Here is a 58258-nt window from a genome sequence, read left to right as displayed (position 1 = left end):
CTCCACCCCTCCCTCATGTGTCTGTCACCCCCTCACCTGCCAGCTCTTACAGTGGCTTTCCTTCCACCGTCCTACACCGGGCATCTCCGCTCTCACTTTCAGTCCAGTGGAAGGACATCGAGCCAAAACGTCATGATCCATTTCCCTCTGTAGATGCTGCCCGACACGCTGAGATTCTCCAGCCTGTTACCATCACCACATGTCCCGCCTCCCCAAGAGTCACCCTGACCTCCCTCTCCCAGTCAGCACCACCACCACTTGTCCCACTTCACCTGTCCCGGTGCGGGTGGACTTTAGCACCCGGGGGAGCCGGGGAGCTCAGGACCCGCCGCCCGCGGCTGCTGCTGAATCCGCAGTGTTTCTGTCCCGTTGACGGATGCGGTGAACGAGTTAAAATTAATGGATCGGTAATTCTCAAATCGTGTTTATTTCACTCTCGGCACATTTATATTTACACTGACTTACTCCTGGAGCCGGTCCCGGGACCCGACCCGTTTACAGACCCGGAGCGGAACCGGAGCAGATTCTCAGCCACTCGTTTTCATATCCAGTCCAGAAGAAAGGATAAAGTTTCTCTGTGAATTTTTTCCCAGTGAATGTGTGGAGATGGGACTTGGTCTCCGCGTTGTAAAATGAAACTGTCCTGGACTGGTAACTGAGATAAACTCCCACCCTCCCGGGGATGGGACCGGCAGGGAGACGAGGCTCAGGGGAAGTGAGAACCTTCATCTCGTCATAAAAACGCCCGATAATCCAGAATCCGGTCTCCGGACTCAGTCCGACACCGCTCTTCCTCTCCACAGACTCTGCGGCGACTCCCAGACCCCAGCCACGATTCCCCGTCACCTCCACCTCCCAGTAATGTCTCCCCGATGTGAATCCCTCCGATCCCAGCACACAAGCCCAGGCTCTGAACCTCTTCCCGGTGTCAGGGAGATCCCTCCGGGTCCCGGCATATCTCACACTCTTCAGATCCTCAGACACCTCGAGCAGCGGATGCGCCGTTTCCACATCCAGGGTGACAGAGACTGGGGGGAGAAGCAGAGAATTAGAGAGTCCCCGGGGATCGGGGGGGAGACTCGGGCAGCGCGGACCCAGGGTTGGGCGAGAGGCCGCTGGGCCTCAGGCTCAGTCGGGTGGCCGACAAGACCCGTTCCCGGGATTTTACTAAACACAGCAGATAGACAACCAGCATCTTCCCGAGGTTTCTCCTCCGGGATGGAGAGCGGATTTTTCCCGATCAACACACACAAAGTGAATACTGCAGGGATTTAAAGAGACGGTCAGAGAAGCTCTTCAGCCCAACTTGCTTTAAAGAGCTAGTTGCATTTTCCCATTCTACCTTCACACCTTTCTTATCCAGGTACCTGACAAGATGTATTTTAAAACTGCACCCACCTCTACAGCCTCTTCGGCTTCAGGGAGAAAGTGCCAGCCTGTCCTGCCTCTGCTCTTAACCCAAGCTCTCCAGTCCCAGTCACATCCTTGTAAACCTGTTTTGCACCCTCTCCAGTTGAATGACATCCCTCCTGTAGCAAGGTAACCAGAACAGTACACACTGTTCCAAACGTGGCAGCACCAACGTCTTGTACACTCGTAACAGGAAGTCCCAGCTCCTGTACTCAGTATTCTGACCGACAAAGAAAACCACTCACCCCGTCCCTCTCTGATTCTCATCGAGAGAAAATACAGAAAACTGAGGTGCAAAGGGACTTAGATGTCCTTGTAAAGTAAGGATGTAATGTTAACATTTATAAAGCACTGGTGGGACCTCACTTGAAGTATTGTGAGCAGGTTTAGGTTCACTATCTTGGAAAGGATGTGCTGAAACTGGAGAGTGTTCAAAGGGATTTCACAAAAATGATTCCAGGATTGAATGGCTTGTCATATGAAGAGTGTTTGATGGTTCTGGGTCTGTATTCACTAGACTTCAGAAGAATGATGAGAGATCTCATTGAAACCTGTCGAATGGTTACAGTGGATGTGGAGAGGATGTTTCCTATGGTGGGAGAGTCTGAAACCAGAGGACGCAGCCTCAGAATAAAGGGGTGTCCTTTTAGAATGGCAATGAGGAGGAATTTCAACAACCAACGAGTGGTGAATCTGTGGAATTTTTTGCCACAGATTGCTGTGGAGGCCAAGTCTTTAAGGAAGAGGTTGATAGATCCTGCCGAAGGGTCTCAGCCTGAAACGCTGACTGCACTCTTTTCCATAGATGCTGCCTGGCCTGCTGAGTTCCTCCAGCACTTTGTGTGTGTTGCTTGATAGACCCTTGATTGGTCAGGGCACCAAAGGATACCAAAGGGAGAAGGCAGGAGAGTGGGTCTGAGAGGAAAATTGGATCAGCATGATGAAATAGTGCTGCAGACGATGAGCCAAATAGCCTAATTCTGCTCCTGTGTCTGATTCTCATATGGTCTTATCTGAGGGGTGAGTGATTGATGTTGGAACTTGCTGCCAGAGGAGGTGATGGTATCAGATACAATCACTGTGTTGAAGAGACACTCAGAAAGACACTTCAATAGGGAAGGCACAGAAGGAGACAAACCTAATGCCAACCAATGGGATGAGTGTAGATGGTAAATAGGTCAGCACAGAGGTGATAGGCCGAAGAGCCCATTTCTGTGCGATACGATGATGACTCTGTGACATTAAATAGACTAAAGAACTGAGACGCACAGTCCTCCGGTACAGAGAATTCCAGATATAAACTATCCTTTGAGGGTTCACACCATCCTGAGACAGTGACCTCTGACACTCGAATCCTTACCCTAACCCTAACCCTAATGATATGGGGAATAGATAACGTGACGTTTTCAAAAATAAGGTGTCCAAAACCAGAGGCTGTAGATTTAAGCTGAGAGGGGAATGATTTATGAGGGCTCTTTGTCCCCTTCCCACAAACCCACTCCCCTCACAGCCCCTCATCACCCACACAGTCCACTCTCTGTCCTGATGCAGGGTTTCCATCATTAATGATAAATTTATTGAGATGCAGAGGGGAATCGGCCCTTCCAGCCCTTCGAACCACACCATGCAGCAATCCCCTGATTTAATCAGAGACGTATCATGGGACAATTTACAATGACCTTCCAACCGGTACATCTCTGGACTGTGGGAGGAAACCCGAGCACACGGAGGAAACCCACACTGTCCCAGGGAGAACGTACAAACTCCGTGCAGGCAGCGGTGGGATTTGAACCCTTGTCACCTTTACTGTGAAGCGTTGTGCTAACCACTACGCTACCGTGCCACTGCATCTGGAGCCACAGGAGATGGGAGAGACCCTCAGTGTATGTCCCACAGACATGGGTATGGAAGATAATGAGTAATGAATAGACCATAGGACCATAAGATATAGGAACAGAATTAGGCCATTCATCCCATCGAGTCCGCCCTGCCTTTCCTTCATGGTTTATCCCAGATTCCACTCAAATCCACTATATCTGCCTTCTCTCCATAAACTGACCAACCAGCTCAACCAGATTTTACCAACCCACCTGCACATTGAAATTCTCCATAGTTATCGGAACAGTCCCCTTATTATTTGTCTTTTCTATCTTCCATTGTAATGTATATCCCAGCAGTTTGCTGTTCTCGGTGTCGGATGTGGGAGGCCCTGGAGTCTCCAAGCCTCCCGGACCTCTACATCTGCGCCAAGTGCATCGAGATGCAGTTCCTAAGGGACCGCGTTACGGAACTGGAGCTGCAGCTCGATGACCTTCGTCTGGTCAGGGAGAGCGAGGAGGTGATAGAGAGGAGTGGAAGGCAGGTGGTCACGCCGGGGCCACGGGAGGCAGACAAGTGGGTCACGGTTAGGAGGGGGAAGGGGAAAAGTCAGGTGATAGGGAGTACCCCGGTGGCTGTGCCCCTTAACAACAGGTACTCCTGTTTGAGTACTGTTGGGGGGGGACAGCTTACCCGGGGGAAGCGACAGTGGCCGTGCCTCCGGCACAGAGTCTGGCCCTGTAGCTCAGAAGGGTAGGGCAAGGAAGAGGAGGGCAGTTGTGATAGGGAACTCGATAGTAAGGGGGTCAGATAGGCGATTCTGTGGACGCAGTCCAGAGACCCGGATGGTAGTTTGCCTCCCTGGTGCTAGGGTCCGGGATATTTCTGATCGTGTCCAAGATATCCTGAAGTGGGAGGGTGAGGAGCCAGAGGTCGTGGTACATATAGGTACCAATGACATAGGTAGGAAAAGGGATGAGGTCCTGAAAGGAGAATATAGGGAGCTAGGAAGGGAGTTGAGAAAAAGGACCGCAAAGGTAGTAATCTCGGGATTACTGCCTGTGCCACTCGACAGTGAGAGTAGGAATGCGATGAGGTGGAGGATAAATGCGTGGCTGAGGGATTGGAGCAGGGGGCAGGGATTCAAGTTTTTGGATCATTGGGACCTCTTTTGGCGCAGGCGTGACCTGTACAAAAAGGACGGGTTACACTTGAATCCCAGGGGGACCAATATCCTGGCAGGGAGATTAGCGGGTGCTACTGAGGTGACTTTAAACTAGAATGGTTGGGGGGTGGGAATCAAATTAAAGAGGCTAGGCGTGAGGAGGTTAGTTCACAACAGAGGGATGGGAACCAGTGCAGAGAGACAGAGGGGTGCAAAGTGAGCGTAGAAGCAAAAAGTACAAAGGAGAAAAGTAAAAGTGGCAGGCCGACAAATCCAGGGCAAGCATTAAAAAGGGCCACTTTTCAACATAATTGTACAAGGGCTAAGAGAGTTGTAAAAGAGCGCCTGAAGGCTTTATGTGTCAATGCAAGGAGCATTCGTAATAAGGTGGATGAATTGAAAGTGCAGATTGTTATTAATGATTATGATATAGTTGGGATCACAGAGACATGGCTCCAGGGTGACCAGGGATGGGAGATCAACGTTCAGGGATATTCAATATTCAGGAGGGATAGACATGAAGGAAGGAGAGGTAGGGTGGCGTTGCTGGTTAAAAAAGAGATTAACGCCATAGAAAGGAAGGACATAAACCGGGAAGATGTGGAATCGATATGGGTAGAGCTGCGTAACACTAAGGGGCAGAAGACGCTGGTGGGAATTGTGTACAGGCCACCTAACAGTAGTAGTGAGGTCGGAGATGGTATTAAACAGGAAATTAGAAATGTGTGCAATAAAGGAACAGCAGTTATAATGGGTGACTTCAATCTACATGTAGACTGGGTGAACCAAATTGGTAAAGGTGCTGAGGAAGAGGATTTCTTGGAATGTATGCGGGATGGTTTTTTGAACCAACATGTCGAGGAACCAACCAGAGAGCAGGCTATTCTGGACTGGGTTTTGAGCAATGAGGAAGGGTTAATTAGCGATCTTGTCGTGAGAGGCCCCTTGGGTAAGAGTGACCATAATATGGTGGAATTCTTCATTAATATGGAGAGTGACATAGTTAATTCAGAAACAAATGTTCTGAACTTAAAAAGGGGTAACTTTGAAAGTATGAGACGTGAATTAGCTAAGATAGACTGGCAAATGACACTTAAAGGATTGACGGTGGATATGCAATGGCAAGCATTTAAAGGTTGCATGGATGAACTACAACAATTGTTCATCCCAGTTTGGCAAAAGAATAAATCAAGGAAGGTAGTGCACCGGTGGCTGACAAGAGAAATTAGGGATAGTATCAATTCCAAAGAAGTAGCATACAAATTAGCCAGAGAAAGTGGCTCACCTGAGGACTGGGAGAAATTCAGAGTTCAGCAAAGGAGGACAAAGGGCTTAATTAGGAAAGGGGAAAAAAGATTATGAGAGAAAACTGGCAGAGAACATAAAAACGGACTGTAAAAGCTTTTATAGATATGTAAAAAGGAAAAGACTGGTAAAGACAAATGTAGGTCCCCTGCAGACAGAAACAGGTGAATTGATTATGGGGAGCAAGGACATGGCAGACCAATTGAATAATTACTTTGGTTCTGTCTTCACTGAGGAGGACATAAATAATCTTCCAGAAATAGTAAGGGACAGAGGGTCCAGTGAGATGGAGGAACTGAGCGAAATACATGTTAGTAGGGAAGTGGTGTTAGGTAAATTGAAGGGATTGAAGGCAGATAAATCCCCAGGGCCAGAGGGTCTGCATCCTAGAGTGCTTAAGGAAGTAGCCCAAGAAATAGTGGATGCATTAGTGATAATTTTTCAAAACTCGTTAGATTCTGGACTAGTTCCTGAGGATTGGAGGGTGGCTAATGTAACCCCACTTTTTAAAAAAGGAGGGAGAGAGAAACCGGGGAATTATAGGCCGGTTAGCCTAATGTCGGTGGTGGGGAAACTGCTGGAGTCAGTTATCAAGGATGTGATAACAGCACATTTGGAAAGCGGTGAAATGATCGGACAAAGTCAGCATGGATTTGTGAAAGGAAAATCATGTCTGACAAATCTCATAGAATTTTTTGAGGATGTAACTAGTAGAGTGGATAGGGGAGAACCAGTGGATGTGGTATATTTGGATTTTCAAAAGGCTTTTGACAAGGTCCCACACAGGAGATTAGTGTGCAAACTTAAAGCACACGGTATTGGGGGTAAGGTATTGGTGTGGGTGGAGAATTGGTTAGCAGACAGGAAGCAAAGAGTGGGAATAAACGGGACCTTTTCAGAATGGCAGGCGGTAACTAGTGGGGTACCGCAAGGCTCAGTGCTGGGACCCCAGTTGTTTACAATATATATTAATGACTTGGATGAGGGAATTAAATGCAACATCTCCAAGTTTGCGGATGACACGAAGCTGGGTGGCAGTGTTAGCAGTGAGGAGGATGCTAAAAGGATGCAGGATGACTTGGATAGGTTGGGTGAGTGGGCAAACTCATGGCAGATGCAATTTAATGTGGATAAATGTGAAGTTATCCACTTTGGTGGCAAAAATAGGAAAACAGATTATTATCTGAATGGTGGCCGATTAGGAAAAAGGGAGGTGCAACGAGACCTGGGTGTCATTATACACCAGTCATTGAAAGTGGGCATGCAGGTACAGCAGGCGGTGAAAAAGGCGAACGGTATGCTGGCATTTATAGCGAGAGGATTCGAGTACAGGAGCAGGGAGGTACTACTGCAGTTGTACAAGGCCTTGGTGAGACCACACCTGGAGTATTGTGTGCAGTTTTGGTCCCCTAATCTGAGGAAAGACATCTTTGCCATAGAGGGAGTACAAAGAAGGTTCACCAGATTGATTCCTGGGATGGCAGGTCTTTCATATGAAGAAAGACTGGATGAACTGGGCTTCTACTCGTTGGAATTTAGAAGATTGAGGGGGGATCTGATTGAAACGTATAAGATCCTGAAGGGATTGGACAGGCTAGATGCGGGAAGATTGTTCCCGATGTTTGGGAGGTCCAGAACGAGGCATCACAGTTTGAGGATAGAGGGGAAGCCTTTTAGGACCGAGATTAGGAAAAACTTCTTCACACAGAGAGTGGTGAATCTGTGGAATTCTCTGCCACAGCAAACTGTTGAGGCCAGTTCATTGGCTATGTTTAAGAGGGAGTTAGATATGGCTCTTGTGGCTACAGGGGTCAGGGGGTATGGAGGGAAGGCTGGGGCGGGGTTCTGAGTTGGATGATCAGCCATGATCATAATAAATGGCGGTGCAGGCTCGAAGGGCCGAATGGCCTACTCCTGCACCTATTTTCTATGTTTCTATGTTTCTATATCCTGGCTAATGTTTGGAGCAATGTATCTAACTCTCAACAGGGTCTTTTTACCTTTGCAGTCTCTTAGCTCTACCCACAAGAATCCAAACCTTCCAGTCCTATGTCACCTCTTTCTGAGGATTTGATTTTAATTTTTACAAACAGAGCCACTGCACCCACTCTGCCTACTTGCTTGTTCTTTCAATAAACTGTGTATCCTTGGATGTTCAGCTCCCAACTATGATCTTCTTTCAGCCACGATTCAGTGATGTCCATACCTGCCAGCTTCTAATTGTGCCACAAGATCATCTACCTTATTCTGTGTACCTAGTGCATTCAAATATAACACCTTCAGTCCTGTATTGGTCACTCTTTTAGATTTTGCCCCCTGTTGACTGCAACCCATCCCACCGACTGCAACTCATCCCACCGACTGCGTTTCAGTCCCATCATCTGTCTGTTCTTCCTCACCGTCTCACTACACAATGCATCAACTTGTATATCAACTGCCCCATCCTCAGCCCTATCACTCCGGTCCTCATCCCCTTCCAAATTAGGGATTTTCCCCAGAGAGGGTGTGTGAGGAACAACAGTGCAAAAGTTTAAGATCAGAGCCGATGGATTTAAAAGGGACTTCAGAAATATTTTCTTCACACAATGGGTGGTGCATATTTGGAATGCCCTGCTAGAAATAAACAACATTTAAAAGAATCTACAGTGGATGAATACATAGATTGAAGAGTTTTATGGGGCTATGGACCAAACATAAGCAGATGGCACCAGCTCACTGGGCAACACAGACAGCATGGACATTGGGCCAAATGTATGACAACCTGACTCGAACAGGTCACCCGAAGGATCAATATGGTCATCGATAAAAGGAGATGGGGGAGGCTTTAAATGAATATTTCGCAGGGAGAGGGCATGGAAACTAAGGAATTAAGGAACATGAACAGTAGTGTCTTGGAACATACCACAGTGCAAAAGTGAAAGTGCTGTATCAGAGGTGAATGAGCCCCAGACCGTGATTTATTCTGTCTGAGTACCTTAAGACGAGGGAAAGAATTCAGGGCCCTGACAGATATATTTGCTTCACATTTCCATAAGACCATAGTCCATAAGACAAAGGAGCAGAAGTAGGCCATTCGGCCCATCGAGTCTGCTCCGCCATTTCATCATGAGCTGATCCATTTTATCCTATTTAGTCCCACTGTCCCGCCTTCTCACCATAACCTTTGATGCCCTGGCTAGTCAGATACCTATCAATCTCTGCCTTAAATACGCCCAATGAATTGGCCTCCACTGCTGCCCGTGGCAACAAATTCCATAGATTCACCACCCTCTGACTAAAAAAATTTCTTCGCATTTCTGTCCTGAAAGGTCGCCCTTCAATCCTGAAGTCATGCCCTCTCGTACTAGACTCCTCCATCATGGGAAACAACTTTGCCACATCCACTCTGTCCATGTCTTTTAACATTCGAAATGTTTCTCTGGCGCTGGAAGTCAGGAGGGTGGCTCAGGTGTTGTTTTGAGTTAAGAAGGACTGGAAGGTCAAGCCCGGGAACTCCAGGCCGCTGAGTCTAACATCAGTGGTGGGACAATTACTGTAATGGGTACTGAGAGGTTTACCAGCATTTGGAAAGGCAGGGACTGAGTCGGGATAGTCAACTCTGTTTTATGCCTGGGAAATAGTGACTCATAAATTTAACTATTTTTCTTTGATGAGGTGATAGAAATCACTGCTGAGAATAGGGTGATAGACATTGTCCACATGAACTTTAGCAGGGACTTTGACAAGCTTCCCTGAGAAAGGCTCGAAGAGAAGGTTTGATCACTTGGGATCCAGGGTGAGCCAACTTATTGGATGTAAAATTGCCTGCTTGCAGGAGACAGAGGGTGGTTGTGGAGAACTGCTGTCCAGACTGGAGCACTGTGACCAGTCGTGTATCATGGGGATCGGTTTAGGGTCCACTGTTCATTGGTACTAACGATTTGGAAGAAAATATAGATGGCATGGTTTGTAAGTTTGTAGGTGACAGCAAAACTGGTGGTGTAGTGAACAATGAAGGTGTTTATCCAGATAACTGCAAGATCACTGAAACATTTTTGATTATTGATAATGTTATTTATACTTCTCATTATTTATAATTATAGTATGGACAAGATGGGCCGAAGGGCCTGATTCCCTGTTTATATCTCAATGACTGGAATGAGATATCGACAGAGGATGTGGGGGTGTTGCTGCCTTTGGTATTGCAGATTTTCACTGAATGTCCTGTTTCTCAACTCGATAAAAGAGCCACCCGAGGGGAGGGAACGAGGATCTGACAACCGCAGAAACACTGGGGATTCAATGTAGGGAGGTGCCGGCTTCTGAATTGATCAAATCTCAGTGCAGTCAGATTCGTGGGGAGAGGAGAAATAAAGTGAACTGAAGCTGTAACTGGAGCCTCAGTGAACAACCACAGAATATTCAACGTTTACTGGCCACAAATGTGTGTTGAAATCCCTATGAATAAACATCGGCGAAACCCATTCCCAGATCATCTTCCTGAGGAATCTCACCCTGGAGCCTGGCTGTGTTGATGAATTCCATGGAAAGTTATAAACTTCTAACAAGGCTCGACAGGCTGGATGCAGGGAGGATGTTTCCCTTGGCCGATGAGTCTGGAACCAGAGCTCACAGACTCTGAATAAGGGAAATGTCATTTCGCATTGAGAAGAGGAGAACTTTCTTCTCGCAGAGGGGTGTGAATCTTTGGAACTCTCTATCCTGGTGGTTCTGGAATCTCAGTCACTGGGTTCATTGACAACAGGAATCTTGCCCGTCACACACACAAAATGCCGGAGGAACTTGAGTCACGCACGGTTTACGGAGGGAAATGAATAATTTGACACTTCAGGCTGAGACCCTTCACCCGGACTGGAAAGGAAGGCAACAATATGCAGAATAAGAAGGTAGGGTGTGGGATGAGCAAAAGTTGTAGGGTGATGGGCGAGTCCAGGTGAGGGAGAAGGTAGATGGAAGTGGGGGGAGGGTGAATGATGTGAGACGCTGAGATGTGACAGGTTGAAGAGACAAAGGTCTAAAGAAGAAGGTATCTGATAGGAGAGGACAGTATACCACGGAACAAATGGAAGGAGGTAGGGAAGCAGAGGGAGGAGATGAGCAGGGCATGAGGTACTTCCTCCTCTCACTTGGACTCATTGTTTAGGCTTTGACCATAATCTGCCAATTGTTCTGTGTATGTATGTGAGGGAGCTTTGCCAGGCTGGGAATGATGTGTGAGCTTCTCCCGAGATGAAATCTTGACCGAGGTCAATGCTGGGAGGTGTGTCTGGGCTCAGTCTGACAATGCTTCGATGTGGAGTTTTGATAGCAGTGAGACTCGCGAGTCCAGCAAGTGGCAGGCCTGAATCAATCGGAGTCTGCAGTCACGGACAGGTCAGACAGGCTGAGTGAAGCAGATTTCCTTCTCTTTCCTTCGTACATATTTTTCTGACAATCCCACTCACAGGGCAGATACCAGCTTTTATTACCTGGTGATGTCTTGGTGTGATTGTGCAGTGTGAGTTGGTTCAGGATACAGTGGATAATGTAACAGTCCCGTGTATTGCGTGTAGTGTGTCCCAGTGTTGGTGTGTTCAGGGGTCGGACACCTCCAGCTCACCATGTGACAGTGATGCCTTCAGCCAGAGTTACAAACAGTCTTTGCGAGTAAATATTGCTTAAAATTGTTCACAAACATGGAGAAAGGAAATTGTAAATGTTTACCTTGCTTAATTGTATCAGACATTTCTCTCAACGTTGTATTCAACAAAAAGGGCTGATCGAATTTTTCAACAGGTAGTGTACAATGTGTCACTGACAGCACCTGTCCATCATCACTAATCCTGTAAATATTACACAGCTGGTTATAAACTGAGCATCAATGATATTTGAACTATTTTACAAATACAACTGTGTTTCAGTAAAGACCATGTCCTACCTCCTCTTCCGACGAGCTTGCTCCTGAAATAAATAAAACACAGATCTCAATTGTCTGACTGTGTGCATCTTGACAGCAGGAATTTAAGCCAAGTTATTGAAATTTCCTGCTTCTAAGCTTACACTGCAACAAGGGGCAGAGAACCCCGGGAGAAAGTACAAGGAATGTTTATGATAATTATCCCATAACCGAGAGGATGGAACTGATGGGAAAGACTGGGAAGGCTGTCCATTTTTATTGGGATATCATGTCAGGAGGATCAGATACCGAAATTTAAGACTAGTGGTAGATTGGATTGGGTGTCGGTGCAGAACGTATCTCTGCTTGAAATGTAGTGAAGGGAATGTGGAACTCACTGTCACAGGCGTCGTTGAAGTGGAACAGCAAAGACTGAATGTAATGGGGAAGCTGGATAAACACATACAGACTCCGGTCCAACTCTGCGTGCTGTTCAGGAGAGTGAGAGTGAATCAGTGTGCGTGAGAGAAAGAGGTTCGGTTGGTTTGGCCTGCAGTATTCTTTTGTTCTTTTTAAAAATACAGACATGACTGCTTCTATAACTTGTGTTTGGTCACCTTACAGAGGCCACAAAGGAATTTTTTTCTAGCCTATCCCTTGTTTTGAGCGGCCATTTTCTCGCCTTTGCATAAGCCGTTAGCTAGCGCCCGCGGTAATAGAAACATAGAAACATAGAAACATAGAAAATAGCTGCAGGAGTAGGCCATTCGGCCCCTTCGAGCCTGTACCGCCATTTATTATGATCATGGCTGATCATCCAACTCAGAACCCCGCCCCAGCCTTCCCTCCATACCCCCTGACCCCTGTAGCCACAAGGGCCATATCTAACTCTCTCTTAAACATAGCCAATGAACTGGCCTCAACAGTTTGCTGTGGCAGAGAATTCCACAGATTCACCACTCTCTGTGTGAAGAAGTTTTTCCTAATCTCGGTCCTAAAAGGCTTCCCCTCTATCCTCAAACTGTGACCCCTCGTTCTGGACCTCCCCAACATCGGGAACAATCTTCCTGCATCTAGCCTGTCCAATCCCTTTAGGATCTTATACGTTTCAATCAGATCCCCCCTCAATCTTCTAAATTCCAACGAGTACAAGCCCAGTTCATCCAGTCTTTCTTCATATGAAAGTCCTGCCATCCCAGGAATCAATCTGGTGAACCTTCTTTGTACTCCCTCTATGGCAAAGATGTCTTTCCTCAGATTAGGGGACCAAAACTGCACACAATACTCCAGGTGTGGTCTCACCAAGGTCTTGTACAACTGCAGTCGTACCTCCCTACTCCTGTACTCGAATCCTCTCGCTATAAATGCCAGCATACCATTCGCCTTTTTCACCGCCTGCTGTACCTGCATGCCCACTTTCAATGACTGGTGTATAATTACACCCAGGTCTCGTTGCACCTCACCTTTTCCTAATCGGCCACCATTCAGATAATAATCTGTTTTCCTATTTTTGCCACCAAAGTGGATAACTTCACATTTATCCACATTAAATTGCATCTGCCATGAGTTTGCCCACTCACCCAACCTATCCAAGTCACCCTGCATCCTCTTAGCATCCTCCTCACTGCTAACACTGCCACCCAGCTTCGTGTCATCCGCAAACTTGGAGATGCTGCATTTAATTCCCTCATCCAAGTCATTAATATATATTGTAAACAACTGGGGTCCCAGCACTGAGCCTTGCGGTACCCCAGTAGTCACCGCCTGCCATTCTGAAAAGGTCCCGTTTATTCCCACTCTTTGCTTCCTGTCTGCTAACCAATTCTCCACCCACACCAATACCTTACCCCCAATACCGTGTGCTTTAAGTTTGCATACTAATCTCCTGTGTGGGACCTTGTCAAAAGCCTTTTGAAAATCCAAATATACCACATCCACTGGTTCTCCCCTATCCACTCTACTAGTTACATCCTCAAAAAATTCTATGAGATTCGTCAGACATGATTTTCCTTTCACAAATCCATGCTGACTTTGTCCGATCATTTTACCGCTTTCCAAATGTGCTGTTATCACATGCTTGATAACTGACTCCAGCAGTTTCCCCACCACCGACGTTAAGCTAACCGGTCTATAATTCCCCGGTTTCTCTCTCCCTCCTTTTTTAAAAAGTGGAGTTACATTAGCCACCCTCCAATCCTCAGGAACTAGTCCAGAATCTAACGAGTTTTCAAAAATTATCACTAATGCAACCACTATTTCTTGGGCTACTTCCTGAAGCACTCTAGGATGCAGACCATCTGGCCCTGGGGATTTATCTGCCTTCAATCCCTTCAATTTACCTAACACCACCTCCCTACTAACATGTATTTCACTCAGTTCCTCTATCTCACTGGACCCTCTGTCCCTTACTATTTCTGGAAGATTATTTATGTCCTCCTTAGTGAAGACAGAACCAAAGTAATTATTCAATTGGTCTGCCATGTCCTTGCTCCCCATAATCAATTCACCTGTTTCTGTCTGCAGGGGACCTACATTTGTCTTTACCAGTCTTTTCCTTTTTACATATCTATAAAAGCTTTTACAGTCCGTTTTTATGTTCCCCGCCAGTTTTCTCTCATAATCTTTTTTCCCCTTCCTAATTAAGCCCTTTGTCCTCCTCTGTTGAACTCTGAATTTCTCCCAGTCCTCAGGTGAGCCACTTTCTCTGGCTAATTTGTATGCTACTTCTTTGGAATTGATACTATCCCTAATTTCTCTTGTCAGCCACCGGTGCACTACCTTCCTTGATTTATTCTTTTGCCAAACTGGGATGAACAATTGTTGTAGTTCATCCATGCAACCTTTAAATGCTTGCCATTGCATATCCACCGTCAATCCTTTAAGTGTCATTTGCCAGTCTATCTTAGCTAATTCACGTCTCATACCTTCAAAGTTACCCCTCTTTAAGTTCAGAACCTTTGTTTCTGAATTAACTATGTCACTCTCCATATTAATGAAGAATTCCACCATATTGGTAATAGAGGCACTTAGCGTGTTTTGCAAAGAGAGAAAGCAAACCAATAATTAGAATAGTGATGAAGTTGTTGTCGGACCAACAAGGTGGGACTTACCGTTGTTTCACGGTATAGTTTACTGATTTTGGCTCAAGAGGCTTCTGTGAGGAAGCACAGTTGAGTATTGGGTAAAGCTTTTGTAGTGGTTGAATAAAAAGTCACCAGACTACAACTAATTAAATCAAGTAGGGATGATGCAGGATGAGATGGTGTGCTGTAGCTGCATGATGTGGGAGCTGGTGGGCCCCATTGTGGTTCCTGGTAACCACATCTGCAGCAAGCGTTGGTGCTCGAGGAACTCAGGCTCAAAGCTGATGACCTGGAATCTGAGCTTCAAACACTGAGGCACATCAGGGAGGGGGAGAGTTACCTGGATTCTCTGTTTTGGGAGGTGGGCACACCCATTAGATTAGCTGCCTCAATTTCGGTCTGTGGTCCGGGACAAGAGGGTCTGACTGTGGGTGAGGTGGGTAGTGGGGTCCAAGAGAGAACTGGAGGAGCCTCAGCTCTTGAGTCTCAGGTCTGAGATTCTTGCTCCCTGTGTGGATGAGAGTGGAGGCTGTAGGAAGAATGAGCAACCTAACTGTGACACCGTGATTCAGGGAGACATTCGAGGGGGTGGGGGGAGAGAAGAGAAATGTAGTGGTAATTGGGGATGGTATAGTCAGGGGAATAGACAGAGCTCTCTGTCGCAGGGATAGAGTGTCCCGAAGGCTGTGTTGTCTCCCTGGTGCCCGGGTTCGGGATATCTTATCTGACCTGCAGAGGAATTTGCATTGGGAAGGGAAAGATCCAGTTGTCATGGTCCGTCTGGGTACCAACAACATAGGAAGAACGAGGAAAGAGGTTCCACTGAGAGAATTTGAGCAGCAAGGGACTAAATTAAAAAGCATAACCAAAAAGGCGGTCTTCTTTGGATTACTACTTAAGCCACGTGCAAATTGGCTCAGGGTTAAGAAGGTTGAGAGAGTTCAATATGTGACACCACGACTGGTGTGGGAGAAGTGTGTTTGAATTCATAGGAAACTGGCACCAGAATTGGCGAAGAGGGAGCTGTTCTAATGGGACGGGCTCCATCTGAACTGTGATGGGACCCGGATCCTGGTGAATGGCATAACTAGGGCTGTGGATAGGGCTCTAAACTAAATAGATCGGGAGTGGGTTCAATAGATTGGAGAAGTATGGATAAAGTAAAAGATTAAAGCATGGATAAAGATATAGGAAAGGCAAAAGTTACAAAACAGAAAAGTAAGGGTGGAGTGCAGAAAAGACAAGTGCAAAAGACACAAAGATTACTAGATTGTAAGGGCACTTTGTCTGAATGCCCATGCTGCTGCTGTTCGTCCTTCGTAGTCGAAGAAGACCATGGCTTCAAAGTCAAATGGGAGATTGGTGGCTGTGGGTCCGGAGGTGACTGATGAGGCCAATCCGGGCCCTGAAGGCTCGCCCACATGTGGGACACAAGTGGGCGGGTGCTGTCGTGGCAGTGGATGCTGCTCGGGCCTTGCGCACAGCACGCTTTCGTTGTGCCTCGATGATGCGCCTGACTTCAGCTGCACGGGCTCCTGTGGTGATCTTGCTGCGCCAAGCTGGACGGTCGAGGGCAAGCGTCTCCCACGTGTTGATGTCGACACCCAGGCCTTTGAGGGACGCTTTGAGGCAGTCTTTGTAACGTTTCTTCTGCCTCCCCGACTGAGCGCTTGCCCTGACACAGTTCTCCGTAAAGCAGCTGCTTAGGCAATCGGCTGTCTGGCATTCTGACCACATGTCCAGCCCACCTGGCTTGGGCTTTCAGCAGGAGGGTGTAGACGCTGCAGAGCCATGCTCGTTCCAGGATTTCCGTGTCGGGGACTTTGTCCTGCCACCTGACGTGGAGGAGCCTGCGGAGACAGCTATGTTGAAAGTGCTTGAGCTGTTTGGCGTGTCTGCTGTAGACAGTCCAGGTCTCGCTGGCGTAAAGGAGGTTGGTAAGGACCACTGCACAGTAGACCTTCAGCTTGGTGGTAAGGCTGAGTCCTCTCCGCTCCCAGACGTTCTCACGGAGTCTCCCAAAAGCAGCGCTGGCTTTGGCAATCCTGTTGTTGACCTCAGCATCTATGTTCACTGCGCGAGAGAGTATGCTGCCCAGGTAGGTGAAGTTGTCGACTGCCTGGAGATTCTGGCCGTTCACCGTGATGTGCGGCTCCTGGTATGGCTTTCCTGGGGCAGGCTGGTACATAACTTCGGTCTTTTTGGTGCTGATAGTGAGACGGAAGTTGTCGCAGGCTTGTGAGAAGCAGTCCACTTCACGCTGCATCTCCTGCTCTGTGCTGGCGTTGAGTGCGCAGTCATCAGCAAACAAGTCTCTGATGACAGTCTCTCGTACCTTTGTAACTGCCTGCAGGCGCCTAAGGTTGAACAACCTGCCGTCAGTCCTGTACCTGACGTGGATTCCTTCTTCGTAGTTACGGAAGGCATCTGTCAGCATGGCAGAGAATACCATACTGAACAGAGTCGGGGCAAGAACGCAGCCTTGTTTGACGCCATTTGTCACTGGGAAGGCCTCCGACTCGTCGCCGTCATCCAGAAATTTCACCATCATACCGTCGTGGAACTGCCGGACGATTGTGACGATTGTGAATGCCCGTAGTATTCATAACAAGGTCAGTGAAGTTGTGGTACCAGTCAGTATAAAGGGGTTTGATTTAGTGGCCATTACAGAAACATGGTTGCATGGAGGAGAGGTTTTGGAATTAAATATCCAAGGATATCAAGTAATACGGAAGGATAGGCAGGAAGGTAAAGGAGGTGGAGTAACACTATTAATTAAGGATGAGATCAGGGCGATAGTGAGAGACGATATTAGATCTAAGGAGCAGAACGTAGCGATTAGGAATAGTAAAGGGAGAAAAATCACTGGTGGGAGTTGTCTATTAGCCACTGAATATTAACATTACAGTGGCACAGGCAATAAACAGAGAAATATCTGAGGCATGAGCAGTTATCGTGGGGTACTTTAACTGGGTGAATCAAGTTGGTGGAGGCATTCTTGAGGAGGACTTCATAGAATCATATGTGATAGTTTTCTTGAATAGCATGCCACTGACCCTGTAAGGGAATGTGTTTACTTAGATCGGGTCTTGTGCAATGAGACAGGAAAAATTAGTGATCTTGTAGTTAAGGATTCTCTTGGAAACAGTGATCATGGTATGATTGGGTTTCTCATACAAATGGAGGGTCCAATAGTTTGATCTAAAACCAGTGTATTATGCCTAAACAAAGGAGACTACAAAGGGATGAGGGAGGATTTGGATGTGGTAGACTGGGAACACAGGCAATATGGTGGGACGGTTGAGCGACAGTGGCAGATTTTTAAAGAGATTTTTCATGGTGCTCAACAAAAGTATATTCCAGTTAAAAACAAGGACAGTAAGGGTGGGGAGAGTCATCAATAACTAAGGAAGTAAAGGAAGGCATCAAACTGAAAGCTCGTGCCTACAAAGTCGCCAAGAGTAGTGGGAAACTGGAAGATTGGGAAAATTTTAAAAGTAACAAAGAACCACAAAGTGAACAATAAAGAAAGGTAAGATAGATTACCAAATGAACTAGCACAAAATATAAAAATGGATAGTAAAAGATTTTATAATTTTATAAAGCGGAAAAGGGTGGCCAAGGTGAACGTAGGTCCCTTGTAGGACGAGAAAGGGGAATTGATTTTCCATAATGAGGAAATGGCCGAGGTTTTGAATGGCTATTTTGTTTCGGTCTTTGGGGTGGAGGACACATCTAACATGCCAAAGAGAAAGTATATGACTGCGATAGGAGGTGAAGACCTCAACACAATAGCGATCACTAAAGAGGTAGCGCTGAGCAAACATGTGAGCCTAAAGATAGGTAGGTTCTGGAATGCATCCCAGGACACTGAAAGAAATGGCAAAGGCTTCGGTGATAATTTACCCAAAACTCTCGAGATTCTGGGCAGGTCTCGGAGGATTGGAAGACGGTGAAAGCCACGCTACTGTTCAACAAAGGATGTAGGCAAAAGGCAGGCAACTATACGCTAGTTAGTTTAATGTCTGTAGCTGGGAAAATGATTGAAGCTCTCATTAAAAAAGAAATTGCGAAACATCTGGAAAGAAATGGATCCATCAGGCAGATGCAGCATGGATTCAACAAAGGCAGCTCCTGTGTGATAAACTTACTGGAGTTCTTTGAGGATATAATGTGCGCAGTGGATAGAAAACAGATAGAAGTTATTTACTTAGACTTCCAAAAGGCATTTGATAAGGTGCCACATTAAAAGACTTATCCATAAGGTAAGGATGCATAGAGTTGGGGTGATCTATTAGCATGGCTAGAGGATTAGTTAACCAACAAAAAGCAGAGAGTTGGGATACATGGGTGTTTCCATGGTTGGCAATCAGTGGTGAGCGGTGTGCTGCAGGGGTCAGTGCTGGGCCTGCAGCTGTTCACCATATACACCCACAAACTGCAAGACAGAATTAGTGTATTTAATTTTGCTGATGACAGTAAATTGAGCGTAAAAGCAAATTGTGCAGAGGATACGGAGAGCCTGCAGAGAGATATAGATAGGTTAAGTGAATGGGCAAGGGCCTGGCAGATGGAGTACAATGTTGGTAAATGTGAAGTCATCTACTTTGGAAGGAAAAGTGGAATATCAGCTTATAATTAAAATGGTGAAAGTTTTTAGCATGCTATTGTGCAGAGGGACTTGGGAGTGCTTGTGCATGAGTTGCAAAAAGATTGGTTTACAGGAGCAGCAGGCTGTCAAGAAGGCAAATGGGATGTTGACCTTCATTGCTAGAGAGATTGAATTCAAGAGCAGGGAGGTTATGCTGCAACTGTACAGGGTAATGGTGAGGCCACATCTGGAGTACTGCCTGCAGTTCTGATCTCCTTACTTGAGAAAGGATATACTGGCTTTGGAGGTGGTGCTGAGGAGGTTCACCAGGTTGATTCCAGAGATGAGGGGGTTAGATACGAGGAGAGATTGAGTCACCTGGGACTGTATCGCTGTAATTCAAAAGGATGAGAGGAGATCTTATAGAAACATAAAATTATGGAAGAGATAGAGGCAGGAAAGTTGTTTCCACTGGTAAGTGAGACTAGAACTAGGGGGCACTGCCTCAAGATTCAGGGGAATAAATTTAGAACAGAGATGAGGAGGAACTGCTTTTCCCAGAGGGAGGTGAGATTGGGGAATTCTCTGCCCAATGAAACAGTAGAGGCCACCTCAATAAATATATTTAAGACAAGGTTGGATATTTTTTTGCATAGTAGAGGAATTAAGGGTTATGGGGAAAAGGCAGGTAGGTGGAGATAGGTCTATGGTCAGATCGGCCATGATCCTATTGAATGGAGGAGCAGGCTCGATGGTCCAGATGGCCTACTCCTGCTCCTAATTCTTATGTTCTTATGGAGTTCTGGGCACTGTTGCTGGGTGTGGTGATAGGTGGAAGGTTGCTTCTGAAGTGGGAAATTGATATGAGAAGAAGGGTTGAAAGACCTATCTATGATGTAAAATGGGATATAATCTGATGAAGAATATACCTGAAAAAGAAAGGTCTCTAAAACAATGAACCTGTTACAAGCTGATATACAGTGCCCCCTTGGAATTCACCCCCTTGGAAGTTTTCATCTTTCATTGTTTTAAAAAATTGAATCACAGTGGTATTAATTTGGCTTGTTTGACACTGATCAAAGGAATAAGACTCTTTCGTGTCAAAGTGAAATCAGATCTCCACAAAGTGATCTAAATTAATTGCAAATATAAAACACAAAATAATTGATTGCATTAGAATTCACCTCCTTAAATATGACACACCATATTATAACTAGGGCAGCCAATTGGTTTTAGAAGTCACCTGATTAGTTAAATCGAGATCTGTTTCCGGAGACCTGTGTGCAGTCAAAATGTTTCAATTGGTTGTAGTAAAAATACACATGTATCTGGAAGGTCCAACTGCTGGTGAGTCAGTATCCTGGCAAAAACTACACCATGAAGTTTAAAGAACACTCCAAGCAACTCCGTAAACAGGTTATTGAAAGCACAAGTCAGGAGATGAATACAAGAAAATTTCCAAGTCACTAAATTAAGTCGATCATCAAGAAATGGAAACAATATGGCACAGCTGGAAATATGCCTGCAACAGGCTGTCAACTGAATTACTCTGCAAGAAGGGGACTAGTCAGAGAGGCCACCAAGAGACCTATGAAAACTCTGGAAGAGTTACAAGCCTCAATGGCTGAGATAGGAGAGACTACGAAAACAACAATTGCTCACCAGTCACAGTTTTATGGTACAGTGGCAAAGAGAAAGCCGTTGTTGAAAAAAACGAACATGAAATCTTGGCAAGAATTTCCAACAGGCATGTCAGAGACTCTGAAGTTAGCTGGAAGAAGGTTCTATGGTCTGATGAAACCAAAATGGAGCTGTTTGGCCAGCAGACTAAACGCTATTTTGCGCGCAAGGGAAACACCGCACATAATCAAAAACACACCCTACCACGAAGCAAGGTGGTGGCTGCATCATGCTGTGGGGATGGTTCACTGCAACAGGCCCTGGAAGGCTTGTACGACTGAGGACAAAATGAATGCAGCAAAATACAGGGAAATCCTGGAGGAAAACCTGTTGCAGTCTGCAAGAGAAATGCGACTTGGCAAAAGATTTATTTTCCAGCAAGACAATGACCCCAAGCATAAAGCCAAATCTACACAGGAATGGTTTAAAAACAGCAAGGTTAATGTCCTGGAGTGGCCAAGTCAGAGTCCAGAACGTAATCCATTTGAGAACTTGTGGCTGGACTTCAAAAGTGCTGTTCACTCACGATCCCCATACATTCTAACTGATCTTGTGCATCTTTGTGAAGAAGAATAGGGAAATATTACAGTGTCCAGATGTGCAAAGCTGATAGAGAGCTATCCACACAGAATCAAGGCTGTAATTGCTGACAAAAATGCATCTACTAAATACTGACTTCATTGGGGGGGGGTGCGGGCGGTGAATTCTTATGCAATCAGTTATTTTGTGTTTAATATTTCTAAATAAATTAGACTCATGCAGAGATCTGTTTTTGCTTTAGAACATAGAACATAGAATAGTACAGCACAGTACAGGCCCTTCGGCCCACAATGTTGTGCTGACCCTTAAATCCTGCCTCCCATATAAGCCCCCACCTTAGATTCCTCCATATACCTGTCTAGTAGTCTCTTAAACTTCACTAGTTTTGTAAATGCCTCCACCACTGACTCAGGCAGTGCATTCCACGCACCAACCACTCTCTGAGCGGAAAACCTTCCTCTAATATCCCCCTTGAACTTCCCACCCCTTACCTTAAAGCCATGTCCTCTTGTATTGAGCAGTGGTGCCCTGGGGAAGAGGCGCTGGCTATCCACTCTATCTATTCCTCTTATTATCTTGTACACCTCTATCATGACTCCTCTCATCCTCCTTCTCTCCAAAGAGTAAAGCCCCAGCTCCCTTAATCTCTGATCATAATGCATACATTCTAAACCAGGCAGCATCCTGGTAAATATCCTCTTTACCCTTTCCAATGCTTCCACATCCTTCCTATAGTGAGGTGACCAGAACTGGACACAACACTCCAAGTGTGGCCTAACCAGAGTTTTATAGAGCTGCATCATTACATCGCGACTCTTAAACTCTATCCCTCGACTTATGAAAGCTAACACCCCATAAGCTTTCTTAACTACCCTATCCACCTGTGAGGCAACTTTCAGGGATCTGTGGACATGTACCCCGAGATCCCTCTGCTCCTCCACACTACCAAGTATCCTGCCATTTATTTTCTACTCTGCCTTGGAGTTTGTCCTTCCAAAGTGCACCACCTCACACTTCTCCGGGTTGAACTCCATCTGCCACTTCTCAGCCCACTTCTGCTTCCTATCAATGTCTCTCTGCGATCTTTGACAATCCTCTACACTATATACAACACCACCAACCTTTGTGTCGTCTGCAAACTTGCCAACCCACCCTTCTAACCTCACATACAGGTCGTTAATAAAAATCACGAAAAGTAGAGGTCCCAGAACAGATCCTTGTGGGACACCGCTAGTCACAATCCTCCAACCTGAATGTACTCCCTCCACCACAACCCTCTGCCTTTTGCAGGCAAGCCAATTCTGAATCCATCTGGCCAAACTTCCCTGGATCCCATGCCTTCTAACTTTCTGAATAAGACTACCGTGTGGAACCTTGTCAAATGCCTTAAAAATCCATATAGATCACATCCACTGCACTACCCTCATCTATATGCCTGGTCACCTCATCAAAGAACTCTATCAGGCTTGTTAGACACGATCTGCCCTTCACAAAGTAATGCTGACTGTCCCTGATCATAGAACCATAGAACCATAGAAACTACAGCACAGAAACAGGCCCTTTGGCCCTTCTTGGCTGTGCTGAACCATTTTCTGCCTAGTCCCACTGACCTGCACACGGACCGTTTCCCTCCATACACCTCCCATCCATGTATCTATTCAATGTATTCTTAAATGTTAAAAAAGAACCCGCATTTACCACCTCGTCTGGCAGCTCATTCCATACTCCCACCACTCTCTGTGCGAAGAAGCCCCCCCCCCCATGTTCCCTTTAAACTTTCCACCAATCACCCTTAACCCATGTCCTCTGGTTTTTTTCTCCCCCTGCCTCAATGGAAGAAGCCTGCTTGCATTCACTCTATCTTATACCCATCATAATTTTATATACCTCTATCAAATCTCCCCTCATTCTTCTACGCTCCAGGGAATAAAGTCCTAACCTATTCAACCTTTTTCTGTAACTGAGTTTCTCAAGTCCCGGCAACATCCTTGTAAACCTTCTCTGCACTCTTTCAACCTCATTTATATCCTTCCTGTAATTTGGTGATCAAAACTGAACACAATACTCCAGATTCGGCCTCACCAATGCCTTATACAACCTCAACATAACATTCCAGCTCTCATACTCAGTACTTTGATTAATAAAGGCCAATGTACCAAAAGCTCTCTTTACGACCCTATCTACCTGTGACGCCACTTTTAGGGAATTTTGTATCTGTATTCCCAGATCCCTCTGTTCCACTGCACTCCTCAGTGCCTTACCATTAACCCTGTATGTTCTACCTTGGTTTGACCTTCCAACGTGCAATACCTCACACTTGTCAGTATTAAACTCCATCTGCCATTTTTTAGTCCATTTTTCCAGCTGGTCCAAGTCCCTCTGCAGGCTCTGAAAACCTTCCTTACCGTCTACTACACCTCCAATCTTTGTATCATCAGCAAACTTGCTGATCCAATTTACCACATTATCATCCAGATCATTGATATAGATGACAAATAACAATGGACCCAGCACTGATCCCTGTGGCACAGCAGTAGTCACAGGCCTCCACTCAGAGAAGCAATTCTCTACCACCACTCTCTGGCTTCTTCCATCGAGCCAATGTCTAATCCAATTTACCACCTCTCCATGTATACCTAGCGACTGAATTTTCCTAACTAACCTCCCATGCGGGACCTTGTCAAAGGCCTTACTGAAGTCCAAGTAGACAATATCCACTGCCTTCCCTTCATCCACTTTCCTGGTAACCTCCTCGAAAAACTCCAACAGATTGGTCAAACATGACCTACCACGCACAAAGCCATGTTGACTCTCCCTAATAAGCCCCTATCTATCCAAATGCTTGTAGATTCTGTCGCTTAGTACTCCCTCCAATAACTTACCTACTACTGACGTTAAACTCACTGGCCTATAATTTCCCGGATTAATTTTCCATCCTTTTTTAAACAATGGAACAACATGAGCCACTCTCCAATCCTCCGGCACTTCACCCGTAGACAGCGACATTTTAAATATTTCTGCTAGGGCCCCCGCAATTTCAACACTAGTCTCCTTCAAGGTCCGAGGGAACTCTCTGTCATGTCCCGGGGATGTATCCACTTTAATTTTCCTCAAGACAGCAAGCACCTCCTCATTTTCAATCTGTACTGTTTCTATGGTCTCACTACTTGATTCCCTCAATTCCATAGATTTCATGCCAGCTTCCTTAGTAAATACAGACGCAAAAAACCTATTTAAGATCTCCCCCATTTCCTTTCGTTCCGCACAAAGCCGACCACTCTGATCTTCAAGAGGACCACTTTTATCCCTTACAATCCTTTTGCTCTTAATATACTTGTAAAAGCTCTTTGGATTATCCTTCACTTTGACTGCCAAGGCAATCTCATGTCTTCTTTTAGCCCTCCTGATTTCTTTCTTAAGTATTTTCTTGCACTTCTTATACTCCTCAAGCACCTGATTTACCCCCTGTTTCCTATACATTTCATACAACTCCCTCTTCTTCTTTATCAGAGTTGCAATATCCCTTGAGAACCAAGGTTCCTTATTCCTATTCAATTTGCCTTTAATCCTGACTGGAACATACAAACTCTGCACTCTCAAAATTTCCCCTTTGAAGGCTTCCCACCTACCAATCACATCTTTGCCAGAGAACAACCTGTCCCAATCCACGCTTTTTAGATCCGTTCTCATTTCTTCAAATTTGGCCTTCTTCCAATTTTGAACCTCAACCCTAGGACCAGATCTATCCTTGTCCATGATCAAATTGAAACTAATGGTGTTATGATCACTGGAACCAAAGTGCTCCCCTACACAGATTTCTGTCACTTGCCCTAATTCGTTAGCTAACAGGAGATCCAATATTGCATCCCCTCTAGTTGGTCCCTCTATATATTGATTTAGAAAACTTTCCTGAACACATTTTACAAAATCTAAACCATCTCGGCCCCTAACAGTATGGGAGTCCCAATCAATGTGTGGAAAATTAAAATCCCCTACCACCACAACTTTACGTTTCCTGCAGTTGCCTGCTATCTCTCTGCAGATTTGCTCTTCCAAGTCTCGTTGACTATTGGATGGTCTGTAATACAATCCCACTAATGTGGCCATACCTTTCCTGTTTCTCAGCTCCACCCATAAGGACTCAGTAGACAAGCCCTCTAATCTGTCCTGCCTGAGCACTGCTGTAATATTTTCCCTAACAAGCAATGCTACTCACGACCTTTCATTCCTCTGCCTCCATCACATCTGAAACATCGGAACCCTGGAATATTAAGCTGCCAGTCCTGCCCCTCCTGTAGCCAAGTTTCACTAATTGCTACAACATCATAATTCCATGTGTCAATCCACGCCCTCAACTCATCCGCCTTCCCCGCAATACTCCTAGCATTGAAATATATACACATCAGAAGATTTTTACCACCACTCACAACCTTTCTATCAGACCATGATTCTCTAAATGCCTACAGATCCTATCTCTAAGAATCTTTTCCAACAGCTTTCCCACCACAGACGTAAGGCTCACTGGTCTATAATTACCCGGACTATCCCTACTACCTTTTTTGAATAAGGGAACAACATTCGCCTCCCTCCAATCCTCCGGTACCATTCCAGTGGACAACGAGAACATAAAGATTCTAGCCAGATGCTCAGCAATCTCTTCCTTTGCCTCGTGGAGCAGCCTGGGGAATATTCCATCAGGCCCCGGGGACTTATCTGTCCTAATGCATTTTAACAACTCCAACACCTCCTCTCCCTTAATATCAACATGCTCCAGAACATCAACCTCACTCATATTGTCCTCACCATCATCAAGTTCCCTCTCATTGGTGAATATCGAAGAGAAGTATTCATTGAGGACCTCGCTCACTTCCACAGCCTCCAGACACATCTTCCCACCTTTTTCTCTAATCAGTCCTACCTTCACTCCTGTCATCCTTTTTTTTCTTCACAATATTGAGATAATAAAACATGAAAAACATGAAAACTTCCAAGCCGGGGGAGGGGGTGGTTGTTAATACTCTTTATCGGCGCTGTCGATGTTTAATCTGATGTGTGGGTCACAATGTCCCTCGGGGTCAATATCACAAGTGACCTTACTTGGTCCAACCAAGCAGAGACCACTGTCAAGAAGGCCCTCCTGCGTCTTTACTTCCTGAGAAAACTGAAGAACTTTGGCCTGTTCCCTAAAACACACACAAATTTTTATAGATGCACCGTAGAAAGCATTCTTCTAGGGTGCATCACAGCCTGGTATGGAAGTTGTCCTGTCCAATAGCAGAAGAAGCTACAGAAGATCATGAACCCAGCGAAGCAAATCACACAAACCAATCTTCCGTCCATGGACTCACTTTACACCGCACGCTGTCGGAGCAGTGCTGCCAGGATAATCAAGGACACGACCCGCCCAGCCAACACACTTTTCGTCACTCTTCCCTCCGGGAGAAGGCTCAGGAGCTTGAAGACTTGTACGGTCTGATTTGGGAACAGCTTCTTTCCAACTGTGATAAGACCGTTGAACGGATCCTGACCCGGATCTGGGCCGTACCCTCCACATATCCGGACCTGCATCTCGTTGTTTTGCACTACCTTACTTTCCATTTTTCTAGTTTCTATGTATGATTGAAAATTTAAATTTTTAATATTTACTATTGCTTTGTAATCCAGGGAGCAGGAAGCGCAAAATCAAATATCGCTATCATGATTGTACGTTCTGGTATCAATTGTTTGGCGACGATAAAGTATAAAGTATATGTGCAATTCAATCTCAATTCCCACTGGTAGACACGAGAGATCATCACAACCACCACACCAGACACACTCACAGCCTGTGACTGTAACTGGATGTTACTCTGATCTCAGGGAATATTATACGTGGAAATGACAGAAACGATCGGCAGCTCAGTGCTCTGATCAGAGTAACTCATTCCCGAGAAGGTTACAGACTGTCCTGCAACGTACAGATGTTGTGGGAGGTCGGTTTGGGGAACGGCAACAGTCCTGTACAGTCAAAACATCTGTCCGGTTTAAATCTGTTTACAATGATAGTATCTGTAAATACCACATTGAGTTAAAATACATCATTTTGAGACTCTGCACTTTTACAGAACCAAACTGAAATCTCTCACCATGAGGAATGTGATATGTTCTTGTTGGTCCATCTGTTCCTGTAACTTTGAGATTTCCTCCTGGATGGAATTTAAATTCTCTTGAATCTTTCGAAGACTTTTCTCCATTGGATTTAGAATCCTCGCCTCCTCTGCCCTGAGATCTCGGAGTAAGTGCTGCTCTTTCTCGGTGATAATCTGGCGCAGTTCAGCAAACTCGGATGTAATGTGGGACTGAACGCTGTGTGACTGTTCCTGACAATTAAAGGAGAGGCTAGCTGATTACTTGGCTGTAAAGTATTTCCCTATCACCTGGAAGGAGGCCATTCAGCCTGTTGACTCTATGCTGATTCTCAGATATTCAATTCCATTCATTCAATCCCTGAAACCGATTCTTCCTCACTGACCCATTACCTCCCACCTGATTCACAGTCCACCCGCCTTCACAGGTTTAATTACAGAAGCGAATGATACATTCAACCTAGATTTCCTGGCAATGCCGGCCCACTGTGATCTCAAGGAGAACATGCAAACTCCACGCAAACAGCACCAGAGGTCAGAATCGAACACAGGTCCCGGGAGCTGCGATACTCTATTCGGCATTAAAGAGATCAAACGACACAGGAAAATCAGGGAATCCTCACCCGAACTTCGGAAATCTTCTCTTTCTGTTGCCGCTCCATTTCCTTGAGCTCGGATTTCTTTTCTGTGGGGGAATCTAAGGCAGATTTCACCCGGTCCTGGGAGGCAGAGAGTGAAGGAATTAGACAATAAAGGTGCATTGCCGATTCGGACCAGTTTATTGTCATAAACACCAGGGGTGAGAAAATAAATACGTCATGAAAAAAAATCAGGTGATCAAAATCGATTTGTTTTTACCTTATAGACTTCAACAGCTTCTTCAATCGGCAGGAAGCGGTGCTCTTTGTGTTCCCTCGCGTCTCCACAGATCAGACAGAGCAGTTTCTTGTCTGTCTCACAAAACAGCTTCAATTCTTCATCATGTTTCTCGCAGTGAAGTTTACTTTCCTTTCCTTTCGGATTCAGGTTTAGTTTTCGAGCTTTGTCAGACAGATTTGCTAAGGCCCGATTGGCTCTGAGGGTGCGGTCTGCAAATTCCTCTCTACATTCCGGACAGGAGTTTCTCTCCTCCCTTTCCCAACACCGCGTGATACAGGAGCGACAGAAGCTGTGCCCACAGTCCAGTGACACTGGATCGGTAAAGAAATCCAGGCAGATGGGACAAGTTACCTCCTCGGTCAAACTCTCGACCTGTCCTTTCGAATCCATGTTAACTCCGGCACTTCCTGGTTCAGGATCCTTTCACTTCTGGGGAGGGGCTGAACGCCTGCAGTACCGCGAGTGTCCACCAGGCGCGCTGCAGTCTCACGGAATGAACTTTATGTTGCTGTATGTGAAACACCTTTTACGAGCCGTGTCTGGAGCCCCTCGCTAACAGTCACCGGAATCAGCGGTTGCAAAACACCTTTCTCACACTCTGTATGTCAAGAGTAGATATGGCATAGTCCCGCTGAATCCATGAAGTTGAGACGTCTCGCCCACCCGAACCCCGATCTGTTTGAATGCTGTGTAACTTACTGCTCAGATGCAATCGCCCGGCGGCAAAAATAACAGACCATGCACAGCATGCAATTATAAATGTAGTATATTCATGAATGTTAACAATCGGCCCAGTGCATCACAAGGAGAGCCCTCACAACCATTGAGCACATCTATATGAAACGCTGTCAGAGGAAAGCAGCATCGAGCATCAGAGATCCTCACCCCCCAGGCCATGCTCTCTTCTTGCTGCTGCCATCAGGCAGAAGGTACAAGAGCCTCAGGACTCACAGAAACAGGTTCAAGAACAGTTACTAGCCCTCAAAGGTCAGGATCTTCAACAATAGGGGATAACAACACACACTTGCCCATCCATTGAGATGGTCCCACAACCAGTGTCACACACTTTAAAGACTCTTTACCTTGTCATTTCACCTTTTCATTCTTTATTTATTTATTTGTATTTACATTTGTACAGTGGTGTTGTTTTCTGCGCACTTGTTGATCTTTCATTGATCCTGTTACAGTTACTATTTTTTAGATTTTCTCAGTAAGGCCGCAGGAAAATAAATCCCAGGGTTGTGTGCGGTGATATTTTGGTACTCTGATCGTAAATTTACTTTGAGCTTTTGAGTTTCGGGGAACTTTGTTCTCAGCCACATTCACGGCCAATCAGCGAGCACTGCTGGGAGAAGCCGGCTCTCATTGGCTGCGGTCTGCCCCGCCCAGTGTCAGTGGGCGGGACGCAGAGCGCTCGGGGCGGAATGCGGTCCGGTGTTTGGAACCGGGAGCGACTGGACCGGTTGCGAGGCCGGAGATCAGGAATGGCTCCTCGGGCAAAGCTGCGACACCGGCCCGGGTTTTGAATTCTTCCGAGTGCGGAGATGAAGAAACTGGCGGGGATTGCATGAGATGGTTCAGCTACACGGACGGTGCCCGGTCTTTCTCCCCGAGGGATCGGGGACTGTTGTCTGCAGCTGCCCCCGAAACCCGCTTTCTGCTGCTGGGAGACCGGAGCTGCGCCGCAGCGGCTGCTGATGGGTCTCCGGTGCTCTCACCTCTCTCCTGTGCAAATCGACAGACTGAGGGCGAGGGTGAACGAGACACAAAGATAAATTCGTGTTTTAGAAAATAAGAAACAGGAGCAGGCGTGGCCATTCGGCCCCTTGCGCCAGCTCAGTCCTTCACTCGGAGCATGGCTGATCTTTGACCTCAGTGCCTCTTTCCTCCAAAGTTCCCATCCTCGCTGAGCCCCTGAATTTACCTTTTGAATTTAGAAACCTCGTGGAGAAACTTCTAAGGATTCGCCGCACTCAAGGGGAGAAAATTTCTCTTCATCTCAGTCCTGCTGAGGTGATTTCTTATTTTGAGTCTCTGACCCCTAGTTCCACACCCACAGGGGGAACATCACTCCTGCCTCTAACCTGTCAATATTCTGTGAGACTGTGTCTCTGCCAGTGAGACCACTTCTTATTTCTCTAATTCTCAGACAGTCCCAGTCAGTATAATCTCTCTGAGGACACGAACTCACCCCCAAATAAATCTGGGAAACCTTTTCATTCCCTTCATCCCGCAGGCTGACTCTGGGAGGGAGACCAGACCTGTGCACAGTGTTCCATGTCCGCTCTCACCAGGACCCCAAATAACTTCAGAGGAGATCTGTATTCTTGTATTCAAACCCTCCTTCCCAGTCAATGCTGTCTGTTTAATGTAGAACTCAAACAGTGAACAGATACAACCCCCTCAGAACATGAATTGAAAGGGCAGGTGTTGCAACAGTTGGAGCTTCAGACCGACAGCCACAGAGTACGCAGAGAGACACAAAGCGGGGTATGTGGGAGCCTGAGCCCAGCTGTGTGGCTTGTGTATCAGAATCAGGATTAATATTTTCCGCATATGTGGTGAAATTTGTTGTTTTGTGGCAGTAGTACATTGCAATACATTGTAATAAAAATTATAAATTACAATAAAATTAAAATAAATTTTAAAGATCGTGCAAAAAGAGAGGGAAAATAATTCGGAAATCTTCATGGGTTCATTGTCCATTCAGAAATCTGATGGCGGAGTGGACGAAGCTGTTCCTGAAATACTCAGTGTTCTCAAAACCATAAGAAAGAGGAGCAGTAGGCCGTTCAGCCCATCGAGTCTGCTCCACCTTCAATTACCTGCTGATCCAATTCTTCCAGTCATCCCCACTCCCCTGCCTTCTCACATGCCCTTTGATGCCCTGGCTAATCAAGAACCTGTCTATCTCTGCCTTAAATGCACCCAATGACTTGGCCTCCATAGCCGCACATGGAACAAACTCCACAGATTTACCACCCTCTGACTAAAGTAATTTCTCCGCATCTCTGTTCAAAATTGACGTCCTTCAATCCTGAAGTCGTGCCCTCTTATCGAAGACTTCCCTATCACTGGAAATAACTTTGTTACATCTAATCTGTTCGGTTCTTTTAAAATTTGGAATGGTTCTATGAGATCCCCCCCCCCCCCCCATTCTCCTGAACGACAGAGAACACCGGCCAAGAGCTGCCAGACGTTCCTCATACGGTAACCCTTTCATTCCTGCAAACATTCTCCTGAATCTTCTCTGAACCCTCTCCGATCTTAGTAACACACACAAAATGCTAGTGGAACGCAGCAGGACAGACAGTATCCATAGGAAGAGGTAAAGGCGACATTACCGGCCGAGACCCTTCGTCAGCACGAACTGAAAGAAGAGACAGTGAGAGATTTGAAAGGGGGAGGGGGAGATCCGAATGATAGGAGAAGACAGGAGGGAGAGGAATAGAGCTAAGAGCTGGACGGTTGATTGGCAAAACGGATAGAAGTCTGGAGAAGGGAGAGGATCATGGGACGGGAGGCCAAGAGAGAAAGAAAGGGGGAGGGGAGTGCCAGAGGAAGATGGAGAGCAGGCAAGGAGTGATTGTGAGGTGGACAGAAGGAGAAAAGAGAGAAAGAAAGGGGAAAAGATAAATAATAAATAAATAAATATGAAATGGGGTAAGAACGGGAGAAGGGGTCTTAACAGAAGTTAGAGAAGTCAATGTTCATGCCATGAGGTTGGAGGCTATCCGGACGGAATATAAGGTGTTGTTCCTCCAACCTGCGTGTGGCTTCATCTTGACAGTAGAGGAGGCCGTGTATAGACATATCAGAATGCGAATGGGACCTGGAATTAAACTGTGTGGCCTACTCTCTGTCCGCCAGAGAAAGCAGGATCTCCCAGCGGCCACACATTTTAATTCCATGTCCCATTCCTATTCTGATATGTCTATCCACGGCCTCCTCTACTGCAAAGATGAAGCCACACTCAGGCTGGAAGAACAACACCTTATATTCCGTTTGGGTAGCCTCCAACCTGATGGCATTAACACTGACTTCCCTAACTTCCGTTAATGCACCTCCTCCCGTTCTTACCCCATCCGTTATTTATTTATTTATATTATTTTCCTTTTTTTTCTCTCTCTGTCCCTCTCACAATCACTCCTTGCCTGCTCTTCATCTTCCTCTGGCGCTCTCCTCCGACTTTCTTTCTCCCTGGGCCTCCCATCCCATGATTCTCTCCCTTCTCCAGCCTTGTATCCTTTTGCTAATGAACTTTCCAGCTCTTGGCTCCATCCCTCACCCTCCCGACTTCTCCTATCATTTCGGATTTCCCCCTCCACCTCCCACTTTCAAATCTCTTCCTATCTCTTCTTTCAGTTAGTCCTGACCAAGGGCGTCGGACCAAAACGTCGACTGTGCTTCTTCCTAGAGATGCTGCCTGGCCTGCTGCGTTCCACCAGCATTTTGTGTGTGTTGCTTCAATTTTCAGCATCTGTGATTTCCTTGTGCCAAAGTTAGTATATCCTTTCTAAATTAAGGAGCTCAAAACTGAACACAATCTAAATGTAGTCTCACGAGTGCCTTAGAAACACTGAAATATAGAAAACCTACAACATAATGCAGGCCCTTCGGCCCACAAAGCTGTACTGAACATGTCCTTACCTTAGAACTTCCGAGGCTTACCCATCGACCTCTATTTTCTGAAGATCCATGTACCCAACGAGGGGTCTCTTAAAGGACCCGATCGTTTCCGCCTCTACCACCGTCCCCGGCAGGCCATTCCACTCACTCACCACTCTCGGCGTGACATCTCCTCTGCACCTATTTCCAAGCACCTTAAAAGTATGCCCTATCGTGCTAACTATTTCAACCCTGGGAAAAATTCTCTGACTATCCACATGATCAGTGCCTCTCCTTATCATGTACTCCTCTATCAGGTCACCTCTCATCCTCCGTCGCTCCGAGTTCACTCAACCTATTGTGATAAGGCATGCTCCCCAATCCAGGCAACATCCTTGTAAATCTCCTCTGCATCCTTTCTACGGTTTCCACGTCCTTCCTACAGCGAGCCGACCAAAATTGTGGACAGTACACCAAGTGGGGTCTGACCAGGGTCCTAAATAGCTGCAACAATACACCGTATGCCTTCTTAACCACAGAGTCAACCTGCGTAGCAGCCTTGAGTGTCCTATGGACTCGGACCCCAAGATCCCTCTGATCCTCCACACTGCCAAGAGTCTTACCATTATTGCTTTATTCTACCATCATATTTGACCTACCAAAGTGAACCACCTCACACTTACCTGGGTTGAACTCCATCTGCCACTTCTCAGCCCAGTTCTGCATCTTATCGATCTCCCGCTGTAAACTCTGATAGTCGTCCACACTATCCAGTACACCTCAAATCTTTGCGTCATCAGCTAATTTACGAACCCATCCTTCCACTTCTTCGTCCCGGTCATTTAAGGTTGGAATGACATTTTGTAATTTTCCAGTACTCAGGAACCATTCTAGAATATAGTGAATTCTGAATCATCTTTACTAATGCCTCCACATTCTCCTCAGCTATCTCTATCAGAACCCTGGGATTTAGTCCATCTGGTGCAGGTGACTTATCTACCTTCGGACCTTTCAGTTTCCCCCTCTTTCTCCCTAGAAATAGCAATGATACTTATTTCTGCTCCCTGATATTCTTAAGCTTCCAGCATACCGCAGGTCTTTCCACAGTGAAGAGTAATGAAAAATACAGATTCAGTTCATCCACCATTTCCGTGTCCCCCTTTACCACCTCACCAGTGTCATTTTCCAATGATGCAATATGTACTCTTCCCTCATTTTACTCCTGATATTTCCAAAAAAATTTTAGTATCCACTTTCATATTGTTGGCTAGCATATTTCATCTTTGCCCTCCTTATTGCTTTACAGTTGCTTTTTTAGTTGTTTTAATTTTTTTCCAATTACCTCCCACTAATGTTCGCTCTGTTTGCACCCTCTCTTTTACTTTTTGTTAGCTTTAACTTCCCTTGTCAGCCATGGTTGAGTCATCCTGCCTTTAGAATACTTCTTTTTCTTTGGAATGTATCTATGCTGTGCCTTCCAAATTGCTCCCAGAAACTCCATCTGCTGTTATCCCTGCTCGTGTACCTTTCCAATCAAATTTGGCCAGCTTCTCTCTCAGGCCTCTGTAATTGTCTTTACACCACTGTAATACGGATATATCAGACTTTCACCGCTCCCCCTTAAATTGCAGGGTGAATTATATCAGATTATGATCACAGTCTCAAAGGATTCCTTTACCTCAAGCTCCCGAATCAAATCAAGTTCATTATAGAACACCCAATCTAAGAATAGCAGATTCCCCGGTGGTCTCAACCACAAGCTGTTCTTCAAAAAATATATCTGGTGTCATTCTACAAATACTCTCAGAATTCCGAAACCATTCCTCTGACATCTTCCCTGAACTTTCCTTCAGTCACCTCAAATGGATGTCCGCTGGAATTGGCCACTTTTGCCCTGGGAGAAATAAAATCATCGAAAACCTACGAGGGGTGATTTATATGTTCGTGGTCTAATGCAGAAGGAGCCAATTTTAGAAAACCTAGCACATTTATTTTTCAACATAGTCCCATCCTACATTTACACACTTAGTCCAGCGGTCGTGGAGCACACGGATCCCTTCTTTGTTGAAGTCGGCATCTTGGACCTCCAGTAGTGGTCCACTGCAGGGGTGATTGATACGTTCGTGGCCTAAGGCAGAAAGAGATGAGTTATACAGCTCTCGTTACATGCACGTGCAGTGCAACTCTTCTGATTATCCAGAAATTTTGAAGTTTTCTAAAATTGACTCTTTCTACCTTAGGACACGACAATATCAATCACCCCTCGTAGGTTTTCTATGTTTTTATTTTTCCCAGGGCAAAAGTGGCCATACATAAGGTGACTCTGACAGGAAATGATAAAGTAGTGCTGGTGGTAGATTGCAGGGGAGGGTTAGTGAGTGGAGGTGTTGTTCGGTCTTTCTGCTTGGGGAAAGTCACTGTTTCTGAGTCTGGTTGTCCTGACGTGGATGCTACATAGCCTCCTCCCTGAGGGGAGTGGGACAAACAGTTCGTGAGCAAGGTGTGTGTGTTCCTTCATGATGTTCCTGGCCCTTTCCCAGCACCTTTCTGAATATACGTCGTTGATGGCCGTTACGCATTGGGAAGTTTTAACTGTTGTGAAATCTATCTCGCTCAACCTTTCCTCATTAAACATGCTCCCCAATCGAGGCAGCGTCCTGTAAATCTCTGCACCCTCTGCACATCTTCAGCTGTACAGTGCAATACATAATAATGATAATAAACTATTAAGTTACAAGAAGAAATGTATATAAAATAAAAATTAGTACCTAGAGCCAAAGGAGAAAAGAGCTGAGGAAGTGTTCTGGGGTTCACTGTCCGTACAGAAATCTGATGGTGGAAGGGGAGATATTATTCCAAAACCACTGAGTGTGTGTCTTTAGGCTGCAGTACCTCCCCCGTGATGACTGCAATCAGAAGGGGTCTGTCCTGGGTGACTGGGGGTCCTGAATGATGGGTGCCACCTTTCTGAGGCATCACCTGCTGATGGTATACTCGATGCTGGGGACACCAATGTCCATGATGGAGCTTGGTGAGTTTACAACTTTCTGCAGCTTTTCCCAGTCCTGTGCAGTGACCCCTCCGTACTAGATGGTGAGGCAACCCATTAAAATGTTTCCATTTGTGATAGTCTTTGGCATCTGTGTCACTCACAATTTTATACTCCTCTATAAGGTCACCCTGCAGTCTCATTGCAAACTATCGAATGGTGAAAGGCCGTTATGATAGAGTGCATGTGTAGAGAATGTTTCCTATGGTGGGAGAGTCTAAAACCAGAAGACACAGCTTCAGAACGTAGGGTGCGTCCTTTAAGAATGGAGATGAGGAGACATTTCTTTAGCCAGAGGGTGGTGAATCTGTGGAATGTTTTTGCCACAGGCAGCTGTGGAGGTCAAGTCTTTATTTATATTTAAGGCCGAGGTTGATAGATTTTTGATTGGTCTGGACATGAAGGGACACGGGGAGAAGGCAGGAGATTGGGACAAAGAGGAAAATTGGATCAGCCAGGTTGAAATAGCAGAGCGGACTCAGTGGGTCATTAAGCTTCTATATGTTAGGGTCATATGGTATGTTCGAATGATAATTAAACACCTTCACTGTCCACCATCTGCAAGTTTACTGATCAGCTCACCCACATTCTCATCCAAATCATTAATGTATTAGTCTATATATCAGAACATAAAAGAAATGCGATTGATTGTTTGATAATGCGGTGAATATGATTTCAGCAAGATTTCTGTTCAAATTCACATCCACTTGCGGCTTTTTCCATCTTCCCTGTGGAAAATGTTTCTCTTCAGCTCTTCTTAAATGTTTTCTACTCTCATATCACATCCATAAAATTACTGACCATGGCACCACCCTCTATCCCCTATCACAAACAAATGTTTATCCCCACAAGGATCTCTCTAAGTGCTGTGGTGATCTTCTCCGGAATCAACATCACAACTGCCCCTCCTCTCTCACATCCACTTCTTGAAACATAGAAACATAGAAAATAGGTGCAGGAGTAGGCCATTCGGCCCTTTGAGCCTGCACCGCCATTCAGTATGATCATGGCTGATCATGCAACTCAGAACCCTGCACCAGCCTTCCCTCCATACCCCCGATCCCTTTAGCCACAAGGGCCATATCTAACTCCCTCTTAAATATAGCCAATGAACTGGCCTCAACTGTTTCCTGTGGCAGAGAATTCCACAGATTCACCACTCTCTGTGTGAAGAAGTTTTTCCTAATCTCGGTCCTAAAAGGCTTCCCCTTTATCCTCAAACTGTGACCCCTCGTTCTGGACTTCCCCAACATCGGGAACAATCTTCCTGCATCTAGCCTGTCCGATCCCTTTAGGATTTTATATGTTTCAATAAGATCCCCCCTCGATCTTCTAAATTCCAATGATTATAAGCCTCGTCGATCCAGTCTTTCGTCCTATGAAAGGGCTGCCATCCCAGGAATCAATCTGGTGAACCTTCTTTGTACTCCCTCTATGGCAAGGATGTCTTTCTCAGATTAGGGGACCAAAACTGCATCCAATACTCCAGGTGTGGTCTCACCAAGGTCTTGTGGAACTGCAGTAGTACCTCCCTGCTCCTGTACTCGAATCCTCTTGCTATGAATGCCAGCATACCATTCGCCTTTTTCACCGCCTGCTGTACCTGCATGCCCACTTTCAATAACTGGTGTATAATGACACCCAGGTCTTGTTGCACCTCCCCTTTTCCTAATCGGCCACCATTCAGATAATAATCTGTTTTCCTATTTTTGCCACCAAAGTGGATAACTTCACATTTATCCACATTAAATTGCATCTGCCATGAGTTTGCCCACTCACCCAACCTATCCAAGTCACCCTGCATCCTCCTAGCATCCTCCTCACTGCTAACACTGCCACCCAGCTTCGTGTCATCCGCAAACTTGGAGATGCTGCATTTAATTCCCTCATCCAAGTCATTAATATATATTGTAAACAACTGGGGTCCCAGCACTGAGCCTTGCGGTACCCCACTAGTCACCGCCTGCCATTCTGAAAAGGTCCCGTTTATTCCCCCTCTTTCCTTCCTGTCTGCCAACCAATTCTCTATCCACATCAATACTTTACTCCCAATACGGTGTACTTTAAGTTTGCACAATAATCTCCTGTGTGGGACCTTGTCAAAAGCCTTTTGAAAATCCAAATATACCACATCCACAGTTTCTCCCCTATCCACTCTACTAGTTACATCCTCAAAAAATTCTATGAGATTCGTCAGACATGATTTTCCTTTCACAAATCCATGCTGACTTTGTCCGATGATTTCACCACTTTCCAAATGTGCTGTTATCACATCTTTGATAACTGACTCTAGCAGTTTCCCCACCACCGATGTTAGGCTAACCGGTCTATAATTCCCCGGTTTCTCTCTCCCTCCTTTTTTAAAAAGTGGGCTTACATTAGCCACCCTCCAATCCTCAGGAACTAGTCCAGAATGTAAAGAGTTTTGAAAAATTATCACTAATGCATCCACTATTTCTTGGGCTACTTCCTTAAGCACTCTGGGATGCAGACCATCTGGCCCTGGGGAATTCTCTGCCTTTAATCCCTTCAATTTACCTTACACAACTTCCCTACTAACATGTATTTCCCTCAGTTCCTCCATCTCACTAGACCCTCTGTCCCCTACTATTTCTGGAAAATTATTTATATCCTCCTTAGTGAAGACAGAACCAAAGTAGTTTTTCCATTAGTCTGCCATGTCCTTGTTCCCCATAATCAATTCACCTGTTTCTGTCTGTAAGGGACCTACATTTGTCTTAACCAATCTTTTTCTTTTCATATATCTATAAAAGCTTTTACAGTCAGTTTTTATGTTCCCTGCCAGTTTTCTCTCATAATCTCTTTTCCCTTTCCTATTTAAGCCCTTTGTCCTCCTCTGCTGGACTCTGAATTTCTCCCAGTCTTCAGGTGAGCCGCTTTTTCTGGCTAATTTGTATGATTCTTCTTTGGAATTGATTCTATCCCTAATTTCCCTTGTCAGCCACGGGTGCACTACCTTCCCTGATTTATTCTTTTGCCAAACTGGGATGAACAATTGTCATAGTTCATCCATGCGATCTTTAAATGCTTGCCATTGCATATGCACCGTCAATCCTTTAAATGTCATTTGCCTGTCTATCTTAGCTAATTCATGTCTCATACCTTCAAAGTTACCCTTCTTTAAGTTCAGAACCTTTGTTTCTGAATTAACTATGTCACTCTCCATCTTAATGATGAATTCCACCATATTATGTTCACTCTTACACAAGGGGCCTCTCACGACAAGATTGCTAATTAACCATTCCTCATTGCTCAATACCCAATCTAGAATGACCTGCTCTCTAGTTGGTTCCTCGACATGTTGGTTCAAAAAATCATCCCGCATACATTCCAAGAAATCTTCTTCCTCAGCACCCTCGCCAATTTGGTTCACCCAATCTATATTGAAGATTGAAGTCCCCCATTATAACTGCTGTTCCTTTATTGCACACATTTCTAATTTCCTATTTAATACCATCCCCAACCTCACTATTACTGTTAGGTGACTGTACACAACTCCTACCAGCGTTTTCTGCCCCTTAGTGTTATGCAGCTCTACCCATATCTATTCCACATCCTCCCAGCAAATGTCCTGCCTTTCTATTACGTTAATCTCCTCTTTAACCAGCAACGCCACCCCACCTCCTTTTCTTTCATGTCTATCCCTCCTGAATATTGAATATCCCTGAATGTTGAACTCCCATCCTTGGTCACCCAGGAGCCATGTCTCTGTGATCCCAACTATATCATATTCATTAATAACAATCTGCACTTTAAATTCATCCACCTTATTACGAATGCTCCTTGCATTGACACACAAAACTTTCAGGCTTGCTTTTACAACACTCTTAGCCCTTATACAATTATGTTGAAAAGTAGCCCTTTTTGATTTTTGACCTGGATTTCTGCCATGTCCTTTGCATCTGTAGCACAGTGAGGTAGTTTTGATTCTATTCAATGGGACAGCAGGTGTGAGGGGCTGAACAGCCTCCTCTTGCTGCTATTTCTGATGTTCAGAGCTGTGAACAGACTGAACTGAGGGAGGATAGAAGGGGTCAGGGAATAAATGAAGGTGTTGAACAGCAGTGTGGTCCCAAGTAAACAGACATCCGGCAAGTGAGCGGCTTTAAAACTGAGTCTGTAAAGGTTCAAGATCAGCCTGTCCCTGTCAGAGTGAATGGCGAGACTGGAGGGATGAGGAAACCCTGGCTGACGAGGGTCATTGAGGCTCTGGACAGGATGGAGTCGTGTGTCAGGGGAAAGAGACTGGGGTCCTCGAGGAGGAGAAGGGGTGTAGGAGATGGATATGCCTCATGGATATCTTGTGACTGTCTTATGAGGATAATGTAATTGTCTTTTGGAGGTCACCTGATGTAATTTTCTCTCCGATGTGAGGTCACATGATGACCTGGTCTTACCAGGTATGTAAGTGTGGACCCCTGGTAATGCAGTTAGTTTTCTAGTTAGAACGTTAGCCAGATACTCCGCTCCACTGCGTATTTGCTTTATGACGCAGTTTCGATTTAGAACGGAGTTTTACATTCTATTGTAAGGTACAAATGTTGGGCCGGCAGTTTAACCAGTCGCTGCCAGGTTTGTTGATGTATCTTTTCAGTAGTATTGGAGAGTGAAGACAGGAACCTGAAGGAGTCGTTCAGCGGTTGAAAGGATCAACCATTATTGAATTCGTTCAAGAAATAGTAATCTGCATGAGATAACCTCTGCTAAAAGTAACAGAAAAGGCTGTGTAGGATCTAGTATCTAGAGGTAAAGGTCAGTGCCTTTAGACCGTTTTATTTCCGTCATCATGAATCCTGCGGACAAGGCAGGATTCGGCTGGGACTTGCGTGACGTCGTGTCTTCGAGGAATTCTTTACTTCAGGAAAGTCTCTCCTAATTGACTGTATAAATCTCTTGCACTTTCGAATTTACCATTCTAAGAACTGTGTTTGAATGTACCACTTTAAGAACTGTTTTCTTTAAGAAGCAGTTTACTTCCGGTTAAGATTTTTCGTTTGTTTTTTTTAATATATTGAGCAGAGTTTAATAAATGTTTGATTGGTTTTATAAAACCTGACTCAACTCAATTCTATATTCTTTGTTGCTGGTCACGTGCCAGAGAACACTAAAAGGGGGAAATCAGGTGGTCATAAAGGGGACACAAGATAGGTTTAGCAGGTCAGATAAAGGTGATTCCAAAAAATTCTTTGAGTCTGTGGAAAATAAAAGGGTAACTGGTGATGGAATATGTCCCTTGAAGGATCAGTGTGGTCATCTATGTGTGGAGACACAGCAGATGGGCAAGGTCTGAAATAAATACTTCTCATCTCTATTTACTGTGGAGAAGGTGATGGAAGCTGGGGAATTCAAGGAGGAGAATACGAATGTCCTGAAATATAACGACATTACAAAGGAGGCTGGCCAGCTTGAACACATAAAGCTGAATAAATCCCAGGGTCTGACCCAGTGTATCCTCTGACATGATGGGAATCCAGGGAAGAAATTGCTGGGCCCCTGGCTGTCATATTTCAAACACTGAACACAGAGCAGTACAGTACAGGAACAGGCTATTCTACCCACGCTGTCTATGCTGACCATGATGTCATCACGTTTGCCTGCAAATGATCCATATCCTCCATTCCCTGTCTGTTCATTTCCCTGTTTAATTGCCTGTTAAACATCACGCTCGTATCTGCTTCCACACTCCCCATCCCAGCCGCACATTCCAGGAAGATACCACTCATTGTGTCCAAAACCATGCCTTGAACATCCCGATTCAGCTTTGACCCTCTTGCTTTAAAGCTTTACCCTTCACGTTGTGTCCTCAGGGAGATGACACTGACTGAGACTGTCTCATAATTAGAAGAATAAGAGGTGGTCTCACTGGCACAGACACAGTCTCACTGGGTATTGATAGGGTAGAGGCAGGAATGATGTTTCCCCTGGATGGGGTGTGGAACCAGGGGTCACAGACTCACAATAAGAGGTCGCCTCAGCAGCACAGAGATGAGGGAAAATTCCTCACCCAGTGTGCGGTGTACCTTTGGAATTCTCGACAAAAGATTTCTGGACTTAAAGGGCACAGCGATGATGGGATGGTGCAGGAAATTGGCACTGAAGTCAATGATCAGCAAAGTTCTGATTGAAGAGTAGAACAGATGAAAGGGGACGAATGGCCACTTCTTGTCCTGTTTCTTACTTTCATGAAACACAAATCGATCTTTGTGTCTATTAATTTTTAGGTCTTCTGTCCATTGGATTACACAGGGGAGGGGTAACACGTGCACTCTGTGTAGAGCATCCTCTGTACCCCGTGTTGACTGTATTCACTCCACTGTCTCCAATGCATGTAACAGTATGCAGAGTTTGTTGTATTCATTGTTTTTGTATCCAGTGAGAAACACGTCTGTGTAAGCGCCAGGGACACTTTACTGCATTTACACTGCGACTGTACCGAAATATCAGTTGTTGTTGTTGACTGCTGCGTCCACAACTGCCGAACATAGAACATTGAACAATAAAAGACAGGAACAGGCCATTCGGCCCACAAATCTGTGCTGAATATTGTGCCAATTCAATCTCATCCCATCTGCCTGTACATGGTCCACAACCCTCCATTCCCTGTCTGTTCATGTGTCTGTCTAAATGTGACTGAAATGTTGTTGTTGTCTCTGCTTCCACCTCCTCCCCTGGCAGCACGTTCCAGGCACCGACCATTCTCTGTGTGCCTCATCAATCTCCTCTAAACCTCTCCTCTCACCTTATATTTACTCCCGGTATTGACATTCCTACACTGAGAACAAGGAGAGTAATTCTCCACAACTCCTACTGGACAGTGGGGAGCAGCGAGTGTGTACCTGGCATCTGTTGACGCACTCCGTCCCGACAGGGTGAAGGCAGAATAACTGGAGCAATTCCCCCACCTGCTGGCCGCACAGGGAAATGCATCTTCTCCGGCAGTCTCTCGGATTTGTAAAGGTGAGTGGTGGAGGATTTTAGAATCGTATTAGGAACAGAACTATAACTCGGGATAGAAAGGTCCGCTTCAGGATCAGTGTGTGTGTGTGGAGCCAAGGGTGATTGACGAGGTCAGATTACGTGCCTGTCCTTAAAGTGAAGATGGGTGTGGAAGGTGGGAAGTTTATTGATTTTTCCAACATCCGCTTTTTCGTCCCGTCTGATGTTCTACGCTTTGTAAACCCGTGGTTCATCTTTGTGAATGTCCTGAATTCAGGACTCCGCCAATCCAGCTGATTAATGTGAGAAAGTTCAGTTCATTGCAGTGCCGCGATCAATGTGAGGATGAGGATGATGAACAGCCGGAAGATTCAGGGAGCGGGAAGCGCAGAATCAAATATCGCTATGATGATTGTACGTTCTAGTATCAATTGTTTGGCGACAAACGGGAGGTTTGTTAGTGCTATTGGGGAGGCTTTAAACTAGATTTGCAGCGGGATGGGAACCAGAGTGCCAGAGCTGACAGTGGGACTGGGGTGTAAATAAATGATGTTAAAAGTTCAAGTAAAGCCACAAATAGAAAGGTTGTGAGTGGTGGTAAAAATCTTCTGAGGTGTATATATTTCAATGCTAGGAGTATTGCGGGGGAGGCGGAGGAGTTGAGGGCGTGGATTGACACGTGGAATTACGACATTCTAGCAATTAGTGAAACTTGGCTACAGGAGGGGCAGGACTGGCAGCTTAATATTCCAGGGTTCCGATTTTTCAGATGTGATGGAGGCAGAGGAATGAAAGCTGTTGTTGTGGGGGTGGGGTGGCAGTATTGCTTGTCAGGGAAAATGTTACAGCAGTGCTCAGGCAGGACAGATTAGAGGGCTTGTTTACTGAGTCCTTATGGGTGCGGCTGAGAAACAGGAAAGGTATGGCCACATTAGTGGGCTTGTATTATCGACCACCCAGTCGTCAGCGAGAAGTGGAGGAGCAAATCTTTCGAGAGATAGCAGAGAACTGCAGGAAACATAAAGTTGTGGTGTTAGGGGATTTTAACTTTCCTCATATTGATTGGGACTCCCATACTGTTAGGGGTCTAGATGGGTTAGAGTTTGTAAAATGTGTTCAGGAAAGTTTTCTAAATCAATATATAGAGGGACCAACTAGAGAGGATGCAATATTAGATCTCCTGTTAGGAAACGAGTTAGGACAAGTGACGGAAGTCTGTGTAGGGGAGCACTTTGGTTCCAGTAATCATAACACCATTAGTTTCAACTTGATCATGGACAAGGATAGATCTGGTCCTAGGGTTGAGGTTCTAAACTGGAAGAAGGCCAAATTTGAAGAAATGAGAAAGGATCGAAAAGGCGTGGATTGGGACAGGTTGTTCTCTGGCAAGGAAGTAATCGGTAAGTGGGAAGCTTTCAAAGGAGAACTTCTGAGTGTGCAAAGCTTGTATGTTCCTGTCAGGATTAAAGGCAAATTGAAAAGGAATTAGGAACCTTGGTCCTCAAGGGATATTGCAACTCTGATAAAGAAGGAGAGAGTTGTATGATATGTATAGGAAACAGGAAGTAAATAAGGTGCTTGAGGGGTATAAAAAGTGCAAGAAAATACTTAAGAAGGAAATCAGGAGGACTAAAAGAAGACATGAGGTTGCCTTGGCAGTCAAAGTGAAGGATAATGCAAAGAGCCTTTACAGGTATATTAAGAGTAAAATGATTGTAAGGGATAAAATTGGTCCTCTTGAAGATCAGAGTAGTCGGGTATGTGCGGAACGAAAAGAAATGGGGGAGATCTTAAATGGGTTTTTTGCGTCTGTATTTACGAAGGAAACTAGCATGAAGTCTATGGAATTAAGGGAAAAAAGTAAGTAGATCATGGAAACTACAGATTGAAAAGGAGGAGGTGCTTGCTGTCTTGAGGAAAATTAAAGTGGATAAATCCCCAGGAGCTGACAGGGTATTCCCTCCTTGAAGGAGACTAGTGTTGAAATTGCAGGGGCCCTGGCAGATGTATTTAAAATGTCGGTGTCTACGGGTGAGGTGCCGGAGGATTGGAGAATGGCTCATGTTGTTTCGTTGTTTAAAAAAGGATCGAAAAGTAATCCGAGAAATTATAGGCCGGTAAGTTTGACGTCGGTAGTGGGTAAGTTATTGGAGGGAGTACTAAGAGACAGAATCTACAAGTATTTGGATAGACAGGGACTTATTATGGAGAGTCAATATGGCTTTGTGCGTGGTAGGTCATGTTTGACCAATCTACTGGAGTTTTTCGAGGAGGTTACCAGGAAAGTGGATGAAGGGAAGGCAGTGGATGTTGTCTACATGGACTTCAGTAAGGCCTTTGACAAGGTCCCGCATGGCAGGTTAGTTAGGAAAATTCAGTCGCTAGGTATATATGGAGAGGTTGCAAATTGGATTAGACATTGACTCAGTGGAAGAAGCCGAAGAGTGGTGGTAGAGAATTGCTTCTCCGAGTGGAGGGCTCCGACTAGTGGTGTGCCACAGGGATCAGTGCTGGGTCCATTGTTATTTGTCATCTATATCAATGATCTGGAAGATAATATGGTAAATTGGATCAGCAAATTTGCTGATGATACAAAGATTGGAGGTGTAGTGAACAGTGAAGAAGGTTTTCAATGCTTGCAGAGGGATTTCGACCAGCTGGGAAAATGGGCTAAAAAAGGCAGATGGAGTTTAAAACAGTGAGGTATTGCACGTTGGAAGGACAAACCAAGGTAGAACATACAGGAAAAATGGTAAGGCACTGAGGAGTGCAGTAGAACAGAGGGATCTGGAAATACAGATACAAAATTCCCTAAAAGTGGCGTCACATGTAGATAGGGTCGTAAAGAGAGCTTTTGGTACATTGGCCTTTATTAATCAAAGTACTGAGTATAAGAGCTGGAATGTTATGATGAGATTGCATACGGCATTGGTGAGGCCGAATCTGGAGTATTGTGTTCAGTTTTGGTCACCAAATTACAGGAAGGATATTAGTAAGGTTGAAAGAGTGCAGAGAAGGTTTTCAAGGATGTTGCCGGGACTTGAGAAACTCAGTTACAGAGAAAGGTTGAATAGGTTTAGGACTTTATTCCCTGGAGCGTAGAAGAATGAGGGGAGATTTGATCGAAGTATATAAAATTATGATGAGTATAAATAGAGTGAATGCAATCAGGCTTTTTCCACTGAAAAAGGCCTGTTTCTGCACTGTAGTTTTTCTATGGTTTCTATAATTATAAAGTATCGGTGCAGTTTCACGGCGCAGGATCGCCACCTGCTGCTGTGAACCGGTACTGCAGGAACGGCAGGCTCGAAATGCCGCGACTCTGCTGGAGCGAAGTCAATTTATTATCAAAGTGCGCAGACGTCACGATGTATCACCTTGAAATTCATTTTCTTGTCAGTGTTTGCCGCGAAATAAGTAAATACAATAGAATTTTGGGGAATCTTATCATAAATAAACAAATACAATATTTAAAAGAACAGTTTCTGTAAATAGTCATCGAATCACAGAGCACTACAGCAGAGAAACTGACCCTTCGGCCCATCTAGTTATGCGCGCTGTTATTCTGCCGAGTCTCACTGACCTGCACCTGGATAATAGTCCACCATACCCTTCCCATGCATGAACTTACCCAAACTAGATATTGAAATCGAACCACTTCCACAGGCAGCTCGTTCCGCACTCGCATCACTCTCTCAGTAAACACTCCAGCTTCCCCTGACATGTTTCACCCTTCACCCTTAACCTGTGAACTGTAGTTGTAGTCCCATCCAAACAGAGTAGAGAACTCTGCATGTATTTACCCGATATATACTGTTCCACTCATAATTGTGTAGATCTCTATCAAATCGGTCCTCGTTCACCTGAGCTCCAGGGAATTGTCCTCACCTATTCAACCTTTCCCAGTGGCTTAGGTCCTCACGTCCCGGCACATCCTTGTAAATTTTCTCTGTGTTCTTTAGAACTTATTGATATCTTTCCTGTAGGTAGGTGACCAGGGGGGCACACAATTTCCAAATTAAGCCTCACCAACATCTTATGCAACTTCAACATAATATCCCAACTCCAGAACTCAAAGGGTACTTTGATATATAAAAAGACACTGTGCCAAACACTTTCTTTACAACCTTTGTACCTGAGACGCCACTTTCAGGGAATTCCGGATCTGTATTCCCAGATTCCTCTGTTATACGACAGTCCTCAGTGCACTGACATTCACCCTGTAATTCCTAGTAACACACACAAAATGCTGGAGGAACTCAGCAGGCCAGGCAGCATCTATGGAAAAGAGTACAGTCGACGTGTCGGGCCTGCTGAGTTCCTGCAGCATTTTGTGTGAGGTGTCTGTGCAACACCTCACTTGTTTCCATTAAATTCCATCTGCCGTTTTCAGTCTATTTTTCCAGCTGGACCAGATCTCGCTGTAAGCTTTGATAGTCTTCCTCGCTGTCCACTGTGCCCCAGTCTGATGACCCTGGTTACCACACTATCATGCAGATCGTTGATATTGAAGACAAACAGCAATGGACCCAGCACTGATCCCTGGGGCACATCACTAGTCACAGGCGTCCAGTCAGAGATACAAATAATAAATAAACGCTGGAGTGCTGGAAAGCTGCTGGAATCAGTTCAGAGCTGAGGAGAGTGACGTCATCCACACCGGTTCAGGGGGCATCATTGTAGGGTAAATTTATTGTCAAAGTATAAAATGAGGGGCAAGAATTCATTGTTTCTGGAATGTGGGCGTCGACAGCAGCACCAACATTTACTGCCCACCGACTGTCCTTGAAAAGCGCTAAATAGAAACCATAGAAACCATAGAAACTACAGCTCATTCCATACTCCCACCACTCTCTGTGTGAAGAAGCCCCCAACTAATGTTCCCTTTAAACTTTTCTCCCTCACCCTTAACCCATGTCCTCTGTTTTTTTTTTCTCCCCTTGCCTCAGTGGAAAAAGCCTACTTGCATTCACTCTATCTATACCCATCATAATTTTATATACCTCTATCAAATCTCCCCTCATTCTTCTACGCTCCAGGGAATAAAGTCCTAACCTATTCAACCTTTCTCTGTAACTGAGTTTCTCAAGTCCCGGCAACATCCTTGTAAACCTTCTCTGCACTCTTTCAACCTTATTTATATCCTTCCTGTATTTGGTGACCAAAACTGAACACAATACTCCAGATTCGGCCTCACCAATGCCTTATACAACCTCATCATAACATTCCAGCTCTTATACTCAATACTTTGATTAATAAAGGCCAATGTACCAAAAGCTCTCTTTACGACCCTATCTACCTGTGACGATTCTTTTAGGGAATTTTGTATCTGTATTCCCAGATCCCTCTGTTCCACTGCACTCCTCAGTGCCTTACCATTAAACCTGTATGTTCTACGTTAGTTTGTCCTTCCAACGTGCAATACCTCACACTTGTCTGTATTAAACTCCATCTGCCATTTTTTAGTCCATTTTTCCAGCTTGTCCAAGTCCCTCTGCAGGCTCTGAAAACCTTCCTCACTGTCTACTACACCTCCAATCTTTGTATCATCAGCAAACTTGCTGATCCAATTTACCACATTATCATCCAGATCATTGATATAGATGACAAATAACAATGGACCCACCACTAGTCACAGGCCTCCACTCGGAGAAGCAATTCTCTACCACCACGCTCTGGCTTCTTCCATCGAGCCAATGTCTAATCCAATTTACCACCTCTCCATGTATACCTAGCGACTGAACTTTCCTAACTAACCTCCCATGCGGGACCTTGTCAAAGGCCTTACTGATGTCCATGTAGACAATATCCACTGCCTTCCCTTCATCCACTTTCCTGCTAACCTCCTCGAAAGACTCCAACAGATTGGTCAAACATGACCTACCACGCACAACGCCGTGTTGACTCTCCCTAATAAGTCCCTGTCTATCCAAATACTTGTAGATTCTGTCTCTTAGTACTCCCTCCAATAACTTACCTACTACCGACGTTAATCTCACCGGCCTATAACTTCCCGTATTACTTTTCGATCTTTTTTTAAACAACGGAACAACATGAGCCACTCTCCAATCCTCCGGCACGTCACCCATAGACAGCGACATTTTAAATATTTCTGCCAGGGACCCCGCAATTTCAACATTTGTCTCCTTCAAGGTCCGAGGGAACACTCTGTCAGGTCCCGGGGATTTATCCACTTTAATTTTCTTCAATACAGCAAGCACCTCCTCCTTTTCAATCTGTACAGTTTCCATGATCTCACTACTTGATTCCCTCAATTCCACAGACTTCATGTCAGTTTCCTTAGTAAATACAGACGCAGAAATGAGCGACTCAAGCTGCCACAGTCCGTGTAGAGTCATGTTTTAAATCAATTATTTAACAATAATGTTAGATACTGTTTATTAAGGTTACTATTCTATCAACAGATGAAACTATTGGACAATTAACGTGAGTGTGGATGCAATTGTATCTCCTAACCTCTACACCAAGAAAATTCTCACCGACCATCCATTTTCCACTCTCTCCCCTCGGAATCCTGGTTTATGCTTCTCTCCTCTATTCGGTGAAGGTCCTGAATATAAGAATCGGTCCATTCTTCCTCTTCAACTCAATTCAAGTTTAATTGTCATTTAACCACATATGAATACTCATGAACAGCCAAACGAGACGGCGTTACTACGGGGACAAAGTGTAAAGACACATAGCAACAATCACACACAGTAAACACACACAAGATCACAATCACGCAAAAAGAGTCCCGAAGCCCACCTACCCCCACCCCCCCCCCCCACCCGCCCCCACCCACCGCCATCTGGACGCCGCGGCTTGATGCATACAAGTCAACAAATCCACATCGAATATCGGTAAACTACAACGGCACATAATATAGAAACATAGAAACATAGAAAATAGGTGCAGGAGTAGGCCATTCGGCCCTTCGAGCCTGCACCGCCATTTATTATGATCATGGCTGATCATCCAACTCAGAACCCCGCCCCAGCCTTCCCTCCATAACCCCTGACCCCCGTAGCCACAAGGGCCATATCTAACCCCCTCTTAAATATAGCCAATGAACTGGCCTCAACTGTTTCCTGTGGCAGAGAATTCCACAGATTCACCACTCTCTGTGTGAAGAAGTTTTTCCTAATCTCGGTCCTAAAAGGCTTCCCCTCTATCCTCAAACTGTGGCCTCTCGTTCTGGACTTCCCCAACATCGGGAACAATTTTCCTGCATCTAGCCTGTCCAATCCCTTTAGGATCTTATACGTTTCAATCAGATCCCCCCTCAATCTTCTAAATTCCAACGAGTACAAGCCCAGTTCATCCAGTCTTTCTTCATTTGAAAGTCCTGCCATCCCAGGAATCAATCTGGTGAACCTTCTTTGTACTCCCTCTATGGCAAAAATGTCTTTCCTCAGATTAGGGGACCAAAACTGCACACAATACTGCAGGTGTGGTCTCACCAAGGCCTTGTACAACTGCAGTCGTACCTCCCTGCTCCTGTACTCGAATCCTCTCGCTATAAATGCCAGCATACCATTCGCCTTTTTCACCGCCTGCTGTACCTGCATGCCCACTTTCAATGACTGGTGTATAATGACACCCAGGTCTCGTTGCACCTCCCCTTTTCCTAATCGGCCAGCATTCAGATAATAATCTGTTTTCCTATTTTTGCCACCAAAGTGGATAACTTCACATTTATCCACATTAAATTGCATCTGCCATGAATTTGCCCACTCACCCAACCTATTCAAGTCACCCTGCATCCTCTTAGCATCCTCCTCACTGCTAACACTGCCACCCAGCTTCGTGTCATCCACAAACTTGGAGATGCTGCATTTAATTCCCTCATCCAAGTCATTAATATATATTGTAAACAACTGGGGTCCCGGCACTGAGCCTTCCCGTACCCCACTAGTCACTGCCTGCCATTCTGAAAAGGTCCCGTTTATTCCCAATCTTTGCTTCCTGTCTGCTAACCAATTCTCCACCCACACCAATACCTTACCCCCAATACCGTGTGCTTTAAGTTTGCACACTAATCTCCTGTGTGGGACCTTGTCAAAAGCCTTTTGAAAATCCAAATATACCACATCCACTGGTTCTCCCCTATCCACTCTACTAGTTACATCCTCAAAAAATTCTGTGAGATTCGTCAGACATGAGTTTCCTTTCACAAATCCATGCTGACTTTGTCCGATCATTTCACCTCTTTCCAAATGTGCTGTTATCACAGCCTTGATAACTGACTCCAGCAGTTTCCCCACCACCGACGTTAGGCTAACCGGTCTATAATTCCCCGGTTTCTCTCTCCCTCCTTTTTTAAAAAGTGGGGTTAAATTAGCCACCCTCCAATCCTCAGGAACTAGTCCAGAATCTAACGAGTTTTGAAAAAATATCACTAATGCATCCACTATTTCTTGGGCTACTTCCTTAAGCACTCTAGGATGCAAACCATCTGGCCCTGGGGATTTATCTGCCTTCAGTCCCTTCAATTTACCTAACACCACTTCCCTACTAACATGTATTTCACTCAGTTCCTCCATCTCACTGGACCCTCTGTCCCTTACTATTTCTGAAAGATTATTTATGTCCTCCTTAGTGAAGACAGAACCAAAGTAATTATTCAATTGGTCTGCCATGTCCTTGCTCCCCATAATCAATTCACCTGTTTCTGTCTGCAGGGGACCTACATTTGTCTTTACCAGTCTTTTCCTTTTTACATATCTATAAAAGCTTTTACACTCCGTTTTTATGTTCCCTGCCAGTTTTCTCTCATGATCAGTGCAGAGAGACAGAGGGGTGTAAAGTGAGGGTAGAAGCAAAAAGTACAAAGGAGAAAAGTAAAAGTGGCAGGCCGACAAATCCAGGGCAAGCATTAAAAAGGGCCACTTTTCAGCATAATTGTATAAGGGCCAAGAGAGTTGTAAAAGAGCGCCTGAAGGCTTTATGTGTCAATGCAAGGAGCATTCGTAATAAGGTGGATGAATTGAAAGTGCAGATTGTTATTAATGATTATGATATAGTTGGGATCACAGAGACATGGCTCCAGGGTGACCAGGGATGGGAGCTCAACGTTCAGGGATATTCAATATTCAGGAGGGATAGACATGAAGGAAGGGGAGGTGGGGTGGCGTTGCTGGTTAAAGAAGAGATTAACGCAATATAAAGGAAGGACATAAACCGGGAAGATGTGGAATCGGTATGGGTAGAGCTGCGTAACACTAGGGGGCAGAAGACGCTGGTGGGAGTTGTGTACAGGCCACCTAACAGTAGTAGTGAGGTCGGAGATGGTATTAAACAGGAAATTAGAAATGTGTGCAATAAAGGAACAGCAGTTATAATGGGGGACTTCAATCTACATGTAGACTGGGTGAACCAAATTGGTAAAGGTGCTGAGGAAGAGGATTTCTTGGAATGTATGCGGGATGGTTTTTTGAACCAACATGTCGAGGAACCAACTAGAGAGCAGGCTATTCTGGACTGGGTTTTGAGCAACGAGGAAGGGTTAATTAGCAATCTTGTCGTGAGAGGCCCCTTGGGTAAGAGTGACCATAATATGGTGGAATTCTTCATTAAGATGGAGAGTGACATAGTTAATTCAGAAACAAAGGTTCTGAACTTAAAGAGGTGTAACTTTGAAGGTATGAGACGTGAACTAGCTAAGATAGACTGGCAAATGATACTTAAAGGTTTGACGGTGGATATGCAATGACAAGCATTTAAAGGTTGCATGGATGAACTACAACAATTGTTCATCCCAGTTTGGCAAAAGAATAAATCAAGAAAGGTAGTGCACCCGTGGCTGACAAGAGATATTAGGGATAGTATCAATTCCAAAGAAGAAGCATACAAATTAGCCAGAGAAAGTGGCTCACCTGAGGACTGGGAGAAATTCAGAGTTCAGCAGAGGAGGACAAAGGGCTTAATTAGGAAGGGGAAAAAATATGTATGTTTATATAGTCTGGACACCTCAGCCCACCGATGTGGCAACCAATGAACCTGTAAGAAGGGAATAGATGAAGTACAAGGGCAGACTAAGAAATAATATTAAGTGGGAAAACAAAAGTTTTTTTTCCAATTGTATGAAGGGTAAAAGGGAGCTGAGAGTTGATATTGGACCACTGGAAAATGATGCTGGTGAGGCAGCAATGGGGGCAAAGAAATGGCAGATGACCTTAATGGGTACTTTGCATCAGTCCTCACTGTGGAATCACTAGCAGTGTGCCAGACGTCCGTGAGTGTCAGGGAGCAGGAGTGAGTGCCATTGCTACTACAAAGGTAAAAGAGCTAGACAAACCGAAAGATCTTCAGATGATAAGTCCCCTTGGCCAGATGGATTACATCCCAGAGTTCTCAAAGAGGTTGCTGAAGTGAGAGCAGATGCGTTGGTTATGATCTTTCAAGAATCATTTGATTCTGGCATGCCACACATGAGGCTGCTAGCAAGATGAAATCCGATGGCGTTATGGAAAATATACAGGCATGGATAGCAGAACGGCTGACAGGCAGGAGGCAGACAGTGGGAATAAAAGGGGCTTTTTCTGGTTGGCTGTCAGTGAATTGTGGTGTTCCTCGGGGGTGTTACGAACTGTAACGTTTCGACAAAAACCAGCAGCAAGAGATTTTACACTGAGTCTGGTTTTGATGTTAAAACCACTGTCTTTATTAGTAACTACTTATAATATAGTAACAACCAAGATAAACAAAAGTTAACAGTGTTATGTGTATATATGTGTGTAAATATAACTCACGAACCATTGAGCTTGGGGGAACAAGGTTTAGAGTCTTGAGACGGTACAGTAGGAAAGTTCAGTAATCACCGAGATAAATGATGGGAGAGAGATATTTGTAATCCAAAGTGAAACGTAGAAAAAAATTAAGCACGAAGTATTCTACAGATTCCACGATGGTAAAACGAGATATGTCGCCGTAGATCTTGTCCGTGGTGCCGTTCCAAATCCACATCCGAATGATCACCGAAAGTGACCCGTCACGGGAATATCGTCTTCCAGTGGTTACCACACAACAGACCCAGGCAAGGGCTACCAAAGTGATCCCACAAGATATCCCCAAACAATGACAGTCACACATTCGGTATGCACTCCGTGCCGATGTTTAACCCACCCTTGTGGGCACAAGAGAGTTCCAAGCCCCAGCTGTGACAAGCTGAAGCTACCGGCTTCCCTAGTGTCTCTCTGTCTCTCTCTCTCTGTCTCTCTCTCTCTGTCTCTCTCTCTCTCTGTCCCTCTCTCTCTCTCTCTCTCTCTCTCTCTCTCTCTCTGTTTATGAGTTTAAGTTCGCAGCAGCCTGTGACTGACGTCATAGTCCTGCCTCACTCAGGCGATCTTAAAGTGACAGTCCACAGTGAACGAAACCTGTGGGTTCGTAACAGGGGTCAGTATTGGGACCGCTACTTGTCGCATTGTCAGTGATTTAGATAATAGAATTGATGGATTTCTGGCAAAATTTACAAATGATACAAAGATAGGTGGAGGGGTATGTAGTGCTGAGAAAGCAATGCGATTGCAGAAGGACTTAGACAAATGGGCCAAAAAATGGCAGTTGGAATACAGTGTTGGAAAATGTATGATAATATATTTTGGTAAAAGGGAAAATGGTACAGGCTATTATCTAAATGGGGAGAAAATTTAAACATCATAGGTGCAAACAGACTTTGGAGTCCTCGTGCAAAACTACCAGAAGGTTAATTTTACAGGCTGAATCTGTGGTAAAGAAGACAAATGCAATGTGGACATTAATTTCAAGGAGAATAGAATATAAAAAACAAGGAGTAATGCTGAGCCTTTTTAAGACTCTATTCAGGCTGCACTTGACGTATTGGGCCCCTTACCTCAGAAAGGATGTGTTGTCATCGGAGAGAGTCCAGAGGAGGTTCACCAGGATGATTCCGGGAATGAAGCTGTTAACATATGAGGAGCGTTTGGCAGCTTTAGGCCTGTACTCACTGGAATTTGGAAGAATGCAAGTTGGTGGGTGGGGGGGGGGGGTGTGGAATCTCATTGAAACCTACGGAATGTTGAAAGACTAGATAGGGTGGATGTTGCGAGGATGTTTCCTGTGGTGGGGGTATGCAGAACTAGGGGGCACAGCCTCACAACTGGGGGTAACCCTTTAGAATAAATGTAAAGAGGATTTTTTTTTATTTAGCCAGAGTAGTAAATCTGTAGAATACTCTGCCAGAGACTGTGTGTGAGGCCAAGTCCGTGGGTATATTTAAGGCGGAAATTAATGTGGTTTCTTGATCGGTCAGGGCATCAAAGCATATGGGGAGAAGACAGGTGTGTGGGGTTAAGTGAGATCCGGGATCAGTCATGATGGACTGGTGTATCAGACTCGATGGGTTAAATGGCCTAATTCTGCTCCTCTGTCTTATGGTCTTATGCATATCATCTGTCACCTGGCCTCAGCCTTCGCCCGAAGCCCGACTCCTGCTGGACGAATCCGTGGCTTTGAGGCCCAGTTCTCGCATATGCAAGCACATATAAGATATCAGTAAAAACACAAGCAGACAAATATATGTTCATATAGTCTAGCCTCCTCAGTCCATTTTAAATCTTCAGTCACCACAAATGCGCTGCGCCGTCCCCGGTAGAGAGCGATGGCTCGAACGCCTCCCCTCCAGCGGCTGAAAGCAATCGACCCCACAGCTTGAGGCCCCAGTCCCCTGAGAGCCGCTAAAAATATCTGCAGTCGGCCACAACAGAGCTTGTCTCTCATCCGTGGTTGGAATATGGGAGGATCCCGGTGCACACAGAGGAACTCCCCACGGTAACGGGAAGGATAGCTTACAGACAACGCGGGAATTGAACTCTGATCAATAATCGCCGGCGCTGTAAACTGATTGCACTACCGCCAGGTTGCCGCGCCCAACTACCATAAATGTTCAAACAATCTACGCGAATCCCTTTTCCACCGTCACTCTGCACTTTCTCTGACCTGCAACATTTTGTTCCGACTCTTCCTGCAGTACCGGTGTCCGGCAGCAGGTGGCGATCCTGCACCGTGAATCTGCACAGATCTTCAGGCCGCTCACCATCGCCACCAACAACAGGAATTCTGCAGATGCTGGAAATTCAAGCAACACACATCAAAGTTGCTGGTGAACGCAGCAGGCCAGGCAGCATCTCTAGGAAGAGGTACAGTCGAAGTTTCAGGCCGAGACATCGCCACCGTCTGGTTACAAACGGCAATGGAATGAACTCACCCCGGCGCTGAACTGATTCCACAACCTCTGGACTCACTTTCAATGACTCCACACCTCATGCTCTCAGGATTATTTATTTATTCACTTACTATTTTCACAATGCATCGGTTGTTTACCAGTCTTTGTGTGGATTTTCATTCTATTGTGTTTCTGTGTACATACAGTGAATACCCGCAAGAAAATAAATCTCAGGTCAGGATAGAATCTGGTGACACAGACAGACGCTGATAATTCTTTTACTTTGAATGTTTGAACTTTATGGCTGAACCGACCAGAGAGGTTGATTCATCTTACACGTTTTCCAAATTTCCTTGTTGGCGGCGTTTTGATTGTGCATTATGTGTTAGTTGATGTGTATGCTTGGCTTGTACTCAACGCCCTGATTGACGAGAGACTGCAATAAAAAACGTTTGGCCCAAAGAAATTTTAAGTGTTGCAAGGAAGTATTTGAAAGTTGCTTTGTAGAGATGGAATATGGTAGAAATAAGACGTCAGTGAGATAATGGAGGCTGAATTCAGATGGAGAAACAAGGGCCAACGGGATAATGAGATCCACAGTTTAATTAGAAATCATTCAGGATGAAGTAAGAAATTGGATCAACACTGGCTTAGCAGGAGAAGCCAGAGATGGTTCCCTCTCTGGCCGGAGGGCAGCACAAGTGAACACCACAGGGTAGGACAGAAATGAGCGAACACAGGAGGGCAGCACCGCCTCAGCGTCTCCTCCCCTGAGCGACTGCCACAGGCCAGCCCGCAGCACCGGCCTCGGCCTAGACCTCCCCGTAACCAGTGTAATGCAGCTCTCCCGCCATCAGTCTCTCCAATGGACCAGTGAACCGGTGAAGTTTCTGCTGGGATTTGGGAATGAGGATTTAACTGGAGGAGAAACGGGACATAATTAGAGATGGGTAGGAATGGTTAAAGCAGAAGTGAGAGCATCCCACCAACTCCTGGGCCTCCGGGCCCACTGGACGCTTCTCCACTGCCTACGAACATTTAAATTATATTGTATTACCTTATTTATGGTAATATGTGCCGTTTTAGGTTCCGTTATAGACCCACATGTTGACCTGACAGGTTAAATACTGAGAGGATATTTGCCCTGGTGGTGTATGGTTTGGATGGGGGGTGGGGGGGGCGGTCGGGGTTTTGGAATAGCAGTTGTATCAGAATCATCAGAAATTCTGCTGAGGCTGGAAATCCAGAGCAACACACACAAAATGCTGGAGGAATTCAGCAGGTCGGGCAGCATCCATGGAGAGGAATAAAGAGTCGCCGTTTCAGACTGAGATCTGAAGATTTTTTTCAGATTCAGATTGAGATTTATTTATCACATTTACAAGGCAACATACAGTGAAATGCATTGTTCGTGTTAACAACCAACACAACCCCAGGATGTGCTGGGGACAGTCCGCAAGTGTCACCACACATTCCAGCACCAACATAGCATTTCCGTGTCCACAATGTTCAGTAAAGCTACACAGACCACAAAGACAACACTACACAACAAACATCAATAGCAAAACAACCCACTTGCTGCTCTCCCATTCACCCTCTCACACGCAAAGTCCTACAACAACAGGACAGGCCTCTGGGCCTCCTGTCCGGGAGTTGGCCATCCAGTTGCAACTTCCGGACTTCCCAAAGACCTTTTGGGCTTTGAACTTCAGTATCAACTCTCACACTAATTGATGATGTGCAGCTGATTTAGTGTCATCTGCAAACTTACTAATCAGACGATCTGTATTCTCACTCTCATCATTAATATATAGGACACGAGTAACAACAGTGACCCGGAACTGATCCCTGTGGTTCAGGTTTCACAGGTCACAGGCCTCTAGTCTGAAACACAAACCTCCACTATCACCCTCTGAATCCTCCCAACGAGCTGATCTTAGAACATAGGATGATTTTAGTACGGGGGGCATGGGAGCATGGTGGTTAG

At 45.3% G+C, this 58258-nt stretch overlaps 1 protein-coding gene across 1 annotated transcript; it reads right to left on the bottom strand.

Moving 5' to 3' along the window:
• Nucleotides 1–431: 431 nt before the first annotated feature.
• LOC134346507 (zinc-binding protein A33-like) lies at nt 432–28876 on the bottom strand. Its single transcript, XM_063047892.1, has 6 exons — nt 28451–28876; nt 28216–28311; nt 27593–27826; nt 11616–11638; nt 11402–11520; nt 432–1028 (listed from the first exon to the last, which is right to left on the bottom strand). Exons 1-6 carry the CDS (start codon nt 28859–28861, stop codon nt 496–498), a joined length of 1416 nt encoding a protein of 471 aa, XP_062903962.1. The 5' UTR covers nt 28862–28876; the 3' UTR covers nt 432–495.
• Between the last annotated feature and the right edge of the window lie 29382 nt (nt 28877–58258).

This window comes from Mobula hypostoma, chromosome 5 (genome assembly GCF_963921235.1).
Source record: "Mobula hypostoma chromosome 5, sMobHyp1.1, whole genome shotgun sequence".
Taxonomy (NCBI): domain Eukaryota; kingdom Metazoa; phylum Chordata; class Chondrichthyes; order Myliobatiformes; family Myliobatidae; genus Mobula; species Mobula hypostoma.
Note: the sequence above shows the minus strand (reverse complement) of the source record. Positions and strands in the feature narration are given on the sequence as shown.

Excerpts from the sequence above, each read along its gene's own strand:
- LOC134346507 (XM_063047892.1), bottom strand. The coding sequence starts at position 28,861 with ATGGATTCGAAAGGACAGGTCGAGAGTTTGACCGAGGAGGTAACTTGT. Across the intron at positions 11,521-11,615 it reads CAAGCTCGTCGGAAGAGGAG|GATTAGTGATGATGGACAGG; the intron begins GTAGGACATGGT and ends TAATATTTACAG. Across the intron at positions 1,029-11,401 it reads GTCTGATACAATTAAGCAAG|TCTCTGTCACCCTGGATGTG; the intron begins GTAAACATTTAC and ends TTCTCCCCCCAG.